Source organism: Aquarana catesbeiana, linkage group LG09, assembly GCF_042186555.1.
Source record: "Aquarana catesbeiana isolate 2022-GZ linkage group LG09, ASM4218655v1, whole genome shotgun sequence".
Taxonomy (NCBI): Eukaryota; Metazoa; Chordata; class Amphibia; order Anura; family Ranidae; genus Aquarana; species Aquarana catesbeiana.
In genome coordinates, this window is record NC_133332.1 from 234,420,825 (window position 1) to 234,492,913 (window position 72,089).

General features: G+C 44.5%; 1 protein-coding gene across 1 annotated transcript; it reads left to right on the plus strand.

The window, feature by feature from the left end:
* Positions 1 to 24,799: 24,799 nt before the first annotated feature.
* LOC141108394 (protein AMBP-like) lies at positions 24,800 to 48,052 on the plus strand. Its single transcript, XM_073599972.1, has 10 exons — positions 24,800 to 25,020; positions 29,872 to 30,014; positions 31,248 to 31,324; positions 35,079 to 35,192; positions 40,308 to 40,409; positions 42,308 to 42,345; positions 42,427 to 42,511; positions 44,058 to 44,225; positions 44,992 to 45,165; positions 47,811 to 48,052. Exons 1-10 carry the CDS (start codon positions 24,913 to 24,915, stop codon positions 47,828 to 47,830), a joined length of 1,029 nt encoding a protein of 342 aa, XP_073456073.1. The 5' UTR covers positions 24,800 to 24,912; the 3' UTR covers positions 47,831 to 48,052.
* Positions 48,053 to 72,089: the final 24,037 nt, after the last annotated feature.

Genomic DNA, 72,089 nt, shown 5'->3' on the forward strand with positions numbered 1-72,089 from the left:
ACAGCATTGTATGACCGCGCAATTGTCAATGAAATTGTGAGAGCGCTGAAAGCTGAAAATTGGTCTGGGAAGGAAGGGGGCGAAAGTGCCCAGTATTGAAGTGGTTAAGGAAGTGGTGCGACATCCATGCGGATATGTCAGTTAGTAAGTTAGTAATGCGAAAGGAGACTGAAGGAGTGAGGTTAGGAGTAGACAGATAGATTTGGGTGTCATCAGCGTATAAGTGGTATTGGAAGCCGTGGGCGGTTATCAAGTGACCAGGGGAGGAGGTGTAGATAGAGAAGAGAAGGGGTCCAAGACAGAGCCTTGGGGGACCCCCACATTCTTTGAACCATTAAAATTCGGTCTAAGTGTGTTCGTCCGAGCACTAATACACTGCCCAATACAAATTCTCTTTTCTTTGTGGCTGTGTGTGGTGAAGAGATTAGCTCGGGTGTGTTATTTGGATTATATATATATATATATATATATATATATATATATATATATATATATATTTATACACAGTGGGGACGGAAAGTATTCATACCCCCTTAAATGTTTCACTCTTTGTTATTTTGCAGCCATTTGCTAAAATCATTTAAGTTAATTTTTTTTTCCTCATTAATGTACACACAGCACCCCATATTGACAGAAAAACACAGAATTATTGACATTTTTGCAGATTTATTAAAAAAGAAAAACTGAAATATCACATGGTCCTAAGTATTCAGACCCTTTGCTCAGTATTTAGTAGAAGCACCCTTTTGATCTAATACAGCCATGAGTCTTTTTGGGAAAGATGCAACAAGTTTTTCACACCTGGATTTGGGGATCCTCTGCCATTCCTCCTTGCAGATCCTCTCCAGTTCTGTCAGGTTGGATGGTAAAACGTTGGTGGACAGCCATTTTTAGCTCTCTACAGAGATGCTCAATTCGGTTTAAGTCAGGGCTCTGGCTGGGCCATTCAAGAACAGTCACGGAGTTGTTGTGAAGCCACTCCTTTGTTACTTTAGCTGTGTGCTTAGGGTCATTGTCTTGTTGGAAGGTAAACCTTCGGCCCAGTCTGAGGTCCTGAGCACTCTGGAGAAGGTTTTCGTCCAGGATATCCTTGTACTTGGCCGCATTCATCTTTCCCTCAATTGCAACCAGTCGTCCTGTCCCTGCAGTTGAAAAACACCCCCACAGCATGATGCTGCCACCACCATGCTTCACTGTTGGGACTGTATTGGACAGGTGATGAGCAGTGCCTGGTTTTCTCCACACATACCGCTTAGAATTAAGGCCAAAAAGTTCTATCTTGGTCTCATCAGACCAGAGAATCTTATTTATCACCATCTTGGAGTCCTTCAAGTGATTTTTAGCAAACTCCATGTGGGCTTTCATGTGTCTTGCACTGAGGAGAAGCTTCCGTCGGGCCACTCTGCCATAAAGCCCCGACTGGCAGAGGGCTGCAGTGATGGTTGACTTTCTAGACCTTTCTCCCATCTCCCGACTGCATCTCTGGAGCTCAGCCACAGTGATCTTTGGGTTCTTCTGTACCTCTCTCTCCAAGGCTCTTCTCCCCCGATAGCTCAGTTTGGCTGGACGGCCAGCTCTAGGAAGGGTTCTGGTCGTCCCAAACGTCTTCCATTTAAGGATTATGGAGGCCACTGTGCTCTTAGGAACCTTAAGTGCAGCAGAATTTTTTTTGTAACCTTGGCCAGATCTGTGCCTTGCCACAATTCTGTCTCTGAGCTCTTCAGGCAGTTCCTTTGATCTCATGATTCTCATTTGCTCTGACATGCACTGTGAGCTGTAAGGTCTTATAAAGACAGGTGTGTGGCTTTCCTAACCAAGTCCAATCAGTATAATCAAACACATCTGGACTTAAATGAAGGTGTGGAACCATCTCAAGGATGATCAGAAGTAATGGACAGCACCTAAGTTAAATATATGAGTGTCACAGCAAAGGGCCTGAATACTTAGGACTATGAGATATTTCAGTTTTTCTTTTTTAATAAATCTGCAAAAATGTCAACAATTCTGTGTTTTTCTGTCAATATGGGGTGCTGTGTGTACATTAATGAGGGAAAAAAATGAACTTAAATGATTTTAGAAAATGGCTGCAATATAACAGTGAAAAATGTAAGGGGGTCTGAATACTTTCTGTCCCACTGTATATATATATATATATATATATATATATATATATATATATATATATATATATATATATATATATATATATTTATATTTGTTTATTTATTAGAGCTGCACAATTCTGACCAAAATGAGAATCACTTTTTTTTGCTTAGAATAAAAAGATCATGTTTTTCTCACGATTCTCGTGGCGTAAAATCTTGCACATTATACAAAAAAAAATTGGGCTAACTTTACTGGTTAGTTTTTTTTAAATTAATTAAAGTGTAATTTTTTTCCCAAAAGATTGCATTTGAAAGACTGCTGCGCAAATACATTGTGACATAAAATATTGCAACCACCACCATTTTAATGTTAAAATATAATGTTTGGGGGTTCCAAGTAATTTTCTAGCAAAAAAAAAATGATTTTAACTTGAAACCAACAAATGTCAGAAAAAGGTTTAGTGTTTAAGTGGTTAAACTTCCCACATTTACACTCCAAAGTGTATTCCTTTGATCTAAAGGACAAATCGTTACAATGTTTATACTTAAGTTTCACTGCTAAAGAATGTTATGATTCTTGGCAGACTGCCCCTTTTTTTTCCTTTCTTTTGATGGCTGTCGGAATTGGGAAATACCGTATTTATCGGTGTAAAACACGCACCCCAAGTTTAGGAGGGAAGTTTAAGGAAAAAACTTACATTTTAAGTGTCCATCTCAGCCTTATCAGTGTCCATCTGCAGCCTTGCCCAGTGTCCATCTGCAGCCTTGCCCAAAATTGCAGCATTGCAGCATGATCGGTTTTTAAATTTTTAGCGCCACCGAGATACACAGAGCTGGATGTCCTGTGTATTCGGCTCCCCTTGGACACAACACCGGTCCAATGGCGGGACGTAAAGGCTAGGAGGTGGGACTGGGCGTGACTGCGAGCAGAGCCGAGCCTAGCCGAGTACACTGTACACTCGGCTCGGTCTATTTCGGCGGTGCTCGCTCCTCTTCACCTCACAGACAGCAGGGATTGGCGTATAACACGCACCCACGATTTTCCCCTGATTTTTAAGGGGAAAAAAGTGTGTGTTATATGCTGATAAATACGGTATTTTGTCAAGGTCGCAATGGGGAAAAAATTGCGATAACGATACTGAACGATTAATTGTGCAGCTCTAATATATATATATCTTTTGTGGCCCCAATGAATCCCTGAGGACTAAGGATGAGCTTGGGCCTGTTATTTGAATATACCATATTTATTAGCGTATAACACGCACCTTCACTTTAGGAGGGAAGTTTCAGGAAAAAAATTAAATTTTAAATAAGGAACTGTGAAGCAAAATAAGGGTCAGTGCCCAGCGATGCAGCCTAATTAGTGCCCATCTGCAGCCTCACCGTTGCCATAAATGCAGCCTCTCCATTGCCAAGAATGCAGCCTCTCCATTGCCAAGAATGCAGCCTTACCATTGAAATCAATGCAGCCTCACCATTGCCATGAATGCAGCCTCACCACTGCCATGAATGCAGCCTTACCATTGCCATGAATGCAGCCCTACCATTGCAATTAAAGCAGCCTTACCATTGCCATGAATGCAGCCTCATCATTGCCATGAATGCAACCTTACAAGCGCCATGAATGCAGCCTCACCATTGCCATGAATGCAACCTCACCATTGCCATAAATGCAGCCTCACCATTGCCGTGAAAGCAGCCTTATCATTGCCATGAATGTAGCCTTATTATTGCCATTAATGCAGCCTTACCATTGCCATGAATGCAGCCTTACCATTGCCATGAATGCAGCCTTACCTTTGCCATGAATGCAACCTCACCTGGAGGGGACAGGGAGGGGGTCCCACCTCCTATGATAGACAGAACAGTCGTCCAATGCCAGCCCAGGAGATGGGATTTACTATGACCGATGCCACCGAGTAAACAGGAGATTCTCCTGTATGTAATCTAATGGCGCTCGTCCCGCCCCCTCCCTGTCCCCTCTAAGACAGCGCTGATAAATACGGTATATATCTTTTGTGGCCCTGGGGGCCACAAAAGATATATATCCAAATTACCAGGGGGGCCACAATAAACTGGAATGCAGGTAAGGTTAACCACTTAAGGACAAAGCATCGTTTTGAGATTTGGTGTTTACTGGTTTAAAACAGGTTTTTTGCTAGAAAATTACTTTGAACCCCCAAACATTATATATATTTTTTTCTAACACCCGAGAATAAAATGATTAAAAAATAAGACAACAGTAAAGTTAGCCCAATTTCTTTTTATATTGAGAAAGATGGTGTTACGCCGAGTAAATCGATATCCAACTTGTCACGCTTCAAAATTGCGCCCGCTGGTGGAATGGCGACAAACTTTTACCCTTAAAAATCTCCATAGGCGATGTTTGAAAAATTCTACAGGTTGCATGTTTTGAGTTACAAAAGAAGGTCTAGGGCTAGAATTATTGCTCTCACTGTAACTATTGCAGTGATACCTCACATGTGTGGTTTGAACATAGGCGTGCGCAGCCTATTGCATTAGGGTGTGCACCCGAAAGCTCAAGCACACATACATATATATATTGTCAAAAGTATTGGGATACCTGCCTTTACACGCACATGAACTTTAATGCCGTCTTAGTCCATAGGGTTCAATATTGAGTTGGCCCACCCTTTGCAGCTATAAAAGCTTCAACTCTTCTAGGAAGGCTGTCCACAAGGTTTAAGAGTGTGTCTATGGGAATGTTTGACCATTCTTCCAGAAGGGCATTTGTGAGGTCAGGCGCTGATGTTGGACAGGAAGATCTGGCTCGCAGTCTCCACTCGAATTCATCCCAAAGGTGTTCTATCAGGTTGAGGTCAGGACTCTTTGCAGGTCAGTCAAGTTCCTCCACCCCAAACTCGCTCATCCATGTCTTTATGGACCTTGCTTTCTGCACTGGTCCAAATCATTTGATGGAGGGGGGATTATGGTGTGGAGTTTTTTTTCAGGGGTTGGGCTTGGCCCCTTAGTTCCAGTAAAGGGAACTCTTAAGGCGTCAGCATACCAAGACATTTTGGACAATTTCATGCTCTCAACTTTGAGGGAACAGTTTGGGGATGACCCCTTCCAACATGACTGCGCACCAGTGCACAAAGCAAGGTCCATAAAGACATGGACTTAGCAGGGATGGTGGGAAATTAACTTCAAGTGCAATAATTCACATTATAACTGTAACTAAAACATATACAATTAAGTGTAACACTCTAAAAAATAAAAAATCCAAAGTGCTATAATGGTGTGAACCTTCCAACTAAAAAGTTGTTGCACTCGAAGGTAATTTGTATTGCAATTATCTGTAGAGGGGTTTCCACCATCCCTGCTAAGGCAGCACTGATGGGCACTGATAGGCAGCACTAATGGGCACTAATAGGCTGCACTGATTGGCAGCGTTGATGGGCACTAATTGGTAGCACTGATGTGCACTGATAGGTGGCACTGATAGGCAGCACTGATTGGCATTAATGGGCACTGATTGGCACTGATAGGTGGCACTGATGGGCACTGATATGCATCACTGATGGGCTCTTATTGGTAGCACTTATGGACACTGATAGGCTCTGATTCACAGCACTGATGGACACTGATTGGCACTGATAGGCTGCACTGATAGGCAGCACTGATGGGCACTGACTGAAAGCACTGATGTCACTGGTAGGTGGCACTGATAGGCAGCACTGATGGGCACTAATTGTCAGCACTGATTGGCACTGATAGGCAGCACTGATGGGCACTAATTGTCAGCACTGATTGGCACTGATAGGCTGAACTGATGGGCACTGATATGCAGCACTGATGGGCACTGATATGCAGCACTGATGTGCACTGATTGGCAGCACTGATGGGCAGCACTTATGGGCACTGATTGGCACTGATAGGCAGCACCGATGGGCACTAATTGTCAGCACTGATTGGCACTGATAGGCAGCACTGATGGGCACTAATTGTCAGCACTGATTGGCACTGATAGGCTGCACTGATGGGCACTGATATGCAGCACTGATATGCAGCACTGATGTGCACTGATTGGCAGCACTGATGGGCAGCACTTATGGGCACTGATTGGCACTGATAGGCAGCACCGATGGGCACTGATATGCAGCACTGAGAGGCAGCATTGGTTGGCACTGATTTACAGCATTGGTTGGCACTGATAGGCAGAATTGGTTGGCACTGATAGGCAGCACTGTTTGCACTGATAGGCAGCACTGGTTGGCACTGATAGGCAGAATTGGTTGGCACTGATAAGCAGCACTGGCACAGATAGGCAGTACTGGTTGGCACTGATAGGCAGCATTGGTTGGCACTGATGAGCAGCACTGGCACTGATAGGCAGCATTGGTTGGCACTGATAGGCAGCACTGGTTGGCACTGATAGCAGCACTGGTTTTCAATGGTTGGCACTGATAGGCAGAATTGGTTGGCACTGATAAGCAGCACTGGCACGGATAGGCAGTACTGGTTGGCACTGATTGGCAGCACTGATGGGCACTGACTGGCAGCACTGATGGGCACTAATTGTCAGCACTGATGGGCACTGATATGCAGCACTGATGGGCACTGATTAGAAGCACTGATGGGCAGCACTTATGGGCACTGATAGGCAGCACTGATAGGCAGCATTGGTTGGCACTGATTGACAGCATTGGTTGGCACTGATTTACAGCATTGGTTGGCACTGATAGGCAGCATTGGTTGGCACTGATAGGCAGCACTGGTTTGCACTGATAGGCAGCACTGGTTGGCACTGATAGGCAGAATTGGTTGGCACTGATAAGCAGCACTGGCACAGATAGGCAGTACTGGTTGGCATTGATAGGCAACATTGGTTGGCACTGATAAGCAGCACTGGCACTGATAGGTAGCATTGGTTGGCACTGATAGGCAGCACTGGCACTGATAGGCAGCATTGGTTGGCACTGATAGGCGGCACTGGTTTGCACTGATAGGCAGCACTGGTTTACAATGGTTGGCACTAATAGGCAGAATTGGTTGGCACTGATAAGCAGCACTGGCACAGATAGGCAGTACTGGTTGGCACTGATAGGCAGCATTGGTTGGCACTGATTGGCAGCATTGGTTGGCACTGATTGGCAGCATTGGTTGGCACTGATAGACAGAATTGGTTGGCACTGATTGGCAGCATTGGTTTGCACTGATTGGCAGCATTGGTTGGCACTGATAGGCAGCATTGGGTGGCACAGATAGGAGAGAGGGGGGAGTTTCACATTCAGGAGATCGTGAGAATTGCCAGAGCTGTTCAGTGTATAAAACTGTCAGATAATGACACTGCATGCAGGGAGAGACACCAGCTGTTAAAAGTCAGCGGTGATGCTGGTGGTGGGCGGGACTGAACAGTTACCAAACACCAGCCAATAGGATGGGTCTGGGTGGGCCGCTACATTTTTCTGGCTCCGCCCCCTCTCTGAAGCAGCCCAATCATTGGCTGGTGTTGGCGCTTGATCCCGCCCACCCCCGACATCGCGGCTGAGTTGTGATGACTTACAACTCAGCCGCGATGTCGGGAGTGGGCGGGACCAAGCGCTATAAACACCAGCCAATGTTTGAGCTGCTTCAGAGAGGGGCCCGCCCAGACCCCATCCCATTGGCTGGTATTCGATGGCTGTTCTGTCCCGCCCACCCCCGACATCACCCCGACATTTTGACAGCTGGTGTCTCTCCCTGCATGCAGTGTTATTATCTGACAGTTTCATACACTGAACAGCTCTGGCAATTCTCACAATCTGCTGCCTGTGAAACTGTTTCGCAGGCAGCGCGGGCCACACACTCTCTTGGATGCAGCATTTTGGGGCAAATCTCTGGACACAGCACGGGGTGATTAGGGTGTGCCCAGGCACACCCAGCACACCCCGTGCGCACGCCTATGGGTTTGAACACCGTTTACATATGCGGGCGCTACTCATGTATGCGTTCGCGGAAAAGAGCGCATTAAAATTGTATTTAGTTTTTTTTTTCTTGTTTATTTAAGTTTTTATTTTTACACTGTTCTTTAAAAAAACAAATGTGTCACTTTTATTCCTATTGCAAGGAATGTAAACATCTCTTGTAATAGAAAAAAAGCATGACAGGACCTCAAAAAGACCCCAGATCTCATATTTACACTAAAAAGCAATAAAAAAAAATGTAGTTTGAAAAATAATTTTTAAAAAATGTCCCTTTTAGAGCTATGGACATCGCTTCTGTCCGCAATGGTATGGAGCTGGGTGGGGGCCATCTTCCCCTTAGTCAGCTCCATACCACACACGGAGAAGGAGCCGATCGCCGCTGCCAGCGACTCCGGTAAGCGGCGGAGGGCACCAGAGCGCAAATAAAAGTGATCTCACAGCGCAGAGACCACTTTTATCTGAAAGCCGACGGCCCGCTCTTGAAGAGGATACCGGGGTTATGGCTGCTAGCTGCTGCCATAACAATGATATTCCTCTTCAAACAGCCGACGTATAATGACAGCAGGCGGTCGGCAAGTGGTTAAAGTTGGCACATAATGTTATTAATCCCCCCAAAAGTTTATTCACTTTTTTGGACCAAACTGATTTTTTCAGTTGTGGCAAATGTGTGATCTGTAGAACTTCCAATCATAGGAAAAGGAAAACTACCCATTTTAGTTCCTACTCTCAGGATAGGTCGTTTGAGATTAAAAAATTCATCACCTATGGGACCACACATGTCACCTACCTTTTGTCCTGTCCTTGTGGTCTCCAATATGTGGGGAGGACCACAAGGAAATTGGGGATAAGGTTAAGGGAGCATGTCAATAGAATTAATAGAATGTCAACAGAATTAAAAAAAGGGTTACAAGCACCACAGTTTGTCCAACCATTTTAGGTTGTTCGAAAACAGAGATCCAAGGGGTCTTACGTTCTGTGGAATAGATAAAGTAGAGGAGCATTGGAGAGGATCCAATCTCAAGAAGGCTATCTCACAGAATGAGACTCATTGGATCCATAGGCTTCATTCCATGAGTCCCCATGGTTTAAACATAGAGCTGGATCTCAATTGTTTCCTGTCTAATTGGTAGAGTTTAAGCACTTTTTATTTTAAATTCTAAATTTATTTTTATTTTAATTTTATTTCATTTTTATTTTAATTTTATTTCTATATTTATTTTTATTTATTTATTTTTTCTTTTCCATTTATTTTAAATTCATTATGGCATTTATTGTATTATATCAATTTATTGTAATATGTTTTGTCAACAATATTCCCCGCCATTATGGCTTTTATTTATATTAAAGACTTTCTATGTATTTGGCAACAGGAAGTGATGTTACTGAGAAGAAGTTGGTGTTTTTTACACTGATCGTAATTGGTCATTTCCATTTGTTTATGAGGGAGGAGGGACCGCTCCTCGGGTATAAATTGATTGCATGAAACCGGAAGTGATGTCCTTTGATGACGCCCTGGAGGAGGGCTGAAACGCGTTGACGTACTTTCGGTTCACGCTAAACCATTGACGCAACCTCTGTGGAACGCACGCTGACCAGCAGCGGACTCAGATGATTTTACACTGATTCCTGTTTTGCCAGCTATCCTGTAAGTGGCGCCTAGCTTGCGCTTTTTACCTAATTCAAAGAGTATTTCACTATGAGTTCCTTTTCTGTTTTCCCATGTATGGAGTATGGTGGATCCTCTCTGTTATAAGATATTCTTCTGGAGAAGCCTCCGAGCAACCATCCCTCACACCCCAGATCATTAGATCACAGCTAATTCGACCCCAGACTGCAAAGCTGAGGGTCCATTATTTTTGGTGAGAGTGGTCACCAAAGGGGAGTGTGGCACCTAACACTTTGCAAATTTGGAGCACCGCTGCACTTTACCTTATATATCTTATAAGCATTAAGCACTTTATAGATTATGTGTATTTCATGGTCATAAATTTTATCAAGTGTTGGTTTTTGATTGACACAGCACAAGTCATCAAGTTATTAATTTTGGTTTCAAATTTATTTCTGCCAGCACTGTTTTATATTCTTTCAAGGAACACACCAGATAGGTGAGTGATAAAGTTGTGGAGAAGTTTAAAGCAGGGTTAGATTATAAAAAAATATCCCAAGCTTTAAACATCTCACGGAGCACTGTTCAATCCATAATCTGAAAATGGAAAGAGTATGGCACAACTGCAAACCTACCAAGACATGGCCGCCCATTTAAACTGACAGGCCGGGCAAGGAGAGCATTAATCAGAGAAGCAGCCAAGAGGCCCATGGTAACTCTGGAGGAGCTGCAGAGATCCACAGCTCAGGTAGGAGAATCTGTCCACAGGACAACTATTAGTCGTGCACTCCACAATGCTGGCCTTTATGAAAGAGTGGCAAGAAGAAAGCCATTGTTGAAAGAAATCCATAAGAAGTCCTGTTTGCAGTTTTCGAGAAGCCATGTTGAACATGTGGAAGAAGATGCTCTGATCAGTTAAGACCAAAATTGAACTTTTTGGCCAATAACCAAAACGCTATGTGTGGCAGAAAACTAACACTGAACATCACCCTGAACAGACTATTCTTACCGTGAACATGGCGGTGGCAGCATCAAGTTGTGGGAATGCTTTTCAACAGCAGGGACAGGGAAGCTTGTCAGAGTTGATGGAAAGATGGATGGAGCCAAATACAGGGCAATCTTAGAAGAAAACCTGTTATGCCCGGTACACACGGTCGGATTTTCTGGTGGAAAATGTCCGATCGGAGCGTGTTGTCGGACATTCCGACCGTGTGTGGGCTCCATCGGACATTTTCCATCGGATTTTCCGACACACAAAGTTTGAGAGCAGGCTATAAAATTTTCCGACAACAAAATCCGTTGTCGGAATTTCCGATTGTGTGTACACAAATCCGACGCACAAAGTGCCACGCATGCTCAGAATAAATTAAGAGATGAAAGCTATTGGCTACTGTCCCGTTTATAGTCCCAACGTACGTGTTTTACGTCACCGCGTTCAGAATGATCAGATTTTCCGACAACTTTGTGTGACCGTGTGTGTGCAAGACAAGTTTGAGCCAACATCCGTCGGAAAAAATCCTAGGATTTTGTTGTCGGAATGTCCGATCAATGTCCGACCGTGTGTACGGGGCATAAGAGTCTGAAAGAGACTTGAGACTGGGGCGGAGGTTCACCTTCCATCAGAACAACAACCCTAAACATATAGTCAGAGCTACAATGGAATGATTTAGATCAAAGCATATTCATGTGTTAGAATGCCCAGTCAAAGTCCAGACCTAAATCCAACTAAGAATCTGTGGCAAAACTTGAAAATTGAGCTATTTTACAAACAAGAATGGGCAAAAATGTCACTCTCTAGATATGCAATGCTAGTAGAGGCATACCCAAAAAGACTTGCAGCTGTAATTGCAGTGAAAGGTGGTTATACAAAGTATTGACTCGGGGGGCTGAATACAAATGCACGCCACACTTTTCACATATTTATTTGTAAAAAATTTGGAAAACCATATATCATTTTCCTTCCACTTCACAATTATGTGCCACTTTGTGTTGGTCTATCACATAAAATCCCAATAAAATACATTTACGTTTTTGGTTGTAACATGACAAAATGTGAAAAATTTCAAAGGGTGTGAATACTTTTTCAAGGTACTGTACAAGTGTGTGCCTATTTATATATATATATATATATATATATAATCTCCCTGCCGGCACAGTGAAGCCAGGGCAGAGCTGGTAAGATGGACATCTTTCCCATCTCCTTGCTGCTACACAGAACGATAATGCTAATGCGTACTAGGTGATTAGGGTGTGGCCAGGCATACCCTGTGCGCACGCCTATGGTTGGGGGCATGATTGGCCTCCCTGAAGAGATGAGATTTCAGGGATCGCCTAAAGGCAGCCAGAGTAGAGGATGGCAGGACAGATTGAGGTAGAGAAATCCAGAGGATGGGAAAGGCTCTGGAAAAGTCCTGGAGATGAGCATGGGAGGAGGTGACAAGGGCGCTTGAGAGCAGGAGGTCTTGAGAGGAGCGGAGAGGATGGTTTGGGTGATATTTGAAGAAAAGTTTGGTGATGTAGCTGGAGGTTGTGAATGCCTTTGTATGTTATTGTTAGTATTTTGAATTTAATTTGCTGGGCGATTGGAAGCCAGTGGAGGGATTGGCGGAGAGGGGTGGAAGACACTGAGCTGTTGGTAAGGTAGATGAGTCTGGCAGCAGCATTCATGATAGACTGAAGAGGGGATAGCCTATGGAAATAGAGACCTATGAGAAGGGAGTTGCAATAGTCAAGGCGAGAGATAACAAGGGAGTGACTGAGTAGCTTGGTGGTTTAATTGGTTAAAAAGGGGTACATTTTTGAGATGTTACAGAGGTGAAGTCTACATGCTTTTGAAAAAATTGGATTTGGACCTGACAGGCTAGGTTAGAGTCTAGGACAGGGATCTTCAAACTATGGCCCTCCAGCTGTTGCAGAACCAAACATCCTATGAGGAATTGTAAAACTCTGACATTCACAGACATGACTCGGCATGATGGGAATTGTAGTTCCTGAACAACTGGAGGGCCATAGTTTGAGGACCCCTGGTCTAGAATTACACCTAGTACCCTGGCGTGAGGGGAGAGATTGATGGTTGCATTATTGATCTTGATGGAAAAGCCATGGAGGAGGGCACAGGCGGGGGAAATATTATCAGCTCTGTTTTAAAGAGATTTAGCTTAAGGAAGTGATGCAACATCCATGCTGAAATGTCAGTAAGTAATCTGAGAGGAGAATGAAAGAGTGAGGGGAGGAGTAGAGAGATATATTTGGGTGTCATCGCCGTAGAGATGGTATTGGAAGCCGTGGGAGGTTATCAAGTGACCAAGGGAGGAGTTTTAGATAGAGAAGAGAAGGGGTCCAAGAACAGAGTGTTGGGGGACCCCTACAGAAAGAGGAAGGGGAGAGAAGGAGACAGAGCTATAGGTAACACCAAAGGAGTGCTGTGACAGGTAGGAGAACCAGGACAGAGCAGAATCTTGGAGGCCAAGGGAGTGGAGTTTATGGAGAAGGAGCGGGTGGTCAACAGTATCAAAGGCTGCAGAGAGGTCCAGTAGTAAGAGTATGGAGTTGTGGCCACTGGTTTTAGCAGTTAATAAATCGTTAGTGAGTTTTAGTATGGCAGTTTTTGTGGAGTGCTGCGAGAGAAAGACAGACTATAAGGGGTCAAGGTTGTTTTCAGTGAGGTAGGTGCGCAGACGCTTGTAGGCAAAGCATCTAAAAGTCTAGAGTTGAATGGGAGCAAAGAGATGGGTCTTACGTTGTTCAGGTTGGTGGGGTCCAGTGAGGGCTTTTTAAGTATGAGAGTGATCTGTGTATGCTTTAGAGAGAAGGGGAAGGTGCCGGTAGAAAGGGAGAGATTGAAGATGTGAGTGAGAGAGCATAAGATAGAATAAGAGGGTGACCATAGTAATTGCGAGGGAACAGGATCCAGGGAACAATTGATGAGCATCTGAGAAAAGTTTTGTAACCTCTTCAGTGGTAGCCAGTTCAAAAGAGGAACATATTGACTGTGCTGTTAGACAAGGTATGTTAAATGGGGAAGATATCTGTACAGTGGAGGTGTCCTCACGTATTGCATCAATCTTGTCTTTGAAGTAATTGGCAATTATCTAGATGATATTGAAGATTGTTGAGCCTTATTCACTTTTGCACATGCACTTTTGTACACTTTGAGGAAATTTTGAACTATTTATGGATTTGTTGTTTATTGCTTTTGTTATTTGATGTTTTTGCACTACGCACTTTTTTTGTACCTACTTAGTTAGCGCCACATTCATTATTTTACATATTTATCCATTTGTGGGGACACATTCTTAATGCTGGGAGAGGAAAGGGCATGTTGGCAAGGTTGCCAGGAGTGCAGAGATGGGAGAATACAAGGTCGAGGGTATTACCATCAGTGTGTGTGGGTGGAAGTGTGTGTCTATTATCCTAATATGGAACTATTACAGTTAGTGTGTGCATTAAAATGGACATTTCCGGGTGCATGCGCGAGGCTCAACATGGCAGACGCTTCTGTGTAGAGCTCCGCACTTTATGCTGCATAATCGGGACCCGTACAGACGACTGAACCGAATCTACGCCTCCTTCTTCCAGGGATCGCCTCCCCGATCACCCGTGCACCCTCCGGTATGGTACTAACGGGGCACCGCGGCAATACAAAGCCAAAGCCCATCAAAGAAGCACTAGCTCGCGCCTCCTCCAAGATGGCGGCGAAGGCCCGGGCCCTGGCTGAACAACCAGCAGCTTCACCTATTAGGTCTGACATTGCTGACAGCGGTGACGAAAACGACATGGATTCTAATCCTGGTGGTTCTCCTCTCCTCCCAGTCAGGTATGTCTCAATCTGACTTTCTTAAACTCATGGAGGCAATGCTCCATAAGGCCCTGAAGACAACCTCAGACCAGATCACTAACAGACTGTCGCGGGAAATCCGTGAATTGGGTCAGCGCACAGCAGGTCTTGAGACTAGGGTTGATTCCATGGAACTTACTCTGCAGGAACAGACTCAAGAGCAAATAGCCCTCCGTGAGGAGAACTCCATGCTACTTTCTCGCCTGGAAGACGCATTAAATCGCTCTTGTAGATCCAATCTACGCCTCCGTGGTATACCGGAGACGATTGATGAATTGCAATCCTTTACCACTGCAGTGTTCCAGGAACTATCGCCCCCATACCTATCGAACTCCTTGAGTTTGATAGGATCCACAGGGCGCTCACCCGTCGTCAGGCAGACGGGCCACCGCGGGATATTATTGTTAAGCTGCAATTTTTCCGCACGAAGGAACAGTTACTTACAGCAGCCCGCAACAAGAGCTCCCTTCAGTTCCAGAGCCACATATATCAGCTGTTCTCTGATCTGGCACCCCTCACCATCGCAAAGCGCCGCGCCATGAAACCCCAGCTACAAATTCTATTACAACATCAGCTTAAATACACATGGCGGTTCCCATTTGCCCTGCAGTTCTCCTATCAAGGACATCAGCATACTTGCACCACGCCAGAATCGCTACAGCGGCTGCTGGAATCACTCCACCTGACCCCACCGGTCCACCAGTCGGAAACATCGTTTCCTCGCACACTGGCCCGGTCGGCCTCTCACCCGTACACCACCACCCCGAAAAGAGGCCACCCGGATCCTTCTTCAACCCGGAAAGGAACTCCTGCCCGATCACCTGGAAACAGCTATCTTAGCCCGAAACCTCAAGCTCCTCGCTGAGCTCACAAAAGCTGTCCTTTTCTTTTCCCTTTTTCTTGCACACAGGTTCACGGTTGTACACATAGAAACTGACTTCTAACCGTACCTGGAGGACTCTCCCTATACCGAGACCTGTTAGACGGCTACAGCCAGGTATGTACTTTCCACACCCTGGATATTAATCTTCAGGGCTATTAGGCCCCCTTGGGTCTTCACAGGTTCAGTTTTATTGCTTTGTAATCTTAAATATAGTATTCTTAGTATACTTGTACTCAGTGTTATGCAGGACTTTATTTTGCAAGTTTGTCTAACCCCACCACCACGCCATTCCCACCCTTAGTCTTCAGCAGTACTGTCTGACTTCTGTTTATACCTTTAAGCACGGTACTCATGAAGACCTTGCATAACCCACTCATTCCCTTCCCACTATCCCTCCCCCCTTACCCCCTTCCCACCCCTCTTCCTCCCTTCACCCCTCCCCTCTCCCTCAAATTACCCACCCTCTCCCCTTCCCCCTCCTACCCCTCTTCCCCCTCCCTAGTTACCTACCCACATTTCCCCCTCTCATCGGAATGGCACTAAGGGGGACACCTATACATGCAGGTTCTGTCTTATAAAAGTAATTTTACTTATTTTTGTGCTGTTATCTGTTACTCCTTTGATATTAACTGAGTTAAACACATTAGTCTGATTTTATTATCCCCATTTGCAGCGGGGAGCAGTCACTGCTCCCCCCCTCTATGGTGCGCCCACTCTCTAACTAGCTGGCTGGTCGCAGAGTTGGCACACTATTTAGTCGGGCATTACTGACCCATTGACTCCCTACTATAAAGATGTCTCAGTACTTTGCCCTACACTACTTGTTTTTTCCTACCCCCTTTTTCATGCTTTACTTCCTCTTACTCTCTACTATTTCTCCTTTTCCTCTCTCTGGTTGGTTGGTCCACATGGGCCTCGGGGTTTAGAGGTAGCTTCAACTACACACAAGCTGTGTCTCTTTGCCGATGACACACTATTGTTCGTTACATCACCTCACACTACCCTACCTAACCTCCTGAATATTTTAGATAAGTTTGCTTTGGTCTCTGGGTTGGAAGTTAACCAAACTAAATCCAAGGCCCTTAATGTGTCTCTGCCACAGACTTAGTTCGAGCGGCTCCAAAAAAAATTTCCATTTCATTGGTCCTCATCATCAATACCATATTTGGGAATTAAACTGACTAGTGGCCCGTCTAGCCTGTTCCACTCTAATTATCTCCCAATGTTATCCCAACTATCCTCTCTAATTAACTCTTGGCAACCCTTATGTGTTTCCTGGCTCGGACGTGTTGCGGCTGTGAAAATGTCTTTGTTGCCAAAACTGCTGTACCTATATAGAGTTCTTCCGACTCCCCCTTATTACCATCAGGTCATACAAAGCCGAGACTTTAAATATATTTGGGGCCCCACTAAACCCAGAGTTGCTAAACCGATTTTACTCCGTAACAAATTTAGTGGAGGCCTTGGCATACCTAACTTCCTACAATACTACCATGGGGCCCAACTGGCTCAGTCCATACTGTATCACTCTAAAACCGAAACACCTCTTTGGGTTAGTCTTGAAGCTATAGATCTTCATCCAGTCAGTGTAACTAACTTGCTGTGGCTGCCCCCCACGGTGCGTGGCCCTGTCATAAACCCTATAACGCAACACACCCTTAAACTCTGGGACAAGTTGAGGAACCCCTTTAAATTGATCTCACCACACTCCCCACTCCTATCCTTTCTGGGTCACCCTCTTTTATACCCAGCATACACCAAACCAGCCTCATTCCAAGCCTGGATCCAGGTAGGTCTGACTCGCATTTGTGACTTAGTGGAGATACCTTAAAATCATTTCCAACCATTCAAACACAAGCACAATTACCGCACAAAGAGTGCTTCCGATACCTCCAAATTGCGCACTTTCTTCAAACTACCATAAGATCTTGTTCTGGACTAGATAATCGAACTGAATTTGAGAATATGTGCGACTCAGACCCACATGCTCCAGGTATTATCTCTCGCCTTTATACCCATCTCACGTCCCCCCCTCTACCCTCCCCACCTATGCTCAACGATGGTCCAAAGACTTAACAATTGATTTAGAGGCGGAAGACTGGACGACCATTTGGACCAACACAAAAAACTTGTCTCAAAATGTTGTAGCCTCAGAAGCCAACTATAAAGTGCTAATGCGATGGTATCTGGTCTCAACCAGAATCGCTAAATTTCTGCCTGAATATCCCTCGAATTGTTTTAGGGGCTGCACTGACAGAGGCACGCACATGCACATCTGGTGGACATGTCCGCTTGTGCAACGTTTCTGGGCAACAATATTTCAAATGGCCTCTACTCTCCACCAAATTACTCTGGACCCGAACCCAACTATAGCCCTACTTAATTTTATCCCACAAGATTACACCAGAACGCAACTACGTCTCCTCCTTCATCTATTCACCTCAGCCAAGCAAACAATTGCCAAGGCCTGGAAGACACCCACACTCAGCATAGCATAGCTGAATTGAAAAATAGGATCACCCAGGCAATGATACACAGCAAGATCGAAGCAATAATCCTGGATAAGGTCCCCCAGCACTTTAAAATCTGGCAACCTTGGATATAGAGCACTTTTTGCCCCCTGATATAGACAAACACCTCTTAGAACCTTGAGATCATTACAATTATCAGCGACAGTTTTGCTGTTGCACCTGAGCCCGTGTGGTCCGACCGACCTACCCCCCCCCCCCCTTCCAACTGTCTCTCATTTCTTCCTTTCTGCTCTTCTCTATCCTGCTCTCCTTCCTCTCCCTCTATCCCCCCATTTCACTTTCAATAACCATTGGTATTGTACTCTGTCTCTGGAGATGGTCTTGGTTGCTTCTGTGTCTGACTCCATATGAATAGATTCCAGTAGCCCCCTACTGTTAAGTTAGGGGCCTTACTCTCACTTAATGTTAGCATCATCGGCTTATACTGGACTTTGCGTTCTCCGACAGAGTGCCCACTTATTGAAACCCTACATGTATTAAACCACCGTTACATTCCCCTCACAGTTAGAAACACAGTTAACACCTTGATCACCCCCCAGTGTTAACCCCTTCCCTACCAGTGACATTTATACAGTAATCAGTGGCTATTTTTAGCTCTGATCGCCGTATAAATGTCACTGGCCCCAAAAAAGTGTCAAAAGTGTCCGATGTATCTGTCGCAATGTTGCAGTACCGCTAAAAATCGCAGATCACCGCCATTACTAGTAAAAATAAAATAATTTTAAAAATGACATAAATCTATCCCCTATTTTGTAGACGCTATAACTTTTGCACAAACCAATCAAAATACGCTTATTGCGATTCTTTTTACCAAAATTATGTAGAAGAATACTTATCGGCCTAAACTGATGAAGAATTTTTTTTTTGTTTTGTTTTTTGAAAATTTATTATAGCAACAAGTACAAAATATTGTGTTTTTTTCAAAATTTTTGCTCTTTTTTTTGTTTATAGCGCAAAAAATAAAAACCGCAGAGGTGATCAAATACCACCAAATGAAAGCTCTATTTGTGGGGAAAACAGGATATACATTTTTATTGGGTACAACATCGCACGACCACACAATTGTTAGTTAAAGTGACGCAGTGCCGTATCGCAAAAAATGGCCTGGTCAGGAAGGGGGTAAATTCTTCTGGAGCTGAAGTGATTAAGCTCCATAAAAATACATTTTTAGTAAGGAAACTCTGCAGAATAGTTGTTTCATGTTTTAGATAGCAGTAAAGTTTTATTTATCATGTTTTCCATGCAAAGATAGAAGCTTTTGGGACTCATTAGGTTCTATACTCAAGCATTATACAATTGTAGAAGACCTACAGAAGGAACCTAACAGGTCCTGAAAGCTTGCATCTTTATTAATTCAAGTCAGCCAAAAAAGATTTTCACCTGAACTCCAAACTTTCTGCCATTTAGTCAGAAAGAGAAAAGCTTTGATTTTTGATCTTTGACATAAGCTTGTTTTTTGTTGGTTAATCATTGCAGGAACAGGGACCAGGGGTGAAGATAACTGGAAATGGGTCACTGTTCACTGATAATGTAAGCAGAAGTTTAAAAAAAAAAAAAAACATACAATGAACATAACCCCATATTCTAAATACGATCAAGGTTCCTTCCACCCTGACCATTCGGTCACACATTTCCACCATAAATCCAAACTAAAGAACACCCTTCATTCAAAACCCACTAAAACTCCTAGCAATAAAAAAACACCTTTTGGCAATAAATGTTTCTGTGTCCCTAACTTAACCTAACGAGAAAGGAGGGGAAATCTCCCTAACCACAAAATGCAATAACAATTTAACAGAGGATACCAATCCCTCCCTATTATATCCAAAGCATTAGAAAAGACCAAAAATAGGCTTTAATATGAAAGAAATATAGTGATGGCAAACAATATTCTCAAAGACACTGATAGCTTCCAGTTCCACACTAAAAGAAAAAAAATGGCAAATATAACTTTCACTTCCTGTAGTGTCTCAAGGATAGGAAGTAAGGAATATTAGTTTAGGCTACCTGTAAGTTTAGAACTGGAACCCAAGCCACATCCCAAATACAGGAAAAGAACAAAGGAAGTGCCCCAGGGATTTTACGGGCAAGGGATAAAACCAGATAAGAGAGTATAAAGCGTGTATAAAAAAAGGTAATACAAAATGTATTCGTTTACAATCGTACAATTACTAACCCTTTATTGTCTTTTAATTGCTGTAGATATTACATATGGTAAATATGAATGAAAATAAAAGCCGATAAATAGTAGATTGTTGTAGCATGACCATCAGCTTCACTTTTATTTTCATTCATATTTACTATATGTAATTGTACGATTGTAAACTAATAAATTTTGTATTACCTTTTTTTATACACGCTTTATACTCACTTATCTGGTTTTATCTCTTGCCCGTAAAATCCCTGGGGCACTTCCTTTGTTCTTTTCAATGATAGGAAGGGCAAATCTACACCCCCAGAAAAGAGGAAAACCTCCTGAAGGGTTTTTGAAATATTCCTTATTCTATCCAAAAACTAAAAACAAAAGATTTTGGCTTGAGATACACTTTAAGAGGTATTATTGATAGGTTGCAGCAAGCAAAAAGAAACTTTTTCTCACTCGTCTGCAGTTATAGTGCGGACTGCAGATGACATGAATCAAGCAGTATTAAACCCAAAAGTAAACATTTATTACATTGCAGCTTATCAATTCTTATGCGGCGCACACACGATCGGACTTTGCGGCAGACTTGGTCCAGCGTACGGGATTTCGTCGGACAATTCGATCGTGTGTGGGCTCCAGCGGACTTTGTTTGCTCAAAAGTTGGACGGACTTAGATTTGAAATATGTTTTAAATCTTTCCGTCGAACTCGAGTCCAGTCGAAAAGTCCGCTCGTCTCTATGCTAGTTCGATGGACAAAAAGCCACGCTAGGGCAGCTATTGGCTACTGGCTATGAACTTCCTTGTTTTAGTCCGGTCGTATGTCATCACGTACGAATTCAACAGACCTTGGTGGATTGTGTGTAGGCAAGTCCGTTCATTCAGAAAGTCCGTCATAAAGTCCGTCGAAAAGTCCGCCGGGCAAAGTCTGCCGTAAAGTCCACTCGTGTGTACGCGGCATTAGAAATGATGGCAGCATTCGTTTTCCTTTTTTTAGGCTTTCATTCTTCTATTTGCATCTGCTGAGCCAGCCAGCAAGTCTGTTTTCCAAAAGCACAGCTTTTTCAGCTCCCCAACAGAATGTATCAGTTTACATGGATGAGACAAGCCACTTAACATTGAAAGGGGTAATTAAAATGATCAGCTTCACTTCCTTTTTTTCTCTCCTCTTTTAATTCCCTTTTCTTTTTCCTCTCTTCCTTTTTGTCGTCCTTGTTTTTTTCCCTTTTTTTTTCTTTTTCTCTTTACACCTAACCATGGTTTTTGGTATTCAACTTTTTAATGTATTTTTGCAATTTTGTCTTAATATTTTCTATGGCAATGTATACTAAGAGTCATTAATTTGACACTAAGCACACTTAAAGCGGGGTTCCGCCGCCGAAAAACAAATTAAAAGTCAGCAGCTACACATACTGTAGCTGCTGACTTTTAATATAATGTAATATGACTCCTGGGTGCTGCTGCCACGGCCATTCCTGGTAAGGGATCCTGGCATTGAAGACTTTTGGCGCAAGTTGCGCTGCGCATTCTGATTGGTCTCTGCTGTCTTCTCCCCCCCTGAAAGGTGCCAAATGTGACACCGCGGGGGGGGGGGATCAATTTCTTGGTGGAACTCCACTTTAAAGTGGTAGTAAACCACTGAAACCCCCCCCCCAAAAAAGCACCTGCAAGACAATAGCATAATGTGCTAGTATGCATCTGCTGTGCCCCCTGTACTCAGTCCTCCAGAGTTGTGTCCTACTAATGCAGGAAGCATATTTAATTTACTTTAATATGAATACCTGCACCCCACAGCGTACCTATCCTCACTTGCTGTTTCTGACTGACTCCTCTAATTACACTCTTTTCACTCCCTTCTTCCTTTCACACGAAAGTACTTTTTTAGTTCATCACATTATTAATAATTTTGTCCTTCCTTTCACCGTGCCTTATCTCCCTCCACTTCTCCCACTTTCTTTCTTTCCCTTCCCCCTGGTCCTGTTCCCCTTTCTTTTCTTTGTCTTTTTTCTGTCACTATTCACTTCACCTCCCCTTGTTCTCCCCTTCTCCCCTTCCCTTTTCCTTTCCCTTCTCATTCATTCCTTCACCCTGTACCCTCCTTTTTCTCTTTGCTCTGCGGGACACCTTATGCATACCATGCAAGTAGCACATACTTTATATTTTTATGACAATACCAATGTTATTATTTTAGACCCTGCTCATTAGCATACCTTGCATTTGATGCCATGATATACATCTCATACTTCCAAACCCTTTAATCTTATACTACCTTATATTTATATTTCCATACAGTGAGTTGCCCTGCAGTACATTTGGGAACAATTTGGGTTCACGCTCTCCTCTCTCTTTCTCTCATTTGCCATGCTGCCCCCCACGCCTGGCCTCGGTCCTCTGGTTGGGTCCTCGGCCTCTTCAGCTCCCGGGGGAGATGCCCTCCACCGACCCCTACCTGGGTTCTGTGTCTGTAGCCTTGGTCTTACAAGTAAGTATGGGATGATCGGTTCTGGCCTTTTGCTTTTACCCAATCATAACCGATACTCTAATTACTTTAATTTGTATTTACAGACAGCAGTTATGCACATCAGCCCCTGATGAAGCGAGGAAAGCTCGCGAAACGCGTCGGATTAGAGATGTACTATGCATACCTGTATTATATGTATTACTATTATATTATGGCTATGTTTTAGGATTACTATGCAATGTTGCTGTTTTATGAACCTGTTCACCCATGCTCATGTCCTATTATGGATTATGCTGTTGTTTTCAATAAAATATTTGTACCTCTATACCTGTTTACCCTTTGATCACCATTTACACCTCATTTAAAGTCCCGTGGGCGACGTTCGTTTTTTTTTCTGATATTAGGGATGGAGGTGTTTTATGTTAGGGGTCAGTTCTCAGACTTTCTTTGTAATCTGCGCATTCTGATTGGTCCCTGCTGTCTTCTCCCCCCTGAAAGGTGCCAAATGTGACACCGCGGGGGGGGGATCAATTTCTGGGTGGAACTCCACTTTAAAGTGGTAGTAAACCACTGAAACCCCCCCCCCCCCCAAAAAAGCACCTGCAAGACAATAGCATAATGTGCTAGTATGCATCTGCTGTGCCCCCTGTACTCAGTCCTCCAGACCTCCAGAGTTGTGTCCTACTAATGCAGGAAGCGTATTACTGGCCAGATCACCAGGTGAATACAGAGGGTAAAAACCCCAAAGAAAATAAAACTAATGCAGCCACCACATCTAATGATTGGTAAGCTGCAATATAATACATTTTTGGTTTCAGGTTTAATACTGCTCAAGCTTCATGGAAAGAAAAGGCAGACAGAAGAGGTTATAATTGTTCAGTATCCATGTATATCAGGGGTGTCAAACTCGATTTCATTGTGGGCCGCATCAGCATTAAGGTTGCGTCAAAGGGCCAGTTGTATCTGTAAGACTAGATGTCCAGAGTACCCCACTCAGATGCCAAGAGCCCCCCATCATTAGAAGTCAAGAGTCCTCAACCCTCCATTACATCACAGTGCAACCCCCTTACCTTGTGCTGCTGCCAGAAAGAAAGGGGGGAGGAGCTGGGAAGCAGAAAGTGCAAAGTCTGGTGGAGGACCAAAGGAGGGCTGGAGTCTGTTGAATGCTGAGACCAGGGGAGGAGGAGAGGAGGGGGTGCTTTGGCTGCACAGAGAGGCAGAGGATCTGTAGGAGGAGTTCTGTCCTCCTCTCTGCTATCAACCGCTGAGATGGCGAAAGGGGTGGGGGCTGATACAAGCCTCTCTGTGGCTGCATGGAGAAGTGCAGGATCTGGTGGAGGAGTTCTGTCCTGCTCTCTGCTGATAACTGCTGAGCTGAGACAAGGTGGGTGCAGCAATGAAGGGGGTTGCTGCAGCTGTAGGAGAGGTGCGAGGGCCAAATGAAATGGCCTGGAGGCCTGGAATCGGCCCCCAGGCCTTGTGTTTGAAACATGTGATGTATATAATAAAACAGCTAATGTGTTTTTCTACAAGTACAGTTACCCTGTACTGATTCCTGGCACTGGTGGGCACTGATTGGCGACACTTTTGGTGCTATAATGTAATCAGGGCACTGATAATCAGTGCCCTGATTACATGTTTTGTTGCCCCCTGCGAGGAGATGTTGCTGATCAGCTCTCCTCACCACACACACTGTCAGTGTGAGGCGAGGAGAGCTGATTACCGGCATCTCCATGTTTACATGTGACCGGCTGTGATGGAACACAGCTGATCACATGGTTAAAGAGCTGCGGACACGGCTCTTTACAGCAATCGGGTTGCGCCGTGTCCTAGCAACACTGCACGTCCGCAAATGCCGCACTGCATGCCCCCACGGGCCCACCCACCATCATATGACGTCGTCCCAGAACGAGAGCCGCACCGCCCCACTGTCATTTGACGGTGGGCGGGCGGCAACTAGTTAAACACCAGAAACACTCTTTAATCCTAGTCCAATAATTTCCATGCTATTACTGCACTCTTTCATTAACTTTCCATAAAAAAAAAAATGATATTCATCCATGTCAGACATGACTTTAAAAGGAATGATCTTGGCATGGACTCAGCAGCTGGAAGGTAAAAAAAAAAAAAAGTATCCTAAAACAAATTATTGATTTGCTGTCTACAAAGTGACCATCCTTCTCATCAGCCCTCTTAGTATTTACTGAGTCCTGTTCTGCTGGGATAGGAGGAGCAAATATGGGTCTCCTTTTCTAAGGGTGAATCAATATTTAGCAAGGTTGCCATTGGTGGAAATTGATGATGAAACTCTGGCCACTGGGCACAGGTCTTTGTCCGTAGTGTCCCCAGACATTAAACCTTTAAGGATCTGAAGATAGCAGTATAGTTTACCTCTGGAGTAGAGAGATTTTGACATCGAACATGAAGATGTTTCTATTTTTCCTCCCTGCCTTCCTGGCCCTAGTGACCGGCAACCCTGTTGAGACGGAGGTCTCCATTATACCACAGGAGAACTTTGATGTCACCAGGGTAACTTCCTGATTTTACTTACATGTTTTTTTGTTAATATAGAAAATAGATGATACATTGTTTGGTTACATTTCTTCCAGCTATAATTAAAGAATGTTTGTTGTATTATTGTGTGATGGTGGAAATATGGCACTTAAATGTATTGGCTTTTGTACAGTAATAAAGAACTGTATAGTTTATAATATAATCTACATTTATCCCTGTGTTATCAAAAAGGCAGTTTGAAAATTATTGTTGAACATCTTTCTATCCTCCCATAGTGGTAGCACAGCACTTCCCACAATTGGATTTTCATCATTAGGGATGAGCGGAGTAATATCAGCATATTGACTTTCCACAAAATTACAGTTTTTAGGTTCATTTAGTTTATTAGTGTTCTAGAGTTCTTTGTATTTTTATGTTTTTTGTTGTGTATTTGATGGTTATTTGTGTACAGTTCCATTATTTTCACTTTATTTTGTGACAACAAAGTACAATAATGGAGGTCATTTTTGGTACAATAACTGGTCCAGAATAGTAACAGGTACAATAGCAGGTCCAGAATAGTAACAGGTACAAAAACAGGTCCAGAATAGTAACAGGTACAATAGCAGGTCCAGTAACAGGTACAAAAACAGGTCCAGAATAGTAACAGGTACAATAGCAGGTCCTGGATAGTTGGACAGAGCTTAAGTAACCCAGGTGAGCAATTAAAAGCCCATAGCACACCTAAAATCGACCAAGAAACACCTTAAGTTCACCTTCCCTGCTGACTTCAATGCATTTCACCAGAATGGCGAAATTGTGCTTATATCTCCTGAATTTTTTATGATTTCTCCATAAGCTCTCAGTTTCACTATTCATTATGATCATTGTTTCACATTTTAATATTTTTTTTATTTCTTTTATCCATCTGTTTTCCTTCGCACAAATATGAGTTATTTTTTGTTACAAATTAAGTGCTGCGGCTTTTCTACTCGTAATAAGTGGAGTTATAAGGAGAAGCCACAGCCGTGTAAAGCCACAGCCGGGTGCCCAGTTAGAATGCTGGCGCCGTGGAGAGGAGCAGGGCTTCATACGTCCGCATCGCTGGACCGTGGAGCAGGTGAGTGTCTGATTATTAAAAGTCAGCAGCTACACTTGGGTGGATATGGGCTGGAGTTGATAACAGTCGGCCGATACGGCAGGTTCAGTATTTTAGGGATTAGGAATTATTTTTTGTGTTGTATAGAATGTAGAAAGCTGAGAACCCCTGTTTTTTTCCCACTGGGGAATTTCACCCTTCCTATGTTTTCTGGTGACCATTGTCTCTGGTATAGAGAGTGATGGGAAAGCCGAACTACTTCAGGTTTCACAGGAACAGGGGGTGAGGGAAAATCTTCCAAAGGAGACACCTGTTCTGGTGACACTGTCTAAGGCAGCCTATACATGAATCATTTTTTTTTAGTTCTACCAGCGGGTTGAAAAAAATTAAAAATGTTTTGTTTTCCCCATCCACAGATTCAACGTGAATGGGGTAATCACTCATTCTCTTCTATTGACTTCTGATGGTGGGGAGACTTCCTCTGCCATCAGAACATACTGATCAGTGTCGCTGGCTATAGCCAGCGACACTGATCAGTTGGGAAAAAACCCACAGGCTGGTAGATCAAATTCTGTACAACCAGGGTGCCCCTACATGGATCGAAATTCGGCCAGTCCCTGCTGAACCAGCTGAATTTCGATCCATGTATGGCCGGTTTAATAAAGGGATATTCTTTCCCTTTGGAGAGATCTCCTCTTACTTCTTGCCGTGTCTTTTGAAAAGAAAGTAAAGAGAAACTTCACATACACTTATATAAATATGTAGGTGACCAAGCCTCACCTACTTCTCAACAATACAATCGCACTGTCGAAGAAGTGAAGGCAGTATCCATATAGTTAGACTTTAAAGTTTATAGTTAGACTTTTAAAAAGACATTGTCACTTATCCATTTAGGGCAAATTGACAGTGTGCCCTGATAACACACCTCCCAGCTAGCTATGTATACTCACCCATGCAAGTTCCCTGTCCTCTCCCCTGCTGTGGGAGCTCATTCTGGGTAAGCTCTAGTGCTGGCGCTTACCTGGGCAATTAATGTAATTGCCCCCTAATGTTATAATGCTGCAGCCTTACCAATGGCCTGACTGATATTACACAATGGAAGCCCAACTTGGTTAGAGCAATGGAGTGAGGCTCCAGAGATAACTGAGGTGGCAAGGGTTCATACACATAGTTACATAGTTAGTTAGGTTGAAAAAAGACACAAGTCCATCTAGTTTAATCAAAAAATGCACACAAGTGAGCATTCATGGTTGGGGTGAGGCTATCATTATCGACAAAGAGAATGTGTATTTTTCTAGTTAGGAGTTATGGAGTCAGCTAATCTCCAGGATAATTTAAAGCTGCAGCTTCCTCTGCACTACAGGAGTTAAATGATCATTTTTGCTAAAGGGTACCAGGTAAGTGGACTTTTACTTACCTCATCACTCCGCTACTCTGGCAGCCATCGCTTTCTGGGACACTCTGGGCTATTGAGGGGCTCTCGGTGTGCTCACTTACAATGAAGGACTGTTGATCCTGCATCGTACACGAGGATGGTGAGAGCCCTCCCACATCCCAGGAGAATTAAAGAGCAGAGAAAAATGCTGGATACTGGGTAAGGTAAGTATAATTGTTTGATCCTCTACCACTAGCCTAAAAAAAAACATTTAATCTTTCATTTTTAAAACTGAACTCTTGGGAACAGCTGTGCCATCACCATGTACAATGCAGCATCAACACTGAGAGCCCTTTCAATAGCCCAGAGTGTTAGAAAATGTGATGGCCACCAGAGTAGTTGATGGTTGAGGTAAGTAAAAGTCCACTTTCCTGGTATTCTCAGCAAAAATAATAATTTAACACCCGTAATGCAGAGGAAGCCCCACTGCAAGGGCAGAAGCGGCTTCACAGGATCGGTCTTGCAGCTAGGAGAAAGCCTGTACAAGCAAGGAATAAGGTAAGTATTACAACTTAATCTTCTACCCCGACATTAAACAAACATTTAACCCTTGCAGTTGTGGTAACTGCAACTGTAATATTTACTGTTTCCTGGAGCTGGCCTTTAAATTCTAGGTTACCTTTTAGGGTTATGCTTAAGTTGTAAGGGTTATTTTTCAGGCATGGGTTAGGATCAAGTTATGGGTTACGGATCAGGTTAAGGGTCAGGCTTTGGGGTAAAATGTGTCCACGGTCAAATTCTTTCTTTTTGTTATAGAGTTGGGAAGGGTTAGAACCTCTGCAGGGGTTTTATTGCAGTCATGTGCCCCTGGGGGGAGTTGTACCCTCCCTTTTTGTTCAAGAGATCATTTTTACTGGGACAGAAAGTAAAGAGGAAAACAAAAACCTATAGTTGGCACCAGAACAAGAGGTGAGGGGGGATATGTTCCAAAAACAGACATCTGTTCACATCACAACTGTCAAATAGGGTATAACTTCAAATAGAAAACAAAGTAGACTCAAACGGATCTCCTTATTTGGAAAACTTTATGTCGGAACAACAGCCAAAACTTTTTATTTCACTTTGGTTAGAGCAAGCAAAGGTTAGGGCCTTTGTCTGTTTTTTATTTCAATCACTGTACCTACTGGGGAGATTTCATCCACATATCCTGTCAAAATATAAAGTAATGAGAAATATTTTAACCAGGGACACAGACAAAAACAGGGGGAGAGGTTAGAACTTCTGACTCTTTGCCAATACAGGGGGTCCCCGGGTTACAAACAAGATAGGGACTGTAGGTTTGTTCTTAAGTTGAATCTGTTTGTAAGTCGGAACATGTACATTTTTTAAGTGTAGCTCCAGCCAAAAAAAATATTTTTAAGCTTTTTGGATAGCATAGGGAAGGGTTAACACCCCTGTAATGTTTGTTTTGCTGTGTGTGCCCCTGTTCAGAAGATTTCACCTCACTTTCTGTCCCAATGACAATTGGATTTTGAAAATTTTGGGTTGTTGTGGAAACAAGCCTTGGTGGTAAAGCATCAGTGGTGGTACCTTTTCCCCATAATAGCTCTTACAGGAATGAATTTCCCTTCCTAGGGGTAGATTTCCTCTCACTTCCTGTTGTCTCCCTCCGTTTGTAAGTAGGAGTCGTTTGTAAGTCGGATGTTTGTAACTAGGGGACCCCCTGTAGTGTCATATTCAGAAATAAAAATCTGACAGTTTAGCTCCTGGCTGGAATTTGGCTTTATATGGCTGGAACGTGGTTTTAAAGTGTAACTGTCTCTAGATATGGAAATTCAAATATTTTCCTATATGTAAGAAGCAAAAAAATTGATCGAAAGCAAACCCTCAATTACCTCTGTAGTTGCTGGAACTGTGAAGCAAGTGATCCTCAAAGGTGACAGCAAAAGTGCTGCAGTCCTTGTTCAAGAATACAGCTCCAGAGGTCAGTAAAGGCTTTACTGCATAAGAATATGCAAATACTTGACCCATACCTGCCATCAGTTTTTTTTAAATACAACCTTAGTTTAGATCTAAGCAATTTTGAAATATATAAATACAGTGCATAATGGCTTATATAAATTATCTAAACTGAAGCTATGGTTACTTAAGTATTTACAATTTACATACAGCATTCTTAAGCAATAAAGTCCTTACTGACCGCTGGAGCTGCAAACAATGTGGAGAAATCCCTCCTCAAAACATTTAAACTGTATATATACAAATACATACATATCTTTTCTTTTCAGTATTGGCATGCATGATTTTCTGTACAATTATGGTTTATCTTGCAGCAGACTGTGTATAGGACAGGGGAATCATGTGGCTCAGTGTTTTGCATCTCTGATTTTATTTATCTATTTGCTCTATTCAGATATATGGCAAATGGTATGACATTGCAATTGGCTCAACATGTCCGTGGCTGAAGAAGTACAAAAGCAGTTTTGACGTGGGAACTCTGGAGCTCAGCGAAGGGCAGACAGATGATGAGGTCCAAATTGTTAACACCCGGATGAGGTAAAAACTTACATTACTATGTGTAAAGTTGCAGCCTAGTGAAAGCTAAAAGCAAGGCAGTTTTACATTTTTATTTCCTTCTTTTTACATGTATTATTTACAGTCCTTAAAAATGTCTATGTTTATATTTCCTGCATAGATAACTAACAAAAACTGGTAAAGCAGAAAAAACATGTTTTTCCATAGAAACTAGATTCTAAGATTCTATATTTTGTCTTTTTATTGCAGGTTGAGAGATGAAGCCTAAAGCTTAAGGCTTTAGGGCCGATTCACACTGCTGCGATGCCAGACATCGCATGTGATTCGCACCGCATTGCTGTGATGTCTATGCGATGCGAATTTCAGCCATACAAACTGTATGGCTGAATTTGCATCGCATTCGGACCAAACTCGTGCAGGACCTTTTTTGGTCCACACCTTAATCGGATTGCATGGGTGTTCACACCTATGCGGTCCGATTCTGCAAATTGCGCTGCATTTTTCAAACTAATTGTGGAGTGTCGTTAACTTAACATACACACCGCAATTAGTTCACATGCTGTGTGAATTTGCTGTGAATTCGCTTCGCATCTAGTGTGAACCGAGCCTCATGCACATGAGCGTAAAAAATGCCACTGCTAGGGGCATCTGGCATTTTTTTCTTTTTTTTGCCAATAAATGTAGCTGCATGTTATTTAATCTGGCCATTTATGCGCATATCTGTGCACATCGTTTAGGGGCATTAAAAAATGTCACAAATCTGTGTTGAGTGCAAGTTATTAGCATTTTTATGTGCATAACGCACCTAAATGCACAATAACGCACATGTATGCATGTAAATTTATTGCAATGGTCAGAATAAATGAACAGTCTGACCAATAGAATGCATTTATGCTGAGCACAAACACAATATGTGCGTATACAGCCAGCAGGGACTGATGTGAATGTACAAAGTATATGTTAAGTGCTGCGTAAATTGACAGCCCTATATTAGTACCTGAAATAAATAAATACATATACAACATTAGCAGCATTTTTTTCTGCCAATTTCTGGCAGAAAAAATGTGCATGGGGCCTGAGTATGGGTACCATCCTTCTCAAATCAGCAGATACCAAGCAGCAACGAAATTCTGAGGACTACAGGTTTGGCCACACTACCATCTAGTGGCAGAATAGCAAACTGTAATAATTAGTATCTTTAAAAAAAAGGACAAACTATCTGGGTACTTGCTTTTCATCTGATATTTCCTGCAGACATGGAACATGCACACAAGTCACAGGTACCTATCAGAAGACAGATGTCCCTGGGAAGTTCAACTACTACAATGCAAGTAGGTTTATCCAATTTTTTTATAAACTGTTTCAAAAGATGCAAAAAGGTCTTTAAAGCGGAACGCTATGTTGACAACACACAAATCTATCTCTCTACTGCTCACCTCACTCCTTCAGTCTCCTGTCGCATTACTATCTGACATATCAACATGGATATCACACTTCCTCAAACTCAATCTTTCTAAAACCCAAGCTCATAATTTTCCTCCAGCCCGTGCCCCCCCCCCCCCCCCCCTGACTTCTCCATCCAAAAATACAATCATCTGTCCCTTCCCTGATGCCAGGGGTGTAATCCTAGACTCTGAGCTGTTCTTTCAGCCCCAAATCCAATCACTGTCCAAATCGTTCACACTTCCACCTCTGAAACATCTCCAAAATACCCCTTTCTAACCTTTGAAACCACTAAGCAACTTATTCACTCCCTGGTCATCTCTCGCCTTGAACATAGTAACTCCCTCCTCATTGGCCTACCTCCCTGCAAGCTATCCCCTCCTTAGTCTATCATGAATGCCGCTGCCAGACTCATCCACCTTACCACCTGATCAGTGTCCGACACTCCTCTTTGCCAATCCCTCCACTGGCTCGCCATTGCCCAACGCATACAATTCAAAACACTAACAATAACACACAAAGCCATTCACAATTCTGCCCCAAACTTCATCACCAATCTTATCTCCACATATCACCCAAACCGTCCTCTCTGCTCCTCCCAAGACCTTCTGCTCTCTAGCTCTCATCTCCTCCTCCCATGCTCATCTCCAGGACTTCTCCAGAGCCTCTCCCATCCTCTGGAACTCACTACCCTAATCTGTCCTGTTATCTTCTACTCTGTCCACTTTTAGGAGATCCCTGAAAACTCATCTCTTCAGGGTGGCCTATCCTGCCTCCAGCTAACAACCGAATCTTCTTCTCCCCAACATCAGTTTATCCCTCACAGTCCCTAACTTTTGTTTCACCAGCCCCTCCCTCTTAGATTGTAAGCTCGCAGGAGCAGGGCTCCTCTAACCCTCTTGCTTTGAATTGTACTGTTGGTGTATTGTTCTTTTTTTTTTTTTTTTTTTTTTTTATTTAGTGGTATGCGACATACAATGAAACGGTAACTTCACAGAATATGTAGTGTAAACAAAGTAGCCTACACATGGACATCAGGTGTATTGTTCTTCTTTACATTGTAAAGCGCTATGCAAACTGTTGGCGCTATATAAATTCTGTATAATAATAATAACTTTAGAAAGATCCTGTCCTGCCTCTTCCCCCCTCCCTCTTACACATTTGCCCAAAAAAATTTGAAAAGTGAAAACTTTTTTTAAAAATGTGTTTTGCTTTGATAATCCTGGCCTAGGCCAGGATGATGTTATGGATCCTAGTACATGCACAGACACACTGTAGGTCTCTCGAACATACACAAGATCTCGTATGACGCCTGCTGGGTCATGTGACATGGATATTCTAGGAGCACTTTGCAAGATGTTGTGCATGTGCACATGCACCACATGGTCTATGCTGGAGAACTGGAAGAGACTAGCTGCATGTATGCACATGCAAAAGGGATTTGGCACATGTGCAGACACACCACAGGGTCTCACAGGTTCTGTAGTGATCTGGCCAGTAACATACCTCCTGTATTAAAGTGCTCCTACTCTGGAGAAAGTAGCACAGGGGACATATTTGGACAGCACAGCAGTAAATACATTAACAAATCGAAGCTGACCTCCAGCTCACACTTTATAAGCAGCAAACAGTTGTTTTCCTCTTGGTATAAAAGTTTTATATACAAAAATAAAAGCTGATCATTGTAAGCACCCATGTCAGTGCAAAATGGTTTGTTTCAACCCTCTAATGCACATATGTCAAATGCAAGGCCCGAAGGCCGAATCCGGCCCTCTAGGACTTTCTTATATGGCTCTCGCACCCAGTTTTTCAGCCAGAACGTGGCAGAGCTCCATCTAGCCACCCACATCCAGCTCTCACCCTCAGCTCATGCTGCCTACAAGGTAAGGCAGAGCCACCTACACAGGGAGGTAATAGAGCCAGTCAAGGTAGGAGAAAGAGATGCAACAAAGATTTGGGGAGGGTGGTTGGGGTTGCACGCTGTGCATAGTGCACACCTAAACCCTGCACGCTGTACACAGCAATCCTCTGAACTCTGTATGTAACGCACTCCTGAACCCTGCACTCTGTGCATACCAAAATCCTGAACTCTGTACACAGTGCACTCCTGAACCCTGCACTCTTTACGTAGCACACCCCAGATACAATCGACCCTTTGAGGGCAACCATATTGCTGATGTGGCCCACAATGAAATTGAGTTTGACACCCCTGCTCTAACGTATATATCTGCAAAAGAATTTATTCTTTTGAAAATAACAGACTTACTGAATAGATCCCCAGGTGAAAAATAGGGTAAAGAAAGCATAAAAAAGAAAATGAATCTAAGAATTGGTAAGCTGCAATAAAATATATGAACTGGCTCCAGTGAAGACCTGGTCTAATAAGACCCCTTTCACACTGGGGCAGTTTGCAGGCGTTATTGCGCTAAAAATACCGCCTGCAAACCGACCCAAAACAGCCGCTGCTATTTGTTCAGTGTGAAAGCCCGGGGGCTTTCACACTGAAGCGGTGCGCTGGCAGGAGAAGAAAAAAACTCCTGCAAGCCGCATCTTTGGAGAGGTGAAGGAGCGGTGTATTCACCGCTCCTAAACCGCTCCTGCCCATTGAAATCAATGGGACAGCGCGGCTATACCGCGGCTATAGCCGCGCTATACGAGCGGTTTTAACCCTTTTTCGGCCGCGAGCAGGGGTTAAAACCGCACCGCTAGTGGGCGAATACAGCCGCAAAAACGATGGTAAAACAGCGCTAAAAATAGCGCTGTTTTACCGCCGAAGCCCCCACCGCCCCAGTGTGAAAGGGGCTGTAGTGTCTGTTTCTTAAAAAAAAATCAGCAGCTTCAGTATCTTCTAGTACCATGTAGCTGCTAACTTTTAACTTTGTAAAAAAAATAACAAAAGTTCCTCTCTTATATGTCAGACAGACAGACAATGGAACCTAAAGTAACAAATGAGGGATATATTCATCTTTAAAATGTAAAGCTTCACATTACTTAAAGTGTTACTAAACCCAGTAGTAATATGAAAATAATTCATCCGCCCCCCCATAGTGCCCACAGCTTATAAATCTTCTTTTTACATTAAAATACTGCCACTATATACTTTTTGGATGATCTGTATACCATGGTTACACAATAAACTGCACAGTTTCTCCAGTGCTGAGAGTTAGGAGGAGATATCCACTTCAGCCTGTATACACGCCTACATGTGTGATGTCAATATCATGTGACCTGGCTAGCTCTGAGAACAAGTAAATGTTCTCTGCAGCACAAAAGACACAACTGAGCATGTGCAGGTCTGCTACCCTGCCTGTGTTAGCTGGCCTTCCCCAGATAGACAGTGCAGGAGGGGGAGGATCTGGGCATACAAGATAAAACAGCCTTTTTACACAATGCAGATGATTAACCCCTTAAGTTCCACAGTAAGTATAACAAGCATGCGATGTTGCATATACACACTGATTTTACTGTTGTGTGTTTAGTAACACTTTAAAGTTAATATGAATATCCAGAATTCTGCTTCAAACTAGAGACTGCCATTCTTCAGCTGCCACCCAGCAGTCGTGCCTTGTAGTGTCTCTGTGGCTGGAATCTGACAGATTGCCTTACGTTAATAACATATGAATAATTATTTTTCTCTTACAGAATGGGGTGCACACATCCAAAATTATGTTGTGTTCACCAATTACAATGAATATGCAACAATGCTGATGCGTAAGACAAAGCAGGGTCAGACTACCACAACAGTGAAGCTGTACGGTGAGTATGATGGCTGAGGCTGGATTTAATTTATTGAGTAGTGCAAAAGCCACTAGGTTTAGGCTTACAGATGTCACATGGAAGGTTTCCTGTTTTCCACCTAACTCAATGCGTTTGTGTATACATTATATGGCTAGCAGATCTCTTGCCAAGAACAGAAAATAACAGAGACCATCGCACTGTCTATACTCTGCTAAAATAGTGTTGGATACTTGAAGAAATGCCTACTCTATATTCTATCATATTGGAAACCTGTGTGTGAATACGATTGCTTCTGATATTAAAGTTGACCATCAATTACCCCTGAACATTATTAGCAGGTTATTGAATCATGCGCTGAAAGCTTGTTGTATGCAGAGTATACCTTCACTTTCATGGAGGATATCAAAAAAGCATGTCTCTAGCATGGAACAGGAAACAGGAGGATGCAACTACACACACTTAGGAACGAAGGTACTTCATCTAAATACATTACCATAGAATGCACATTATAACACTGCAGTGCCAGGTACTGGTATAGATAGGTATAATGCATACAGTATTGTTCACAGTATAAAGCAACTTTACATTACTTGCTGTTGTTCTTTCAACACCCCTCCTCAACAGCATGTGCTTCGTCAAATTACATTCAGCTTCTACTGGATATAATGATGACGTTCCTTCAATAAAGGCTGGGTGAGTGCTTCGGCAGTCATCTCCTCTGACAGGCAATATTGAATGTCAATAACACCTTGCTCTTGATTGTCCTTCTGTAGGTGATACTTGACGTTGATGTGTTTGGTCCTAGGATTGACCCTTTCTGATTGCGTAAGCTTTATACATCCCTAGTTGTCTTCAAAAATGGGAATTGGTTTTGACATGTTTACCCCAATGTCCACAAAAAGCTGACGAATCGCTTGACATGCGTGTGCTGCTGTAATGTACACTGCTTCAGTTGAAGCTATAGCGACAGTTTGCTTTCGACTACACCAACTTATGGTTCCTTCCCCATACCGGAAGATGAATCCACTTTTGGATTTGCGGTCCATGCAGTCACTGGCCCACTCAGCATCCACAAATCCAAAATCCACAAATTTTATGTTGCTGGTAACCGTAACTTCATCTGCATTGTTCCTTTGAGGTATTGCATCACTCTCTTCCCTTTGTTCCAGTCATGCTGACAGGGAGCTGATCCTTTCCTGTATAGTATGCCCACTGCTGCAGCTAGGTCTGGTCAGAGTGGCAACATATAGCAGCTTACTGATTGCTCTGCGATACATGTCATTGTTGGGTAGCAAGTTTTCTGATTCATTGCTCTTTTGGTAGCCTGGTTCCATAGGAGTTTTCACTTCCTTTGCATCTTGCATATGGAATTGTTCCAAGATTTTGGAGATTGTTTGAGAAGATCTTCCATGTTTTTCTTTCTCTATTTTGATTCCCAGATAACAGCTAATGTTCCCTAGTTTTTTTATTTCAAAATTTTCTTTCAGCTTGTGAACTATCGGATTACAATCCCCTTCTTGTTCAAAACGGGTTATAATGTCATCAACATAGATAAGGATGTATTTCCATCTGTCTTCTTGATTCCTGGAGTAGAGACAGGGGTCTGCTTTACTTCTTGAGAATCCCTCTCTAGTAAGCCCTTCATTCAGTTTCTCAATCCACATCCTTGCAGATTGCTCGAAACCGTAGATGCTCTTCTAAAGTTCACACACAAGGTTGTCTCCTTGCTCAAACCCTGGTGGTTGCTCCATGTAGAGGTCTTCCTTAATGTCTCCATATAGGAAAGCAGTTTTAACATCTAGGTGTTTCACTTGCATGCCCTTCTGGGCTGCAACGCTAAGAAGCGCTCTGATAGTGGAGTGTTTTACGACAAGAGCGAATGTGTAATCTTCACCGAATTATTGGGAGTAACCCTTGGCAACTAGTCTGGTTTTGTATTTGTGGATATTCCCTTCTGCATCTGACTTTACTTTGAAAGTCCACTTACTTCCTATAGTTTTGCAATTAGGAGCTCTGTGAGTGTCCAGGTTTTATTTTCTTGAAGTGACTTTAATTCTTTTGCTGCTTTTCTCCATTTATTGGCTTCATGTTTTGGCAGTTTTTCTGTCTTCTCAGGATGTTGGTTCAAATATGCTGTGTGTTTCGACAGTGTATGACAGCTTGCAGGGTGGTATCCCTTTTGTAGTCCGAGTGGACCTTCTGACTTCAGGCAGTTCAGCAGGATATGGTGGGGAACTTGATTTAGGCAATGTGAGTTCCACCTCTTGTTCTGACTCCTGCACAGGTTCGCTTTGGGCGACCTTTTCTTCTGGTATGCTTACACACTCTACTTATCATTACTGATTTTAGAGGCTACCCCTATTTTTCTTCTGGTATGCTTGGCATATTCACTTCACAGCTTTCAGGGATTGGTGTTTCTGATGATGGGCTCTCATCAAAATAAACACTATGGCTTATTGTCACTTTGTCAGTCTTTGGGTGTAGGATTCTGTAACCCTTAATTTGTTCGCTGTAACCTACTAGAATGCCCTCTATGGCTCTGTTCTCTAGCTTAGATCACTTTTCACTTGGAATATAGGCATATGCTTTACATCCAAACACTCTGATGTGCCCTATGCAAGGCTTTGATCCATGCCACATTTTGAATGGAGTATTTTTAATGGCTCTTGAGGATAGTCTGTTCTGTAGGTAGGTTGCAGTCATGACTGTTTCTCCTCAGTACTTGTGAGGCAGGTTGGCATCCGACAACATGCACCTGGCCATTTTTATAAGATTGCGGTTTTTCCTTTCTGCTACACCGTTTTGTTCAGGAGTGTATGGTGTGGTTGTCTGGTGTACTATTGCTTGTCTCTTCAGATGTGAGGTAATTTCTTTGCTTATGTATTCTCCCCCATTGTTGGTGCATATTATTCCTGGTTTGCGTTGGAATTTGTTGCTAGATATAGCAACGAACTATTGAAGTTTCTCTGATGTTTCGTTCATGTGTTTCATCAGATAAGTAGTTGTGTACCTGGTATAATCATCAATGAAAGTCAGTAGATATCTGTTCCCACCTGACGTGGGAGTTTTCATTGGACCACATACGTCACTGTGTATGAACTGTGGGGGGTGGGTAGTTTTTATTTGAGATGCCTGTGGAAGAGGAGCATGTGCGGCTTTTGCTTCTATACAGCATATGCATTTCATGAACACTTTGCAAGGCGCTATTGTCAAAATCTTCTGATAAATCTCTCTTTATAATGTTCTGTATAGCTTCTGGACTTCTGTGCCCCAGCCGCCTGTGCCATAAGTGAATACACTAGCTGTGTAGGTCATTAGAGACTATATTGGCTTGCTGGTCTGTGGGGGTGAGCCTGTATAGGTGATCATCCAGTTTTCCTTTTGCGAGGAATCGCTTATTGTGAATTGAGCATTCATCACCCTGGAATTTAACTGTAAGACCTTTGTTTGCAAGACTTTTCACTGATAGAAGGCTGCATTCTAGTTCTAGAACATATAGCACTTTCTTTACAAGGATACAGCGGTGACCCCCTGTGGTGTAATGCAGTTCAGGAATCCCTGGCCTTTACCTTCTGAAGTGATGCTTTTCCTGTTTGCTAGGAAAACTTTGTCTTTTGCACTGTAATCAATGTTTGTGAAGAAGGTCTCATCGCTAGTCATGTGGCTTGTCACACCTGAGTCTATGGCTATGGCATGGCTTGCCGCTCTGTCACTTTAAAGGTGCCACTCCATGACGTGTCTGCAGTTTCCTTTGTGGCTGCTTTGACTCTTTCTTTTGTGGATAGCTCTAGCTTTTGCTGCTCGGCTTTCCAAATAGAACAGTCCTTTTGTAAGTCACCAGTCCTTTTACAGCAAAAACAGGGTCTGCTTTCTTTGTTGTGCTTTGTGCCTTTCTACATCTTAAGAGCTTTGTCATCATGGTGCGTATTTTTCTTTCCTTCTGTTATATTAAGCAAATAATTTCCCTTTGATATATTCCAGTGTCAGTTCCTGCTCGGGTCTGTTTTCTAAAGCGTTAATAAGAGCAGGATATGTCTCTGGAAGACTGCAGAGGAGCAGGGCAACAATATATTTATCTTTGATGTCCACTCCGATGGCGTGTAGCTGCTCTATGATCTCTAGCATTGCTTTCATGTGGTTATACATTTTCTGGCCTTCTGCTAGTCTCATCTTATACAGCTTTCTTAGCAAAAGCAGTTTGCTGTTTAGAATTGAATGCTCATGCAGCTTTTGTAATGAAGTCTACATACCTTTGACTGTTTTCTCTGTTCTCATGTGGATAATCTGGTCATCTTCCACTAGCAAGCTTATAGTCACTTTTTCTTGTCTATCTTTCCTATCTCAGTCCCCTGTCTCTCTGTCTGTGGGTCTGTCTGTATTCAGCACTTGTCACAAGTCATCCTTGTCTAGAATCATTTCTAGTTTAAACTTTTACAGCTGGTAATTGGCATTGTTCAGCTTTGCAATTGCAAACTTCACATCTGAACTGCTTGCCATCTTTCAGTAGCTTGCATACAGTACTCGCAGACTTTCAAAATTATTTTACCAGTGCCTGGGTGCTGCTGGGGTACTGCTGGGTTTGCTGGCTGTGCCTGGGCCTATAACCTATTAGCAGGTTATTGAATCATGCGCTGGAAGCTTGTTGTATGCAGAGTATACCTTTACTTTCATGGAGGATATCAAAGCATGCCTCTATCATGGAACAGGAAACAGGAATATACAACTACACACACTTAGGAACGAAGTTACTTCCTCTAAATACATTACCATAGAATACACATTATAACACCGCAGTGCCACCTACTGGTATAGATAGGTATAATGCATACAGTATTGTTCATAGTATAAAGCAACTTTACATTACTTGTTGTTCCTTCAACACACGTCTCTAATATCATATGATTGATTGCATTGGTTGATTGTCAGGTTGGGTGTAGCTACCCTATGACCACAGTAGCAACATTAGCTTCTTATTTCCTCACGGATGGAGAATGAAGTCAAAGGTTCTCTGAATTCTGGAAAGGACTGCACAATATCATGGCAGTAAATCAGTTAATAAAACTATCCACTATGGCTCCATGGTACAAATATTATATTTTTGAAACCTGTAAATTACTTTTCACCTAAATTTAGGACGCACCCCGGAGCTGAGGCAAGATCTGATTGAAGACTTCAAGCAGTTTGCTTTGGAGCAAGGACTTACAGAAGACTCCATCTTCCTTCTTCAAAACAAAGGTACAGCCTAACCAATGCTTCCATATGCATTTCAGTTCAGCTGCATTTAACATATGGGTACAAAGACTTGGATATCTGTGCTCAGAGTACAGAGCAATGGTGCTTAACCTTTCTGAACAGAGGCCCCCAAACAGAATTCAGAGATCAGAATTGCTGGACCTGTCATTGTAATATATGAGAGAGCATAACCTGGTGCTTCAAGGGGGAAATATGGCAAGTTCTCTAAGGAACATGAGAAGATACGCCAATTTATTATACTTAGGTCTTTGTGATTTCTGAAATGGAGTTGAGACCTGCAGGTGGTGCACTTCAAACTACCTCATCTTGTGGCCCAAAGTGTACCCCAGAAACTCAAAAATATGCTTGCCAAAAACTTCAATAGAAGGATTATGACACCAGTAATAGTATTTGCTAACAATCTGGATACCCCCAAAATTGATCGTATGACACCTCTTGGATCCTTTACTTACAGATTGCATGAATTTTGTGTGTGATCTTCCCTTTAAGGCCTGGTTCACACCTATGCAATTTTAAGTGCATTTTCAGTTTTGTAGAAATGCACTACAGTCCATTTAACATGATTACCTATGGGTCAAGTTCACATCTGTGCGTTTTCCACCGGTGCACTTTTGGAAAGGATCGGGCCTTTTTTTTTCCCGCAGCAGGTTGTTCCATAGACTTCAATGGAAACACAGCGAAAATGCATCAAAAATGCAGTGCTTGTGTTTTTGATGCATTTCTGCTGCATTTCTGCTGGATTTTCCTGCAAGACAACAGACATCAAAAAATGCATGTGAAAAATGCACCCGGAAAAAGCATCAACCACAACCTGCATAGGTGTGAACCAGGCAGTAGCATTACTAAGGATGTCTACTATGGATTATTAAGTATGTCTTCCCAGAGCTCTATAAATAAGATGAAAACTGGATGCTGCACTACCCAATGAGTTGCATGCTTTCTAGACTAGAAAACAACACACTGGAACCTAATTAATTCAGCCAACTCATAGATTTGCATTGTGAGGAGGATCAATAAGGCTGGGTTTACACTGACGCGAATTGGATGCGGGTTTCTCCACATCCAATTTGCATGACAGTAGACTGTGACCGGTTCTCAATGGAGCTGATTCACACATCTCCAGTGCGGCTGCGGAGGCGAATTGCACAGGAGTCCTGTACATCTTTGGTTCTGTTTCAGGTCTGAATTTTAGGCAAAAATTTGGGCCCTATTCGTCCCAGAGTGCCGGTTTACACCAGCGTGATGCGGGAACCAGCGCAATTTCAGTGCCGGTTCCCGCATCGCATAGAACTTGCAGGCAGTTCACACTGCTCTAAGTGAACCGCTGCGGGTGTCAATAGAAAGTTAATGACACCCCCAGATCAGTTTGCATATCACAGTGCGAACTGTAAATTCGGTCAGGAATCGGATCGCATGGGTGTGAACACCCATGCGATCCAATTCTGGTGCGGACAAAAAAAAAGGTCCTGCACAAGTTTGGTCCGAATGTGATGCAAATTCAGCCATACAACCTGTATGGCTGAATTTGCACAAATTTGCACAGCATAGACATCACATGTGATGTGCACCGGCAAGCGGGGCAAATCACATGCGATGTCTGACATTGGAACTGGTACTGAAACGGAGCACAGGGAAAGCACCGGACCACTGCTGCAAGCTGCATTCGGCATAAGTGTGAACCCAGCCTAAAGCACAGCCATTTTGAAGCACTGCACAGCATAAAGCAGTGCATGTGTGATACAAAGAAGCAAGGTTTTTAAAAAATGAATGCACATTGATTAGATTATTTACATCACGCTAATCTCTATTCCATATACTGTATACCTACCTAATGATGAGGCTACATTCCCTGCAAGGACTAATGTTGTGTTTCTACACAGGTGAATGTACTCCAGGGGACCTTGAGGTGAAACACGAGGTAAGGAACACCAAAGAAGCTCATCTTTACCTAGTTATGGTCACCTGGTCAATTCTATCTTGTAAATGTATTTTCTTTTAGCGGAGAGCTGCACGTGCAGTGGCCACTGAAGAGGAAGAAGGCTCTGGAGGCATGGACAACAGCCCATTTACCAAGAACAAAGCTGGTGCGTGCAACCCTTAGGCGGCCGTTTATACAGAGAAATATGTCTTCAGATTTTAAAGGGGACCTGTTGTGCATTTTCTAAGCATATCAGCTATGTTTTGTCAGTTTAGAAATATTTTGGCATATTATTTCATATACCCTGTCTTAGGGAACAGAGTGCACACACATCTGTAGACCAGACAAGACAATCTGCATCCTAGCTGAACAACAGCTGTGAGCATTTTCCCAGTTTATGCTGACATTAGCTTGTTAAAGCAGCTTCCAGCAGTCTTTTGCCAGCATTCAACAAGCTTTAGTACTGTGCAAACCTTTCTAGAGGGCAGTTCACATAGGAGCGTGTGCGTTCCCAAGCAGTCTGTTTTGACAGCCCACTCATTTAAATGGGCTGCAAAACACACTGGAATGCTGAAAAAGTAGTGCAAGCACTACTGTTTTAGAATGTACTGCACCAAGTTGCATGGTACTGAGGTTTTGTGCAATTTTGTGGCTGGAAATGCACTGCGTTTGTGAAATGCAGTTGGGGTGCCATTAACAGGAAACGCGCACAGATCGTGCTTTTCCCACACCGTGTTTTGGTGTGAACCAGCCCTTAGTGCCTTCTGAAGCTTAATAACTGTTTCTGTATACAAGAACAAATGGAGCTAATAAGGGTGGGATTAAAGTTTAACTAAAGGCAACATTTTTTAGCTTTATATAGAGTGCAGAGGGATTGGAACACCTGTCAGGTTTTTACTGCTGTCTGTGTCCTCATTAGAGAGATTCACCCTCTCTATTTGTCCTGTGTAGTGTTATTACTGAGACTGAAAGGGAAAGGAAATCCTAAACTTTGGGTTGACACCAGAACAGGAATAGAGGGGAAATCTTCCAATGGGGACACCAGTTCTGGTGACCCTCATGACAACTAGGGACTCCTTTATTTTGGAGGAATTTCCTCTCACTTCCTGTTTTGACTATGGGACAGGAAGTGAAGGGAAATCTCCCAATGGCTAAAAAAAAAAAAACAACTAACAGGGGTATAACCTTTGCTTACTTTACCCAAAATGCCTTTAGTTCTACTTTAACAAAGCCCTTAAGATATCTTAAAATCATAATTTTTTTTTAAACTACCTTCCCTACTTATCCCTTTAGAACATATTTCTGTAAGATTGCAAGAAAGTAATTTTCTAGTCTTGATAGTGTATTGTAGGTTCTAATTACTATCCATGTTCCCACTGGGGACTTTTTTCCTCACCCCTCCCTCAAGGGTGAAGAAAACAGGAAGTGAAGGGAAATTTCCAGCAACAAAAGCACGTATAGTATAACATGGTAGGGTTAGAACAGCTTTTTTATGCTCTGTCCCAACGGTGTAGACTTTTCCTTCCTTCCTTCCCATTCAGGTGACATTTGTCAGATTGGACAGTAAATGAGGAGAAATCTCCGACGCGAAGCCAAAGACAGAAAAAAAAAAGAACATTATCAACATTGTCCAAAACTAACAGAATATTTTGGCTGGAGTTTCACTTAAAGTGCAAGGCTCTGATTCCTAACCCTCTCTTTTCTTCTATTAGGATCCTGCCATATGCCTCCCGCTGCTGGTCCTTGTTTGGGATCCAATGATCGCTTTTTCTACAACGCTTCATCCATGGCCTGTGAGAAGTTCAAATATGGCGGTTGCCTGGGAAACCCTAACAATTTTTTTACCGAACGGGAATGCCTCCAGACATGCAGAACTGAGGGTTGGTATGGGCTGGAGAAGCCACTTCAATATCAGTAAAATGTCCTGTAACACAACCTAACTATGGTAGACACAGAGGCAATACATTAAGGGTCTGTACTGACAGGCTTTTGTCAATGGCAACAGCTTAATATTTGTTTTCGATGCTTCTGAGATCATTCAATTAATTCACAGGTGCATTTGACCTCCTTCTGGCTAAGACTAAGCTAAGGTTCGGGCCAAATTCGATGCAACCTTATTGAACAGGAAGCTGTCAAATGCCAGCAGGCCACTAATCAGCTGTGGCTATGGGATTGACTCGCAATCACACATAAAGGGGAGGGATGCTAGTGTCATCTTCGACCTAATATGTTTACATGGCCATATTTGGTTGATGACATTGTTCAAATAAGGCAGTGTGGTCATATTAGGTTAATGAAACACAAGAAAGCAATAATGGGCATTCCAATGCTGATAATCAAGCTCTAAGATGTACACAAGGCATACATCCTTCCTTTTGAGTTGCTATTGAGTTCTGCATACAACAGGATTTTTTCAACAGAGGTGTAAAAAAAAAAAAGATTACCCTTTACATGTTCAAAAAGAGAATACAAAATATTAATATTCATTGTTGGCTGTTGATGAGGCTGAGGTGAAGCAAAATAGAGTAAAGATGAAACAGATACTTCCTTCATCCTTGCCTAAAAAAAATGACTGAGCTCAGGTTTGATTGGCTGCAGTGGCTCCCCTGTCTGTCTACCAATCTGATATGCTCTTCTCTCTTGCAGCCGCTTGCCGGTTACCCATTGCAAAAGGCCCATGCAAACTGTCTGAAACCCGATGGGCGTTCGACTCAGACCAAGGCAAATGCATAATTTTCCATTATGGAGGCTGTAAAGGAAACGGCAATCACTTCTACACAGAGAAAGAGTGTAAGGAGTACTGCGGGGTTCCCACAGGAGGTAAGTGCACAGAAAATGGAAATGTATATGAGCTTTCTATATCAGACACATTTTATCAATTGACTTGTACAAAGTCCTCCTTAACTATTACTGAATACATATTTGTTCTGATTTTTTGGTCAACTGATGTTTTATTACTCTCTCAGAAGAGTGAGTACACTGTAACTAAGGCAGCAATGCTCACATATATTGTATAAGAATACATCATTTTCTGACTTTACTTATTTTGGACTGTGATTGTGAAGTATCAAGTTTTACTTCAAGTAAACCTGCTAATCAGTTTAAACTTTCAAAAGGTCCACCTACCAACTAAATGCATGCATGTGCATATTTAATATCGGACTTTATGTTAGTCACAAGGGCGATTACACGTGATGTATGAAAGTATTTTATATTATTTTACTTTCCTGAAAAAGGGGGTGCCTGAAACCCATGAAATTGTTTTTATTTGCAACTAGTAAAGGGATGAATTTTTCATTATTCTAATCCCGGTGTTCCTCACACACCTCTACTCATTTTTCCTAGGGTGGTGGGTGTAAATGCTTTAGCAATATACAAAACCATTTTTTTTTAATTTCTATTGGAATACATTAAAAATATACAAACTACTATGGCATCTAATTACACTGTAATGTGGTTAGGTGACATTGTTTACAGGCACCACATCACTGGGTAGATATTCTCATAACAAGGGATATTTTAGGGGGATTTTAACGGTGCCAAAAAAGAACAAGAAAATATTTTGTAATAAAAAATTCTCACATTTTATTGGTACATCATTAAAAGTTTAACACATTAAAATCCAACAGCTTGTTTTTTACATGGTCAAAAATGGTGTATTCACAGGTAGTCGTGATGTGATATCTATTCCCAACATGTTTTGCCACTTGGGGCTTCTTCAGGGACCTTGGAAACCACTGTTAGTATAGTTACCCGTGTGCCCCTTGGTATCACTAACAATGCCACCTGCACAGTGCAGGGGGAGAGGCGCCTCGTGGCAACAGGAGATACACCAAGACCAGGGCAGTATGTTGCTAATGAAAGTTTGACCAAGGGCACCTGAATTTTATACCAAAGGCCATGTCCAGTGTGGATAAGCTTTAGAGTGTAGGTATATCCTAGAGCTGCACGATTAATCGTTAAGAATCGAAATCGCAATCTTTTTTTCCTTTCCCGATCTTCAAAACAGCATGTCACGATCTTTCTAACAAGTGCACAGAGTTCTCACAGCTGGAAAAAAAAATCCAGGCAGCCTTCCAAGTTTTGTTACAACACAGGGATAAGTAGAAACAAAGTATCTTTTCGTTCTTAGAACTCCAGTAGATGTGGATGAGGGAAGTTTAATCATTTAAAGACCAAACCTTTTCTGACATTTGTTGCTTATAAGTAAAAATCATTATTTTCTGCTAGAAAATTACTTAAAGCACCCAAACGTTTTTTTTTTTTTTTTTTTAGCAGAGACCCGAGAGAATAAAATGGTGGTTGTTGCAATATTTTATGTCCCACCGTATTTGCGCAGCGGTTTTTCAAACGCAATATTTTTTGAAAAAATACACTTTAATTAATTTAAAAAAAACTGAACAGTAAAGTTAGCCCAATTTTTTTGTATAATGTGAAAGAATATGTTACACCGCGAGAATCGTGATCTTTATTCTAAGCAAAAAAATTGTGATTCTCATTTTAGCCAGAATCGTGCAGCTCTAGTATATCCTGAAGGCTGCTCTCGTGGCTCCAGCCTGTTGGATTTTAATGTGTTGAATTTTTAATGATGAACCAATAAAATTGGAGAATTTTTTATAACAAATTATTTTCTTGTTCTTTGTTGGCACTGTTAAAATCCCACAAAAAATATCCCTTGTTATGTGAATACTATAACATCTACTGACACCATTTGGACATGATTTTCACAGATAAACTTCAAGTACATACATTCAAATAGTTGTTGTCAACTTACAAGATATAGAGGGCCTTGAATGCAGCTCCAGATGTCTCCAAATGGTGTGTGAGTAAAGCTGGCCATACATGGGTCAGATTTTTTATTCAACCAGCGCGTTGAACAAAAAATAATTGAATCCGATTCCCCCATCGTTACATTCGAGTTGGATGGGGGAATCCTCACTGTGTCTTTGTATTCTGACAGCGGAGAGACTTCCCCACCATTAGAATACACAGATCAGTGCAGCAATGTATAACCTGCAGCGCTGAATGAACGGCTTTTTTTCCAGCAGGGTAGTTGAACAGAAGTTGATTGGTTGATCGACTTTTGTTCAACCACAGTGGCCATACATGGATCAAAATTCTGCTGGTCCCTGCTGAACCAGCCAAATTTCGATCCATGTATGGCCAGCTTAGGTAAGTAATGCCACTGGGGACTTACTGGAAGAAATGGCCAGAGACTTAAGTCATGCTGTAGTGGACAGTCAGAGACTGGGGAGTGGGACCTGTTACATGAAGCTGACAGATCATTGTTACTAAAGGACCCTTTATAAATTAATGATCCCATGACTGATGGGGCTTGTTGGCTGCACTTCAAACACAAAAGGGTCGTATGTGGCCACAGGTTGGACACCAAGTGTGTACATACACAAAAAACATTTTCCGAAACATACAATGGCTTTCTCAAGCAAAAATGTTTGTCTTTTCAGATGAAGAAGAATTCCTGTAAAGAAGAATCAATACCTGGAAGGTGCCTCTGCTTTACATCCCATGAGTTCCTTTTGTGCAATATGATCTATCCATACAGGACATCTGCAAATGAATGAGACTTTTATGAATCTGAAGAATACTAATAGATAAATAAGAAGGCAGACTCCGCCTATAACTAAAGTATCACCCTTGGGTACACTGATCACCAAGAGCATCATTTAATAAATTTTGGATAAACCTTCCCAGTAATCTAAAGATCTTTTTTTTTTTTTTGACAATACCATGACCACCTAATTTTTGAGTCAACCTGTCTACTTAAGTCACAATACATCTTAATCGGTATTCCTCAGACTGCCAATGGTGTATTGGCAGTCACTGTATACTTCTCTCTCATGTACTGTTATAGTAATAAAGTAAAAACTAGTTTAGACTCTCTTGATGATAAATAAAAGAGGACCTGTAATTTACAAGAAACCGTATTGCAAATTTATGCTTGCACAAACTCAGCATACAAATAAAGCCATGTTATACTGAGTGTGCATTACCTTTACCATTAGTGCCTTCTGTATTCACATTTTATATATCAGCTGTAGCTATCATCATGTAGACATTCAATGTACCATTTACTGATACAATGCCTAGACACTGCACGTCTGACAACCATTATAAAACTTGGAGACATTTCCAGTGTGCAGCACAGACTGTGGTTTGACTCTGTAATGTCAAACAATGTTTAGTGTAATAACTCTTGCCATGGAATTTCATACACAGGGGTGTAGGCAGGGGATTTTGCTGACATTGATCATGAAAGGTATGAATGAAAGTAACAATGCAATACGTTTTTACGCCCCAAATCACCCGGGTAGTTATTAGCTTTGTGCCTTAAATCCTCTTGCAAATGATTCTGGAATGAGCAAAATCTTCATTGAAATATGGCAGTCACTAATCACAAAGTGTACCATAGATGCATGGTACTTAACAAGGAGTAGTGAATTCTATGGAGGCAATTCTTGTTTGTAGATTTAAGATTCTCATTCAATAGTAGCTATATAAGAACACAAAATCTATTAGAAATAAAGGCAAAAAATAAATAGTGCAATTACATTTTCTATGCAATAGATTTGTTGTAAAAGTCAAACTTTCCCAAAAGAAATACTAGGACAGTTGTTGCTGAGCTCCTCAAAATACTAGATGCTTGGCTGTTCTGGGTATGCAATGCAAAGCACTGAAATCAGTGGGTCGCATGACAGCCAGGCAGCTGGCTTTTGCAGAATGAGATGTCAGCAATGGAAGCCTCCATGTTTGTGTTAGTAAAGTGATTAGATAACAGATAACATTTAATCATTGGGGCTGATTTACTAAAGGCAACTAGCCTGTTCACTATGCGAATGTAGTTGCACTCTACAAAGAAATTTGCTCCAAAGCTTAGTAAACAGTCAATTTGCCTTAAGGCTGCTTTCACACTGGGGCGGTGGGGGCGTCGGTGGTAAAACATCGCTATTCTTAGCGGTGTTTTACCGTGGTATTTGGCCGCTAGCGGTTTTAACCCCCCGCTGGCGGCCGAAAAAGGGTTAAAACCACTTGTATAGCGCGGCTATAGCCACGGTATTGCCGCACTGTCCCATTGATTTCAATGGGCAGGAGCGGTTTAGGAGCGGTGAATACACCGCTCCTTCACCGCTCCAAAGATGTGGCTTGCAGGAGATTTTTTCTTCTCCTGCCAGCACACCGCTTCAGTGTGAAAGCCCGAGGGCTTTCACACTGAACAAACAGCGGAGGCTGTTTTGGGGCGGTTTGCAGGCAGTATTTTTAGCGCAATAGTGTGAAAGGGGTCTTAATAAATCAACCCCAATATCTAGCAAGTGCAATTCTAACCGGATTTGTACAGCAGGTGGCAGCATAGAACTACAATCTAAAAATTTAAAGCCCAAACTTGTGGCATGCTACTGGCCATGCCTACACATATGAAACCAATGAGGCTAAAGAGCAGTGAGCAAGCCAAGCAAGTAATCTATATTAGTCAGATTAAAATCATTACATTCAAGGCACACACAATACAATCTAACTTTAAAATCTCCTTTAGATTTTTCAAAAACGATGTAATATGAGGGCTTCATATATGATGAGGGTTTTGCACTCGTGTCCAAAACCCAACTTAGTGCATTACCTGCACTAAAGCTGAACTCAAGGTAAATATAAAATATACAAATGAAAACAGCTCTGTAATCATGAATACATTAATCATACATTAAATGTATTTTTAAAGTAAGAGTTAACTCCAATGCATAATAATAGAATAAGGCTTATCTATAAGTACTGTAAATATCTCCTAAATGTGCACTGTTCAGGAGATTTTTACTGTACATGCAGCCGGTGACGACACCGGCACATGCGCTCTGAAGGAACGGCAAACCCGTGAGTCCTGTACTGTAAACAGCGGCTCTTGCGCACATGTTTGGGAGTGACATCATCGTGGCACTGGTCGCTCACACAGCCGGAATCCGCGAACCCAGAAGGAATACTGGTTGAAGATGGAAGCCCCTTCAGCATTGGCAGCGTGCCCCTGGAAGGCTTTGTTTTCAGGTAAGTTTCACATAATGTACTAATATGCAATGCATACTAGCACATTGTGACATTGCCTTTCAAGTTTTAAAAAACACCCGGCGGTTTACTACTGCTTTAAAAGCAAGCAGTGCAAGAACCTGAATGTGACCTGGAATCAGCCACTTCCAGGGTGGATTTGATTTAAATCAACTAGATTTAAATGATGATTTAACTACTTCAATACAGGGCACTTACACCCCCTTCCTGCCCAAGCCAATTTTCAGCTTTCAGCGCTGTCGCTGTTTAAATGAATTGCGCGGTCATGCTACGCTGTACCCAAACAGAATTTTTATAATTTTGTTCCCACAAATAGAGCTTTCTTTTGGTGGTATTTGATCACTTCTGCGTTTTTTATTTTTTTGCTAAACAAATAAAAAAAGACCTAAAATTTTGAAAAAAAAGTTTTTCTTTTGCTTCTTTTAAAAAAATGTGTAAATAAGTTTTCTTCTTTACTGATGAGCACTGATAAGGCAGCACCGATGAGGTGGCACTGATGATGGGCACTGGTAGGCGGCACTGATGGGCATTGATAGGTGGCACTCATAGGCAACAATGATGGGCACTGAAAGGCTGTACTGATGGGTACTTATGGGTGGCACTGATAGGCAGCACTGCTGGGCACTGATAGATGGCATTATTAGGAATCACTGATGGCACTGGCAGGCATTGGGGATGGGCACTGATTGGCAGCTGCCTGGGCACTGATTGGCATTTCCCTGGTGGTCTAGGGTGGCATAACTGGTGTTCCAGTGTGGTGGCCATCCCTGGTGGTCCTGGGTGGGCATCCGAGGGGGGGGCTGTGCTGATAAACAATCAGCACAGACCCCCCCTGTCAGGAGAGCAGCCGATCGGCTCTCCTTTACTCACGTCTGTCGGACGCAAGTGAGGAAAAGCCAATCAACAGCTCTTCCTGTTTACATCGTGATCAGCCATGATTGGACATAATAAAGAGCCTCCGTCAGCAGCTCTTTACCGAGAATGGTGTAGCGGTGTGTCTGACACACCGCACCACCAATCGCCGCAATGTGCGCCCCCACAGGCACAAGAGAGCAGACGTCCTGGAGGGCCGTCATATGACGTCCACCCAGAACGAGAGCCGCGCCACCAAGCCGTCATTTGACGGCCGGTGGGTGGGAAGTGGTTAAAGAGCAACTGTCATTTCTGTCCCACAGAGGCTCCTCCTCTGACCCGCTATTGACTTACGACAGTCCCATTCACTTTAATGGGACGGCTGGTGATGCGGCAGTGACACAACAAGGTGAGGGATGTGGCGGCAGCAGGTCAGTGGATGCCCGCTAACAGGCGCTGCCATGATGGATCTAAAATGACAGGTTCTCTTTAAATGTAAGGGCTTATTCTTGCTGGTAGTAGGCCAATTTTCAGCTTTCAGCACTATTGCACTTTGAATGACAATTGCACGGTCATGCAACACTGTACGCAAATGAAATTTTTATTGTTATTTTCCCATAAATAGAGCTTTCTTTTGCTGGTATTTGATCACCACTGGGGTTTTTATTTTTTGTGCTACAAATAAAAAAAGACAGAAAATTTTGAAAAAAAAAAAGTTTTTCTTTGTTTCTGTTACAAAACTTTGTAAATAAGTATGTTTTCTCCTTCACTGATGGGCACTGATGATGAGGCACTTATATGTAGCACTGATGGGCACTCATAGGCGGCACTAATAGGTGGCACTGGTACAATATCTCACAAAAGTGAGTACACCCCTCACATTTTTATAAATATTTTATTCTATCTTTTCATGTGACAACACTGAAGAAATGACACTTTGCTACAATGTAAAGTAGTGAGTGTACAGCTTGTATAACAGTGTAGATTTGCTGTCTCCTCAAAATAACTCAACACACAGCCATTAATGTCTAAACCACTGGCAACAAAAGTGAGTACACCCCTAAGTGAAAATGTCCAAAGTGCAGCACTGCCTTAACCCTCTTAGGCATGGAGTTCACCAGAGCTTCACAGGTTGCCACTGGAGTCCTCTTCCACTCCTCCATGACGACATCACAGAGCTGGTGGATGTTAGAGACCTTGCGCTCCTCCACCTTCCATTTGAGGATGCCCCACAGATGCTCAATGGGGTTTAGGTCTGGAGACATGCTTGGCCAGTCCATCACCTTTACCCTCGGCTTCTTTAGCAAGTCAGTGGTCATCTTGAAGGTGTGTTTCGGGTCATTATCATGTTGGAATACTGTCCTGCGGCCCAGTCTCCGAAGGGAGGGGATCATGCTCTGCTTCAGTATGTCAAAGCACATGTTGCCATTCATGGTTCCCTCAATGAACTGTAGCTCTCCAGCACTCATGCAGCCCCAGACCATGACACTCCCACCACCATGCTTGACTTTAGGCAAGACACACTTGTCTTTGTACCCCTCACCTGGTTGTTGCCACACACTTGACACCATCAGAGCCAAATAAGTTTATCTTGGTCTCATCATACCACAGAACATGGTTTCAGTAATCCATGTCCTTAGTCTGCTTGTCTTCAGCAAACATTTTTTTTTTTTCTTGTGCATCATTTTTAGAAGAGGTCTCCTTCTGGGACGACAGCCATGTAGACCAATTTGATGCAGTGTTCGGCGTATGGTCTGCGCACTGACAGGCTGACCCCCCACCCCTTCAACATCTGCCGCAATACATCTATTTCCCAAAGACAACCTCTGGATATGACGCTGAGCACGTGAACTCAACTTCTTTGGTCGACCATGGCGAGGCCTGTTCTGAGTGGAACCTGCCCTGTTAAAACGCTGTATGGTCTTGGCCACTGTGCTGCAGCTTAGTTTCAGGGTCTTGGCAATCTTCTTATAGCCTAGGCCATCTTTATGTAGAGCAACAATTCTTTTTTCCAGGTCCTCAGAGAGTTCTTTGCCATGAGGTGCCATGTTGAACTTCCAGTGACCAGTATCAGAGAGTGAGAGCAATAACACCAAATTGACCACACCTGCTCCCCATTCACACCTGAGACCTTATAACACCAACGAGTCACTAGAAAAAGGTGAGGCAAAATGGTTAATTGGGCCCAATTTGGATTTTTACTTGGGGTGTACTCACTTTTGTTGCCAGTGGTTTAGACATTAATGGCTGTGTGTTGAGTTGACAGCACATTTACACCGTTATACAAGCTGTACACTCACTACTTTACATTGTAGCAAAGTGTAATTTCTTCAGTGTTGTCACATGAAAAGATATAATAAAATATTTACTAAAATGTGAGGGGGTGTACTCACTTTTGGGAGATACTGTAGGTGGCACTGGTGGGAACTGATAGGTGGCACTGATCGGCAGCACTGATAGATGGCACGGTTAGGCAGCACTGATCAGGAGGCCTGGGTGGACATCCTCTGGGGGGCTGCACTGATAATCAATCAGCGCAGACCCCCCCGTCAGGAGAGCAGCCGACCGTCTCTCCTCTACTCGCGTCTGTCAATGAGAGTGCAGGAAAAGCCGATAAACTGCTCTTCCTATTCACACTGTGATCAGCTGTGATTGGACACAGCTGATCACGTGGTAAAGAGCCTACATCAGGGGCTCTTTACCAAGATCGCAGATGTGGTGTGTCAGACTTATATATATGACGCCCAGTCAGGATAACTGAACCACTTCCTGGCCGTCATTCTGCTATAGGTCAGGCGGGAAGTGGTTAACATTTGCAATAAACTAAGGTTTCCTATTAAGAAAAATAAGCTGTCAGGTTAGTGAAACAGCGATATCAGAAGTGATTCAATCATACAGTTTGTAGTGTACATAGATTTGCAAAACAATGGGATAAAGGAATATTCCTGAACTTTGTTTTATCTCATGGTTACTGTGAAATTGTGTGAATGCATCAATGCAGTGCATGTTATCTCAGCTAGCAGAGCTTGGATTCATTGAATGAGTTTACCAAAAATGTAAATATTGCAGGTTATACAAGCCTCATGCTACATAACTAAGTTCCATTTCATGCTGAATAAACTAAATGTATTAATGTATCTTAAATAGAAAACTATCTTTAGATTTGTACTCCAAAGGCACTTTATTAAAATATATTTGATAACAATCAAAAAATCAAATTTAAATAAAAAAATCTGACTTTAAAAAAAAAAAAATCATCAATTTTTATCCACCCTGGCCACTTGTAGTCCCTGCACAGCAGGGCTGAAGTTTGAGAGGAAGAAGCAGCACAAGGAGCCAGTCAGTTCATGTGCTCATAAGAAGCATGTTGATGCAGAGATGCAGAGAGATGAGCTCATCACTCTTCTGTTTCTTGAAATAAATAGGTTGCCCTATGCGTGTTGTGGGAAAAACGTGCCAAAAAAGTGTGCGCTCCCACTATGCTAGGTGTGAAAGGGGCTTTAAAGTGAAATTGGTGTGTTTACACAAGGACAATGACAGCTGAGCATTCTAACCCACTTCCTCCCATGTACTTGTATAAAGCTAGCCATACACTATGCAACCTGATTGTACAATCTCTATACAATTTTTATTAGACTCAGCACAGGTTCACACTGACAGCGGGATTGAAATCGAGTTCATCTGAATGTCAGTCCCGACTTCAGGGGCGATTTCAGAGACATAAGTGTGGGTTGCTGCACAGATGTCTATACAGAAACTACTTATGAGAATCGTGCGGCGCAGCAAAGTCAGCGGCGCACCGATTCATAGGGTGCCATTGCCAGCAATAGCCGTCGATTTGGCATGCGATTTGACATGTCAAATCGCTGCAATGTGAACCTAGGCTAACTGAAATGGTGTAATAGGAGGTCCCACCTGAACAATCTATTCAATTTGTATCAAATCACGCAGGCAATTGTACTACATGGTTAATAGTGGATCTAAAGGAGATTGTACAATCAGATTGCACAGTGTATGGCTACCTTAAAGCAGTAGTAAACTGCTGCAAAAAAACAAACCTGTAAGACAATGCCATCATGTGCTAGTATGCATCATATACTAGCACATTATTAAATACTTACCTTAGAACAAAGCCCTTCCAGCGATGTCGCGGCTGAGGGCTGACATCTTCCCCTGGCCTTTCTTCCGGGTTCGCTGGCTCCAACGCTGTGAGTGGCCACAGCCGTAATGATGATGATGCGGGAGCCCTCGGTTCCGCCAGGAGGCTCTGAAGGTCCAGCACGGTATGCCATGACGTCAGCAGCTGCATGCAGGGTAAATATCTCCTAAACGGGGCATATTTAGGAGGTATTCATTTTACCTACAGGTAAGCCTTATTATAAGCTTACCTGTAGGTACAGATAACAAAGCGTGCTCTTTTGGTATACACGTGTATTGCTTTGCTACAAAAACTGAGGTACTCCCAGTAATGGGAGGAGTTATATAGGGAGTGAACTTCCTGTCTTAGGTTGTGCATCACGGGACACAGAGCCATAGTAGTAACTATATGGGTTATATAGGCCACCTTTAGGTAATAGACACTAGCACACCCTAAGACAGGAAGTTCACTCCCTATATAACCCCTCCCATTAATGGGAGTACCTCGGTTTTTGTAGCAAAGCAATACATGTGTATACCAAAAAGAGGGGTGGGACCTCTGTGACCCGTGATGTACTCCAAGAAAAGGATTTTACAGGTATGCTGTTATAAAAATACTATTTTCTTTATCGTACATCACGGGACACAGAGCCATAGTAGTAACTATATGGGATATCCCTGAGCAATGCTATCTGAGGGGAGGGAGAAACAAACAAATGTAGGGAGCCATCAGACCCGAGGACCTATACTGCTCCCTGCAGCATACTGCGCCCAAAGGCAATATCCTCATGCTTTTTTACATCCACCTGATAGAATCTGGTAAATGTATGGACTTAAGACCAAGCTGCGGCCTTGCAGATTTGAGCCATGGAGGCTTGGTGATGCACTGCCTATGAAGCACTAACAGCCCTGGTGGAGTGCGCTTTGATTTGAAAAGGTGGAATCCTTCTCTTTAAACCATACGCTTGAACAATTACTTGCCAAATCCACTTAGATGCTGCCTGTCCTTCAGGCAACACAAACAAAACATCCGTTTTCCGAATCTGAGTAGTCGCCTTCAAGTAGACTTTGACTGCTCTCACTGCATCAAGAGAATGTAGAGACTTTTCTTCCGTAGAACAGGGTTCTGTAAAAAATGAAGGTAGAACAATATCCTGGTTTAGATGAAAACCTGACACTACCTTCGGTAGAAAATTAGGATGAGGACGCAATACTACCCTATACTTGTGAATAATTAAATATGGCTCTTTAAAAGAAAGAGCAGCCAACTCTGATACCCTTCTTGCAGAAGATATGGTTATCAGAAAAACTAGCTTCCTTGCCGAAAGGACCAACAGAATATGTCGTATCGGCTCAAAATGCTGTTTCTGTAATGCCGACAGAACTAAATTCAAGTCCCAAGGGTTCAGGGGTGACCGGTGGATTAAGCTGCGTTACCCCCTGTATAAAGCTACGGACCAAGAAGCAAAGCAAGTGGTCGTAGAAACAATACCGATAAGGCCGAGACCTGGCCTTTGATCGTACTCAAGGCCAGCTTCATCTCTGACCCCATTTGCAGAAAGGCAAGGATTCTAACTATGACTTTCTGGGATGCCAACCCCTGGATTCACACCAGGAAACATATGCCTTCCAGACTCTATAATATATAACTCTGGAGGCTGGCTTCCTTGCATTAATCAAGGTAGATACCACTGAACCTGACAGCCCACACTTCTTCAGAATGTAGGTCTCAATAGCCAAACTGTTAAATTTAGCGTTTGAAAGGTTGGATGGAATACCGGACCTTGCGAGAGTAGGTCCGGACATGGTGGTAGGGTCCATGGGTCCCCTACCGCCATCTTTATGATCTCTGCATACCAAGATCTTCTGGGCCACACCAGGGGCCCCAAGAATCACTGACTTCCCTTCCTGCTTGATCCTGCTAAGAAGTCGTGGAAGCAGCACAATAGGAGGGAATGCATAAATCAGTGAAAACCGATCACACGGGGCCACCAAGGCATCTGTTCCGCATGCTAACAGATCCTTTGTTCTTGACACAAAGTTGTCAATCTTTTTGTTAAACCTGGACGCAAATAGGTCTACGTCCGGGATCCCCCATCTCCGGCACATTGCCAAGAAGATATCGGGGTGAAGGGACCATTCTCCCGGGAACAACTGCTAGCGACTCAAGTAGTCCGCCTGACAATTTTCTATTCCTGGAATGAAGACTGCCGATAGGCAAGGTACATGGTTTTCTGCCCAAGTTAGGATATGATTCACCTCTCTCTGGGCCACATGACATCTTGTGCCCCCCTGGTGATTGATATAGGCCACTGCCATGGCATTGTCGGATTGAATCCTGACAGGACAATTCTGCAACCTGAATGTCTAGGCCCTCAGGGCCAAGTGCGCTGCCCGAATCTCTAGAATGTTGATGGGCAAGGTCCTTTCAGTTCTGGACCATTTCCCTTGGACAGTCGCCTCTTCCAGGACTGCTCCCCAACCTGAAAGGCTGGCATCTGTTGTTACCACCTTCCAGGTAACTGGTAAGAACAATTTTCTCTTCTGCAGATTTTTGGTTATCCACCACCAACTGAGGCTTCGGCACACTTTTGGAGACAGGCGCATTGGGAAATCTAGAGCTTGGACCTTCTTGTTCCAAGCCAATAGGATACTGTTTTGCAGCAGTCTCAAATGAAACTGAGCGTAAGGAACGGCTTAGAATGAAGCCACCATCTTTCCCAATAACCTCATGCAAAGCCGTATAGAAGGATTCTTCTTTGCTCTGACCACCTGAATCAGCTCCTTTATTGCGCTGATCTTTGCGTGGGGCAAGAATACACTTTTCTGGGCTGTATCTATGATCAGACCCAAGTATTCTAATCACTTTGATGGATTTAAAGAAGATTTCTTTAGGTTGAGAATCCAACCTAGGTATTCCAGGTAGTTGACTGTGGTGACTATACTTTGATCTAAACGGGCTACCGACTGGTCTATTAAGAGCAGGTCGTCTAGGTAAGCTATAATCGTTATACCTTGAGCCCTTAATCTGACCAGGGGAGGGGCCAGGACCTTTGTAAACACCCGAGGTGCAGTAGCTAGACCGAAAGGAGAGGTACAAACTGAAAATGGAGCTTTTCTACCTCAAAACGTAGATATTTCTGGTGAACGGGGAAAATAGGCACATGCACGTATGCATCCTTGATGTCGAGAGAGACTTCTTTTTCTCTGGATCTTTGGGAACGTTTGATCTGAGAAAACGAGGAGACGGGAACTCTCTGAACTCTACTTTGTAACCTAGAGCTATTGTGGAGATCACCCATCTGTCTCGAAACTCCTCGTTCCAGATCCTTGAGAACTGCAGAAGTCTTCTCCCCACTTGAGCGAGCGGAGGCGCCCCTTCATAAAGAGGCTTTAGTATTTTGTTTTGTAGGTTTCCTTCCCCAGGACTTCTTTGTCCCTTGGATTGACCCTGAGGTTTACCTCTTGAACCTGATGGTGGAGGCAGTTGTGACTGCCTGAAGGCTGATGCCTCTGGTACTGGAGAAGGAGCTCGTTTAAATGAAAGATGTTTACTCCTTTTGTTAACTGGCAGAAGGGTACTTTTCCCACTTGAAATTTTTTGGATGTATTTATCCAAATCAAGCCCAAACAGCCGTTCACCCCGGAAAGGAAAACTAGCCAGGAGTGTTAGCCATGGCGTTTTGGCTGACCAATTTTACAACCATATGATTCTATGCATATGCACCAGCCCAAGCGTAAGGCGTGAGACCTGAAGAGTAGAATCTCTCATCGCGTCAATGGCAAAACATAAAGCCCCTGGCAGCTCGGCTAAATCCTGGGCCTGCTGATCAGGGATAACCTTGAGCACCTGTCTCAACTGGTCTTTCAAGGATTGACATACCCCAATTGCTGCCATTGCAGGTTGAGTCACTGAACCTGCCAAAGAAAATGTGTTTTTTTAACAGGAATTCCAATTTCTTATCAGTTGGATCCCTAAGCATTTAAGCGTTGTCAACCGGACAAGTCAAATTTTTATTCACAGAGGCTATAGCAGCGTCAATTCCTGGTATCTCCCACTTTATTGTGAATTTTTCCTCCATTGGATAAAGTGCTGAGATTTTTTTAGGAGGAAAAAATGCTTATCTGGGTGATTCCACTCAGAATACATAAGCTGTTCCAGCAATGAATGGACAGGAAAGGTATGCACAGATTGAGGAGGCTTTAGCGAACCCAAACAAGTGGGCTTACCAACAGACTCAGTTAAGGGTAGCATAAATGTGGAGCGGACCATTTCAGTAAGAGATTGCATCAGCAATCTTTCAGATTGTGAAGCTGAAAGAGGTCCGTCCGCAATTGACCCCTCAGAAGAGGAGTCATCAGCCTCTTCACGGTCCCCTGTGAGGAATTCATTTTCTCCCGCCCCCAGTTCCTCTGTTTGAAGGTCCTGGGGAGTAGAAGGGGATCTGACGCGTTTTCTCCCACTCTGGGAAGATGTGATTAAAGCTGCTAACCTTTCTTCCAATCCCACCAAAGCTGAGGAAAAAAAACTCCTCAGTAATATAGACAGGGGCTGCAATTTTGGAAAAAGTTGCAACATTTGATGGTCCCGATGGCTCACCCTGACCAGCCACCCCAGATCTCTCAGGGGAGGATGGCATTGTAGAGGTGAGACTAGGGTTCTCAGAGCCCTTTTTTGAGGTGTTTCCACCTCCCCTTCTGACCACAGTCCGATGCACAAACGCAGAGGTACTGCCAGAAAAAAATTCACCCACTGCTGAGAAAATAGTCCTGCAACTGCCGCTGCTATTTAATGTTCAGCCTGATGCTCAGTAAATGTGCCTTAGGAATGCTTGTGTCACCACTCAATGTTCCGGATCCCCCCAAAAAAAGTAAAAAAAAAAAGAAGTCAGGAACTTACGTTTTATCAAGGGAAGGGTTTCTTCCCATGCAAAAGATGCTACGCCTGCAAGAACACGAATCAAAATGGTAAAAAATGCAATACATTTATCTCTAACACCACGAAAAAAGAATACCCAATAAAAGATTTTATTTCATGCCGGACAGAAGGGGTAGTATATATGTTGGAGTGTTCCTGTTCACTACAATATATAGGAAGAACAAAACGCCCCATGTGGAAAAACTACGTGAACACATACAGAACACAGAACACATACAGAATATCAGGGCAGGGTTTCAAAAGCATAGTGTGTCCTGACATTTCGCAGAAAGTCACAATGAAAATCCTACAGACCTCATGTTTTGGGCAATCGATAAATATAAACCCCATTGGAGGGGAAGCAATAGGGTAAGAGAACTTAGCAAAAGTGAGTCAAGATGGATTTTTGATATAAATTGTTTTGCGCCTTTAGGGCTGAATATTAATTTCAATTCAAATTGCTTTATTTCTGATTTCTAAATGCGTTTTTATTTATCACCACTGGAGGGAGATTATCTGAGTCTAGTAGCCGTTTTTAATTTGTATATAAATTGGTCCCAGTCTTTTATATTGTGTTTTATACTATTTTTTATATTGTTTTTAAACATTTTATTGCTAATGGTTTTAAAGTATTAAAGAAATGTCTAGTTGTTTACAATGTAACCAGATGTAATTGAATCGAATCATGCCAAATTTGTAACAGCATGATGTTACGATGATTCCTGCGTCACCATGGCAACCCATACACAATGTGTGACTATAAATCCCTCCACGCTCGTCACAAGGCTCTATTTCCTTGAAAAAGTCACGTGATCTGTGACGCAACGGAGGAGCCAGTGACGTCACTCCGGTGCTCTGTCATACGGGAGGAGTAGGCTCTCTACATGCCTGATCGTTACTACACGCTTACAATATTCTACTTATGTGAGTGCATTCAATCATTATATAAGTCAGGATTAATCTAGCAATATTTTGCGGTCATTTATCTTTTTCTGTTTGAGAATCAACACACATGGAGAAGCTGGTAACTTATGAAAAACCATCCTCTGAAGTCAGTCTGATCGCTATTTTGAAAAGTGACATTTATTTTTGCCTTGCTTGGAAGGTGAGCGGGCAGTCCACACATAGGTGGTGGTGAATATTTATTTGTTGCATGCATGAAGGAATTTCACACATTTATATATGTAATATTTTTTTGTGATGCCATTTTTGTATTCTAAAGGGCATTGTACAATATTATTAAGAGGTTGTTTTTAGCGCACTATTATTTTTATATCACCACTTACATGCCCCCATCTGCTCGTGTCCCTCCGTCAGCCTGCAAATGGAGCTTTTTATTATGCAGTCCTGCGCTGTGGACGTTGACGCACCCGGACGCCTCGCTAAGCCACGCCCCCTCCGTCTTCCTACCGCGCCCCCCTCTTTTCAAAAAAGACTATTTCCCGCGTGCGAGCGGGCCTCCAATCCGACAGGATCGGTGTATGTGGGGGGATGGTGGAGAGGAGAGCAGATGGGAGAACCACCATGCCAAGGCGGTGGAAGAGGGAGCAGAGCGGCACACCGCTGATCATTCTGGCTCCCCCTGCCTATTCCGGGAGAGGAGAGAGAAACTACTGCCCAGATAGGGGGTGTTTTAGTAAGAAAACCCCCTCCAATATCTTACTGGAGGCTTAGGACTGCTTAGCCGGAGGAAGCCTGCAGCTTCTGCTGACACAGAGCGAGATATGGGAAGCATGAACAAGGTACGTGCTCTTTACAGCCCCCAAAGGCGACTTTAGGCATGGTAACATTACTACAAGGAGAAAAGCCATAAGAAAATTTAAAATTCCTTAGGAATCTCCACTTACTTTATCCAGCTGCAGTATTCTGTGGTAAAACCAAACAGACCCAATCTTCACCACTCACGGCGGGCTCCATTAAAAAACCTTCAAGGACCGGGGCCCCTTTTTATCGGGGTTCCACTCCCTTGGACCCATATAGCACCCCGCCAGGAAGCTTTATGGCTGAAAAAACCAAAGCACTGGATCCCGGGGTCCAGCTCTCAAAAAAGAGAAGTGTTATGGGCTAAACCTCATTTCTTCCTCCACGAGGCCCGGGTATTTGGCCTGAAAAGACACTTTGAATGGATCCGGCTGCAAAGCTTGCCCCAGCAAAGATTACTCCAGTGGAGCTCAGCATAGCACATCGTTACTCGTGACCAACACCTAAGACACTGGAGAAAAAACGGAGGCACTCCCAGTAATAAGAGGGGTTATATAGGGAGTGAACATTCTGTCTTAGGGTGTGCCTGTGTCCATCACCTAAAGGTGACCTATATAACCCACATAGTAACTACTATGACTCTGTCCCATGATGTACGATAAAGAAAAAGAGGTGGTATAGTAAAGAGGGAGGTGTGATCCAGGAAGGTAAACACGTCCTATTTTGTGATGCAAAAGGCAGTGAATGATGGGATATGAAGTTTCCCAGATGGTCACATGATGCCACAATTAGTGATGGGCTCAGAATGCATTTTTAACATTTTGAACAGAGAGGTGCAGATTCAAAGCTGACATGGACCAGGTAAGTATGTTACCCCAGATGACAGCTCCTTAGCTGAAACATGTCGGGTGGACTCCTCACGATCGCCGCTATATGATTTTTGAGCTTATTCTTGATCTTCAAAATGTGAGTTTGTTTTTTATTATTTTAATAAATTAGTGTTTTAAACGTTATCACCCTATGTGAGTTTTCTTTGCTCCTCACATATGAAAAATACGTTTGGCTTATACTGGATTGTCCATGAGTGAGGAAGCTGTGCTGTTACCTTTGTCTCCACTACGTGCTGATGACATCTGACCTGACGCACCCCTCATAACCGTGGGTTATTAAGCCTTTCCGACTTGTTTGGCGTATGCCATTTCAGGTCATATTGCTTCGGTAAGCCTCCTTTATTCCTGGTGATGGCCCCGGCACTGATGTAAAATCTCTGCACACTTGTGGTCCTCTCATTTTCTACTTATTTGCCTGGTGAAATCATCCATCTGTGAATTTGGGAGCTTTTTCCATCTTTGGGCATCCATTACCCCCATAGACTCTTTGTGACGTTTTCCTCACCAAAAGAAAAACATTTTTTCACATAATTTTTATGTACATAAAATGGATTGTTATGTTTTGTGTTTCTTATTCATGTTTAAGTTCATATTTATTATAGCAAAAGGTAAAAAATATAGCTTTTTTTTTCAAAATTGACGGTCTTTTTTTGTTTATAGCGCAAAAAATAAAACCCGCAGAGGTGATCAAATACCACTATTTGTGGGAAAAAAGGACGTCAATTTTGTTTGGGAACAGTGTCGCACAGCTGCGCAATTGTCAGTTAAAGCGATGCAGTGCCGAATCGCAAAAAATGCTCTGGTCATTAAGGGGAAAAATTCTTCTGGGGTGGAAGTGGTTAAATGTCTTTTTATTAATATAATAATAATAAAAAAAAAAATAAGGTAAATGGATCAGAGAATTCTAAATGGAGACAACGCAGTTATGCTAAAATCAGCCAGGTTCTACTGGGCCGGAGGGAATTCTTGCAGGATTTAGGATTCCCTGGCGTTCCCAGGATCCTGAGTCCCAGTGGTGTCACCCTGCCCTTGGCATGTGTACTAGAAGCTTGGGTGTTTTACATTTTTCTACTGATGTTTTATGTAGTTTTAGCTTTTTATTTTTTTTATAAACAAGAAGGCTCTGATTTGTGTGAGGAAGGGAGAAGGGGGCTGTATTATGTGTGAGGAGGGCAGAGGGGGAGAAGGGGGCTGTATTATGTGTGAGGAGAGGGCTGTATTATGTGAGGAGGGGGAAGGGGAGAAAGGGGCTGTATAATGTGTGAGGAGGCGGGAGGGGGAGAAGGGGGCTGTATTATGTGTGAGGTGAGGGGAGGGGGAGAAGGGGGCTGTATTATGTGTGAGGAGGGGGGAGGGGGACTGTATAATGTGAGGAGGGGGGAGAGGGAGAAGTGGGCTGTATTATGTGTGAGGAGGGGGGAGGGGGAGAAGGGGGCTGTATTATGTGAGGAGGGGGGAGAGGGAGAAGGGGGCTGTATAATGTGAGGAGGGGAGAGGGTGGCTGTATAATGTGAGGAGGGGGAGGGGGAGAAGGGGGGTGTATTATGTGTGAGGAGGGGGGAGGGGGAGAAGGGGGGCTGTATTATGTGAGAGGAGAGGGGGAGAAGGGGGCTGTATTATGTGAGAGGAGAGGGGGAGAAGAGGGCTGTATTATGTGAGAGGAGAGGGGGAGAAGGGGGCTGTATTGTGTGTGAGGAGGGGGGAGAAGGGGGCTGTATTGTGTGTGAGGAGGGGGGAGAAGGGGGCTGTGTTATGTGTGAGGAGGGGGGAGGGGAGAAGGGGGCTGTATTATGTGAGGAGAGGAGAGGGAGAGAAGGGGGCTGTATTGTGTGTGAGGATGGGGGAGGGGGAGAAGGGGGCTGTATTTTGTGTGAGGAGGGGGGAGGGGGAGAAGGAGGCTGTATTATGTGTGAGGAGGGGGGAGGGGGGCTGTACAATGTGAGGAGGGGGGAGGGGGAGAAGGGGGCTGTATTATGTGTGAGGAGGGAGGGGGAGAAGGGGGCTGTATTATGTGTGAGGAGGGGGGAGGGGGAGAAGGGGGCTGTATTATGTGAGGAGGGGGGAGGGGAAGTAGTGGGCTGTATTATGTGTGAGGAGGGGGGAAGGGGAGAAGGGGGCTGTATAATGTGTAAGGAGAGGGGAGGGGGAGAAGGGGGCTGTATTATGTGTGAGGAGGGGGGAGGGGGACTGTATAATGTGAGGAGGGGGGAGAGGGAGAAGTGGGCTGTATTATGTGTGAGGAGGGGGGAGGGGGAGAAGGAGGCTGTATTATGTGAGAGGAGGGGGAGAAGGGGGGCTGTATTATGTGAGAGGAGAGGGGGAGAAGGGGGCTGTATTGTGTGTGAGGAGGGAGGAGGGGGAGAAGGGGGCCGTGTTATGTGTGTGGGGGGGGGGGCTGTATTATGTGTGAGGAGGGGGAGGGGAGAAGGGGGCTGTATTATGTGAGAAGAGGAGAGGGAGAGAAGGGGGCTGTATTGTGTGTGAGGATGGGGGAGGGGGAGAAGGGGGCTGTATTTTGTGTGAGGAGGGGGAGAAGGAGGCTGTATTATGTGTGAGGAGGGGGAGGGGGCTGTATAATGTGAGGAGGGGGGAGGGGGAGAAGGGGGCTGTATTATGTGTGAGGAGGGGGAGAAGGAGGCTGTATTATGTGTGAGGAGGGGGGGAGAAGGGGGCTGTATTATGTGTGAGGAGGGGGGAGGGGGAGAAGGGGGCTGTATTATGTGAGGAGGGGGGAGGGGAAGTAGTGGGCTGTATTATGTGTGAGGAGGGGGGAAGGGGAGAAGGGGGCTGTATAATGTGTGAGGAGGGGGGAGGCGGAGAAGGGGGCTGTATTATGTGTGAGGTGAGGGGAGGGGGAGAAGGAGGTTGTATTATGTGTGAGGAGGGGGGGAGGGGGACTGTATAATGTGAGGAGGGGGGAGAGGGAGAAGTGGGCTGTATTATGTGTGAGGAGGGTGGAGGGGGAGAAGGGGGGCTGTATTATGTGAGAGGAGGGGGAGGGGGAGAAGGGGGGCTGTATTATGTGAGAGGAGAGGGGGAGAAGGGGGCTGTATTGTGTGTGAGGAGGGGGGAGGGGGAGAAGGGGGCCGTGTTATGTGTGTGTGGGGGGGGGGCTGTATTATGTGTGAGGAGGGGGGAGGGGAGAAGGATTCTGTATTATGTGAGGAGAGGAGAGGGGGAGAAGGGGGCTGCATTGTGTGTGAGGAGGGGGAGGGGGAGAAGGGGGCTGTATTATGTGTGAGGAGGGGGGAGGGGGAGAGGGGGGCTGTATTATGTGAGGAGAGGAGAGGGAGAGAAGGGGGCTGTATTGTGTGTGGGGATGGGGAGGGGGAGAAGGGGGCTGTATTTTGTGTGAGGAGGGGGGAGGGGGAGAAGGAGGCTGTATTATGTGTGAGGAGGGGGAGGGGGGCTGTATAATGTGAGGAGGGGGGAGGGGGAGAAGGGGGCTGTATTATGTGTGAGGAGGGGGAGAAGGGGGCTGTATTATGTGTGAGGAGGGGGAGGGGGAGAAGGGGGCTGTATTATGTGAGGAGGGGGAGTAGTGGGCTGTATTATGTGTGAGGAGGGGGGAAGGGGAGAAGGGGACTGTATAATGTGTGAGGAGGGGGAGAAGGGGGCTGTATTATGTGTGAGGAGGGGGACTGTATAATGTGAGGAGGGGGGAGAGGGAGAAGTGGGCTGTATTATGTGTGAGGAGGGGGGAGGGGGAGAAGGGGGCTGTATAATGTGAGGAGGGTGGTTGTATAATGTGAGGAGGGGGGAGGGGGAGAAGTGGGCTGTATTATGTGTGAGGAGGGGGGAGGGGGAGAAAGGGGCTGTATTATGTGAGGAGGGGGGAAGGGGAGAAGGGGGCTGTATTATGTGTGAGGAGGGGGGAGAAGGGGGCTGTATTATGTGTGAGGTGAGGTAAGGGAGAGAAGGGGGCTGTATAATGTGAGGAGGGGGGAGGGGGAGAAGGGGGGTGTATTATGTGTGAGGAGGGTGGAGGGGGAGAAGGGGGGGCTGTATTATGTGAGAGGAGAGGGGGAGAAGGGGGCTGTATTGTGTGTGAGGAGGGGGGAGGGGGAGAAGGGGGCTGTGTTATGTGTGTGTGTGGCGGGGGGGCTGTATTATGTGTGAGGAGGGGAGAAGGGGGCTGTATTATGTGAGGAGAGGAGAGGGGGAGAAGGGGGCTGCATTGTGTGTGAGGAGGGGGAGGGGGAGAAGGGGGCTGTATTATGTGTGAGGAGGGGGGAGGGGAAGAAGGGGGCTGTATTATGTGAGGAGAGGAGAGGGAGAGAAGGGGGCTGTATTTTGTGTGAGGAGGGGGGAGGGGGAGAAGGAGGCTGTATTATGTGTGAGGAGAGGGAGGGGGGCTGTATTATGTGAGGAGAGGAGAGGGGGAGAAGGGGGCTGTATTGTGTGTGAGGATGGGGGAGGGGGAGAAGGGGGCTGTATTTTGTGTGAGGAGGGGGGAGGGGGAGAAGGAGGCTGTATTATGTGTGAGGAGGGGGAGGGGGGCTGTATAATGTGAGGAGGGGGAGGGGGAGAAGGGGGCTGTATTATGTGTGAGGAGGGGGGAGGGGGAGAAGGGGGCTGTATTATGCGTGAGGAGGGGCGAGGGGGAGAAGGGGGCTGTATTATGTGAGGAGGGGGAGGGGGAGTAGTGGGCTGTGTTATGTGTGAGGAGGGGGGAAGGGGAGAAGGGGGCTGTATTATGTGTGAGGTGAGGGGAGGGGGAGAAGGGGGCTGTATTATGTGTGAGGAGGGGGGAGGGGGACTGTATAATGTGAGGAGGGGGGAGAGGGAGAAGTGGGCTGTATTATGTGTGAGGAGGGGGGAGGGGGAGAAGGGGGCTGTATTATGTGAGGAGGGGGGAGAGGGAGAAGGGGGCTGTATAATGTGAGGAGGGGGGAGGGTGGCTGTATAATGTGAGTAGGGGGGAGGGGGAGAAGGGGGGTGTATTATGTGAGAGGAGAGGGGGAGAAGGGGGCTGTATTGTGTGTGAGGAGGGGGGAGGGGAGAAGGGGGCTGTGTTATGTGTGTGGGGGGGGAGGGGGCTGTATTATGTGTGAGGAAAGGAGAGGGGGAGAAGGGGGCTGAATTGTGTGTGAGGAGGGGGAGGGGGAGAAGGGGGCTGTATTATGTGTGAGGAGGGGGGAGGGGGAGAAGGGGGCTGTATTATGTGAGGAGAGGAGAGGGAGAGAAGGGGGCTGTATTGTGTGTGAGGATGGGGGAGGGGGAGAAGGGGGCTGTATTTTGTGTGAGGAGGGGGGAGGGGGAGAAGGAGGCTGTATTATGTGTGAGGAGGGGGGGGGCTGTATAATGTGAGGAGGGGGGAGGGGGAGAAGGGGGGAGGGGGAGAAGGGGGCTGTATTATGTGAGGAGGGGGGAGGGGGGGTAGTGGGCTGTATTATGTGTGAGGAGGGGGAAGGGGAGAAGGGGGCTGTATTATGTGTGAGGTGAGGGGAGGGGGAGAAGGGGGCTGTATTATGTGTGAGGAGGGGGGAGGGGGACTGTATAATGTGAGGAGGGGGGAGAGGGAGAAGAGGGCTGTATTATGTGTGAGGAGGGGGGAGGGGGAGAAGGGGGCTGTATTATGTGAGGAGGGGGGAGAGGGAGAAGGGGGCTGTATAATGTGAGGAGGGGAGAGGGTGGCTGTATAATGTGAGGAGGGGGGAGGGGGAGAAGGGGGCTGTATTATGTGTGAGGAGGGGGGGAGAGAAGGGGGCTGTATTATGTGTGAGGAGGGGAGGGGGAGAAGTGGGCTGTATTATGTGTGAGGAGGGGGGAGGGGGAGAAAGGGGCTGTATTATGTGAGGAGGGGGGAGGGGGAGTAGTGAGCTGTATTATGTGTGAGGAGGGGGGAAGGGGAGAAGGGGGCTGTATTATGTGTGAGGAGGGGGGAGGGGGAGAAGGGGGCAGTATTATGTGTGAGGTGAGGTAAGGGGGAGAAGGGGGCTGTATTATGTGTGAGGAGGGGGGAGGGGGACTGTCTAATGTGAGGAGGGGGGAGAGGGAGAAGTGGGCTGTATTATGTGTGAGGAGGGGGGGAGGGGGAGAAGGGGGCTGTATTATGTGAGGAGGGGGGAGAGGGAGAAGTGGGCTGTATTATGTGTGAGGAGGGGGGAGGGGGAGAAGGGGGCTGTATTGTGTGTGAGGAGGGGGAGAGGGGGGCTGTATTATGTGTGAAGAGGGGGAGAAGGGGCTGTATTATGTGAGGAGGGGGGAGGGGGAGAAGTGGGCTGTATTATGTGTGAGGAGGGGGGAGGGGGAGAAGGGGACTGTATTATGTGAGGAGGGGGAGGGGGAGAAGTGGGCTGTAGTATGTGTGAGGAGGGGGGAGGGGAGAAGGGGGCTGTATTATATGAGGAGGGGGGAGGGAGAGAATGGAGGGGGCTGTATTATGTGTGAGGAGGGGGGAGGGGGAGAAGGGGGCTGTATTATGTGAGAGGAGAGGGGGAGAAGGGGGCTGTATTGTGTGTGAGGAAGGGGGAGGGGGAGAAGGGTCTGTGTTATGTGTGTGGGGGGGGAGGGGGCTGTATTATGTGTGAGGAGGGGGAGGGTAGAGGGGGAGAAGGGGGCTGTATTATGCAGGAGAGGAGGAGAAGGGGGCTGTATTATGTGTGAGGAGGGGGAGAAGGGGGCTGTATTATGTATGAGGAAGGGGAGAAGGGGGCTGTATTATGTGTGAGGAGGGGGAGAAGGGGGCTGTATTATGTGTGAGGAGGGGGAGAAGGGGGCTGTATTATGTGTGAGGAGGGGGAGGGGGAGAAGGGGGCTGTATTATGTGTGAGGAGGGGAGAAGGGGAGAAGGGGGTTGTATTATGTGTGAGGAAGGGGGAGGGGGGCTGTATAATGTGAGGAGGGGGGAGGGGGAGAAGGGGGCTGTATTATGTGTGAGGAGGGGGGAGGGGGAGAAGGAGGCAATATTATACGTGAGGAGGGTAGAGGGGGAGAAGGGGGCTGTATTATGCGTTAGGAGAGGAGGAGAAGGGGGCTGTATTATGTGTGAGGAGGGGGAGAAGGGGGCTGTATTATGTATGAAGAAGGGGAGAAGGGGGCTGTATTATGTGTGAGGAGGGGGAGGGGGAGAAGGGGGCTGTATTATGTGTGAGGAGGGGGAGGGGGAGAAGGGGGCTGTATTATGTGTGAGGAGGGGAGAAGGGGAGAAGGGGGCTGTATTATGTGTGAGGAGGGGAGAAGGGGGCTGTATTATGTGTGAGGAGGCGGGGGAGAAGGGGGCTGTATTATGTGTGAGGAGGGGAGAAGAGGGCTGTATTATGTGTGAGGAGGGGGGAGGGGAAGAAGGGGGCTGTATTATGTGTGAGGAGGGGAGAAGAGGGCTGTATTATGTGTGAGGAGGGGGGGAGGGGAAGAAGGGGGCTGTATTATGTGTGAGGAGGGGAGAAGAGGGCTGTATTATGTGTGAGGAGGGGGAGAAGGGGGCTGTATTATGTGAGGAGGGGGGAGGGGGAGAAGGGGGCTGTATTATGTGTGAGGAGGGGGGAGGGGGAGAAGGGGGCTGTATTATGTGAGGAGGGGGAGAAGGGGGCTGTATTATGTGTGAGGAGGGGGGAGGGGGAGAAGGGGGCTGTATTGTGTGTGAGGAGGGGAAGGGGAGAAGCGGGCTGTATTATGTGTGAGGAGGGGGGAGGGGGAGAAGGGGGCTGTATTATGTGAGGAGGGGGAGGGGGAGAAGGGGGCTGTATTATGTGTGAGGAGGGGGGAGGGGGAGAAGGGGGCTGTATTATGTGTGAGGAGGGGAAGGGGAGAAGGGGGCTGTTTTATGTGTGAGGAGGGGAGAAGAGGGCTGTATTATGTGTGAGGAGGGGGGAGGGGGAGAAGGGGGCTGTATTATGTGAGGAGGGGGGAGGGGGAGAAGGGGCCTGTATTATGAGTGAAGAGGGGGGAGGGATCTGTATTATGTGTGAGGGAGGGGAATGGGCTGTATTATAAGTGAGGTGGGAGGAGAAAGCTGTATTATGTGTGATGGGGTGGCGTCTGTATTATAAGTGAGGATGGGCTGCATTATGAGTGAGGAGGGGAAGCAGGGGGTTGTATTATGTGTGAGCAAGGGGAATGGGCTGTGTTATGAGTAAGGAGTGGGGGTGGGCTTTAGTATGTGTGATGGGGTGGGGGCTGTATTATGAGTGAGATGGGGCAGTATTATGAATGAGAAGGGGGAGGCGCAGTATTATGAGTGAGGAGGGGTAGTATTATGAGTGAGGACGGAGAGCAGAAGTCTGTATTATGAGTGAGGAGGGGGGGCTGAATTATGTGTGAGGTGGGGGGCTGTACTTTGCATGAGGGGGAAGCAGAGGGGGGAACATGGGGGCTGTACAATGTGTGAGGAGGGGGGAAGGAACTGCATTATGAGTAAGGAGGGGGGAGGGGTTGTAATATGTGTGAGGAAGGGGACAGGGCAGCTGTATTGTGCATGAGGAGGGGGGCAGTGGGGCAGCATTCAGTGTTTGAGGAGGCTGGGCGGGGGGCTGTATTTTGTTTTTGAGGAGTGGGGGGCAGGGGACCTGTATTATGTGTGAGGAGGGGGGCAGGGCAGCTGTATTGTGTATGAGGGGGCAGGAAGCTGCATTTTATGTTCGAGGGGGGGTGTAGGGGGCTGTATTTTGCATTTGAGGAGGGGGTGTAGGGGAGCTGTATTATGAGTGAGGAGGGGGGACATTCCATACATAAATCCATATATCTATTAAATATATCTCCCAGACGGGGCTCTGCAGAGCGCCATACACCTGCAATGTGTCCATCACATTCTGAGTTGGTAGAGATGGGCAATGGCGGACATACTGACCAGCTCTGAGATACTCTCCTCATGTCCAGGACTGTCATTTAAACCAATGATTGATTCCATTTTTCTTTGAAGGAATCTTTGATGTAAGGTGTTCACTGACCAGCTGCCTGTGCCTGATATTTAGTACAGATGGGCAGAGAACTGTTCCCTGGGAATAAATGGATCCCACCACCATGCACAGGACCATCAGAGGACTTCTTCATGTTGCTCTTATGGTCCTATATAGTGAGGACAAAAAAACAATTGGTCAGCTGGGTGGGCTTCAATGTATTGATAGGGGTCCTATGGGAGCTCAGGAGCACAACCTTACCCATGTGTACGGTGCATTGAGAGAGACTTGTTATATCTGTTCGATGAGTGCAAAAAATATCTGTTGATCCTGAAATCT

Coding starts and splice junctions, on each gene's coding strand:
- LOC141108394 (XM_073599972.1), top strand. CDS start 24,913: ATGAAGATGTTTCTATTTTTCCTCCCTGCCTTCCTGGCCCTAGTGACC. Junction 25,021..29,871: donor AGAACTTTGATGTCACCAGG/GTAACTTCCTGA, acceptor TGCTCTATTCAG/ATATATGGCAAATGGTATGA. Junction 42,346..42,426: donor ACCTTGAGGTGAAACACGAG/GTAAGGAACACC, acceptor ATTTTCTTTTAG/CGGAGAGCTGCACGTGCAGT.